Source organism: Cebus imitator, unplaced genomic scaffold (genome assembly GCF_001604975.1).
Source record: "Cebus imitator isolate Cc_AM_T3 unplaced genomic scaffold, Cebus_imitator-1.0 Scaffold43, whole genome shotgun sequence".
Taxonomy (NCBI): Eukaryota; Metazoa; Chordata; class Mammalia; order Primates; family Cebidae; genus Cebus; species Cebus imitator.
Genome location: NW_016107358.1, coordinates 8,706,178 through 8,778,266, shown reverse-complemented (window position 1 = coordinate 8,778,266; position 72,089 = coordinate 8,706,178). Strand labels below are relative to the sequence as shown.

The following is a 72,089-nucleotide window of genomic DNA, read 5'->3' as shown; positions in this document are numbered from 1 at the left end:
CCAAAGGTGGGGAGTTGAGAGTAGGGAGTAGGGGAATTGGATGATGGACAGCCAGGGGGGCAGGGTAAGGAACAAATTTCCACTGCAATGAGTTTGTAAGTATGAGAGAGAAGCATGTGTGCAATCAAATGTTTTTATGTACACTTGCAATCTCCCACACATATACCCACTAGGAACCAAGACTGCTTACTCAGGCAGGGGAAGTAGACAAACTTACTGGAGCAATTTGAAGGGTGTCTCAGAAACCTCCCTGCTGCCAGTTTTCCCAGGGTGTAGATATCTAACTTTAGGGATTTATTCCTTTGTGAACCTGATCTTCAGGCCATTCTTTCCTCATGTTCCCTCTTCAAAAAGCTCGGCTAAAATATTCTCTTATTTCTCTGAATTTCCACATGCTTTATCTAAGGGCAGGAATCTTACGAAGCCAACCTTGTCATATCCACAGCACCAATGCAGTGCCTGGCATACACCGGGTGGTCAGCAAACAGATACTGAGTGAATTAAAATAGAATCATGTCTGGCAATTCTAGGAAGCTAAGTCACTGGCATGTCAAGGGCATTAGGGCTAGTTTCCTCCCTAGAGGAAACACAGGGGCAGCCTGAGAATCCCAGGTTGCTTTGGGCTATTAGAATGTTAACAAAGCATTGAGAAGAACTCACTAAAGTGACTGCATCAAAATGATGACAGAACATCTTGCACTCATTTCTGCTTCATCAAGGCTGGTCATTTAATTTCTCTGATCTCAATTTTTTTTACCTACAAGTTATCAAGCGTAGATTAAACCTTTTCTAAGTTCCTTTTTCTCTTGGTTCTCTTCCCTGATAGAGAGAAGGGAAAATACTTTTGTTAATATTTACTTGTCATCAGGTCTTGTATCTTTCTCCTTACATCACATTGACACTATTACCCCACTCCTGAAAATCTGTAATTATCCCCCAATTACCTATCGGATCAAGTCCAAACTCTTTCTGCAAACATTCAAGACCCCACCCCCAATTTACACTTTGCCTTTTTCAGCCTTATTTCTCACCATTCCCCTATCTTAAGTTTCCCTTGCCATCAAACTTGATCTATTTCTGGTCCACTAAATAGTCTTTAAATTTTGCCCCTTTACTCAAATACTTCTTTCTACATACATGGTAGTTAATTTTAGGTATCACCATGAGTGGGTTAAGGGATGTCCAGATAGCTGGTTAAACATTATTTCTGCGTGTTTCTGGAAGAAATTAGCATTTGAAGCAGTGGACTGAGCAAAAACAATCAGCCCTCACCAACGTGGGTAGGCATCATCCAATCTGCTGAGGACCCACATAGGACAAAGAGGTGGAGGAAGGGCAAACTTCCTCTCTCCCTTCTGCAGCTAGAACACTCATCTCCTCCTGCCTTTGGGCATCAGAACTCCAGGTTCTCCAGCCTTTGGACTACATGACTCTCACCAGCACCTCCACCCACCGTCAGACTGAGCGTCACGCCCTTGGCTCCCCTGGGTTCTCCAGCTTACAGACAGTGTATCATGGGACTCTCAGCTTCCATAATCACGTGAGCCAATTTCTATAATAAATCCCCTCATGTATCTTTATCTATCTATCGATCTATCCATCCATCCATCCATCCATCCATCCATCCTATTGATTCTGTTTCTCTGGAAAACTCTGACTAATACAACGTGCAATTCCCAAATCCTCCCATCTTCCTTTGAAGACCTCTCCATTCTTCAAAACAAATCTCAAATATAACTTCCTTCAGAAAGGCTTCTATAGACAGCAGTGACAGTGTTTTCTTTAAATTCTTATAGGACTTCTTATTTCCTTTTTTTAAATATCTTTTTTTTTTTTTTTTACTTTAAGTCTTGGGATACACATGCAGAATGTGCAGGTTTGTTGCATAGGTATACATGTGCCATGGTGGTTTGCTGCACCTAACAACCCATTATCTAGGTTTTAAGCCCCTTATGCATTAGCTATTTGTCCTAACGCTCTCCCTCCTCTCACTGCACCCCTGAAAGGGTTCAGTGTGTGTCCATGTGTTCTCATTAGAAACTCTTATTTCTATCAACTTTCTAGCTCTTGCATATTGCCTTTTATTTTAAGTATTTGTTTACTTGCATTACTGCTCTCTCCAAGGTTGCATGCTCTTTGAGAATGAGGACCATACTTAGAAATCTTTCTGCCTTGTATAACTCTGCCAGCAGCACCCTGCAGGAACATGGCAAAAGAAACCCAGCATTTATTCGTATCACTATTGTGTAAAAAACTTTATATATGTATTTTATTCTGTATTTATAATCATCCTGTGGGGGTTAATATAATGACTCTCATTTTACGAATGTGAAAAATAAGACTCAGAGAGGTGTAGAAACTTGCTAATTATTCTAGCAAGTGGTAGGGAATCATAACCAGATGTGTCTGATTCTAATGTTTGTGATTTTTTCTACCAAAAAGCATCCAATTTACATAATAGTTGGTCGATCGATATGGATGAGCATATGGTGAATCACTGTGGCAGAGAAAGCAAGTGCTCTCCAAACATTGTGCACCCCTTTGAGTTCCTCAGCCCCGTGGTTGGGGCCACATGGCTGGGCTCTGGCCAGGGGGATATTGCTTCAGTCTCATGGAGGCTATGGGTTTCAGATGAAGGAGCCCTCTCCACCAGAATCAGATAGAGAGGTGATAGGAAATAAACATTTACTGGTTAAGCTACTGAGATTTTAAGATATGTCTTTAGTCAGTTAAAATTTATCTGTTAATTACTCTGAATAATGAAGTAACTGACCAAATGAGCACAATTAATATAATGACATGCTATTCTAAGAAGATTTATTGAATATTATCTAGATGTCAATTTACTTGTTCCTTGTAACATCATCCCTGCTCTTAGAAAAGTCAGTCAAGATTACTGCTGTTCTTAGAGCAGATGTCAGTGAATACTTAATCCTTGAGCACATGTGTTGAGAACTGTAATTTCAATACACGTGTGTATGTGTGTTTATGCTTTCATACACAGGCATACCTCTTTATTGTGCTTTGATTTATTGCAGTTCACAGATGCTGTGCTTTTTACAAATTGAAAATTTGTAGCAGGCCTGCATCAAGCAAGTCTATTGGCACCCTTTTTCCAACACCATGTTTCATGTCTCTGTGTCACATTTTGGTAGTTCTCATAGTATTTCAAAAAATTTCACTATTATTATATCTGTTATGATGATCTGTGATCAGCGATCGTAAAGTTATTATTGTAATTATTTGGGGGCACCATGAACCATGCCCACAAAGATTCCAAACTTAGTCAATAAATGTTGTCTCTGTTCTCACTGCTTCACCCACCTGCCCTGCCATTCTCATCGCTCTCCCTGTTCTCCTTGGGCCTTTCTATTCCCTGAGACACAGTAATATCGAAATTAAGTTGCTTAACCCTATACAAACCTCTAAGTGCTGAAGTGAAAGGAAGGGTCGCACATCTCTCACTTTAAACTGAAAACTAGAAGTAATTACACAGTGAGGAAGGCATGGAGAAAGCTGAGATAGACCAAAAGCTAGGCATCTTAGGCCAAACAGTTATCCAAGCTGTGAATGCAAAGGAAAAGTTCTTGAAGGAAACTGAAAGAGCTACTCCAGTGAACACATAAATGATAAGAAAGCAGAACAGCATTACTGCTGGTGCGGAGAAAGTTCTAGTGGTCCAGATAGCAGATCAAAGCAGTCACAACATTTCCTTAAGCCAAAGCCTAATCTAGAGAAAGGCCCTAACTTTCTTCTACTCTGTGAAGGCTGGAAGAGGTGAGGAAGCTACGCAAGAAAAGTTTGAAGCTAGCAGAGGTTGGTTTATGAGCTTTAAGGAAAGAAGCCGTCTTCGAAACGTAAAAGTGCAAGGTGAAGCAGCAAGTACCCATGGATCCACCGTAGCACGTTATCCAGAAGATCTAGCTAACATTACTGATGAAGGTGGCTACATAAACAACAGTTTTTTAACGTAGATGAAACAACCTGCTGTTGAAAGAAGGTGTCATCTAGGACTTTAAAATCTACTGAGAAGTCAACGCCTGGCTTCAAAGCTTCAAAGGGCAGACCAACTCTCTTGTTAGGGGCTAATGTAGCTGATGACCTTAAGTTGAAGCCAATGCTCATTTGCTGTTCCAAAAATTCTGGAGCTCTTAAAATTATGCTAATTCTACTCTATCTGTGCTCTATAAATGGAACAATAAAGCCTGGATGACAGAATATCTGTTTACAGCATGGCTTACCAAATATTTTAAGACCACTGTTGAAAACCACTGCTCAGAGAAAATAAAAAAGATTCAAGACGTTCATTGACAATAATGCACTTACTCACTCAAGAGCTCTATTTGAGATGTACAAAAAGAATAACGTTGTTTTCATGACTGCTAACACAACATCCATTCTGCAGTTCATGTATCAAGGAATAATTCAACTTTCATGTCTTATTATTCTAGATACACATTTTGTAAGGCTGTAGCTGCCATAATTATTCCACTGATAGATCTGGGCAAAGAAAATTGAAAACCTGAAAAGGATTCACCATTCTAGATGCCATTAAGAACATTCGTGATTCATGAAGGAGGTCAAAATATCAACACTAACAGGGTTTGAAATAAGTGGATTCCAACCCTCAAGGATGACTTTGAAGCATTCAAGCTTTCAGTGGAGGAAGTAACTGAAGATGGGGTGGAAACAGCAACGGAACTAGAATTAGAAGTGGAACCTGAAAATGGGTCTGAATTGCTGCAATCTCGTGATAAAACTTGAATGGATAAGGAATTGCTTCTTATGGATGAGCAAAGAAATGGTTTCTTGAGATGGAATCTACTCCTGGTGATGATGCTGTGACACTGTGGAAATCACAACAATAACAAAAAAATGGAGTATCCCATCTACCAAGTTGATAAAACAGTAACATGGTTTAAGAAGATTAACCCCAATTAGAAAGAAATTGTATTGTGTGTAAAATGCTATGAAACAGCACTGCCTGTTACAGATAAATCTTTAGTGAAAGGAAGATTCAAGTGATGTGAAGGACTTCATTGTCTTATTTTAAGAAATTGCTACAGCCATCCCAATCTTCAGTAACCACCACCTTGATAACTCAGCAGCCATCAAAATTGAGGCAAGATCCTCCACCAGCAAAAAATATTACAACTTGCCAAAAGCTCAGATGATCATGGACAGTTTTTAGCAATAAAGATATTTACATTTTTTAGACATAATGCTATTGCACACATAATAGACTACAGTAAAGTGTAAACATAACTTTTATATGCACTGGGAAACCCAAAACTTAGGCAACTTGTTTTGTTGCAATATTTGCTTTATTGCAATTGTCTAGACCCAAATTGGCAACATCCCTAAGTTATGCCTATATGCGTTTGTACATTTGTATAACTCTCATGTTGGACAAGTATGACTCACGAGCCATCTTTTATCACTTGATGCTTATTTAGTGAAGGTGAGTTGTTTCTCCTTTGATCCTGGATATAAATTTAGGCAGGGCCCACGGTTACTTCCACATAATAGAAATTCCCACAGTCATTTTAAAATGTAGGATATAGTTTCAATTTGGTAATTATGTAATGTTCATCTAATAATCAACACTCCAAATTTGATTTAAATTTGAGATTTCTCCCCTTTTTCCCAATCCAGGTCTACTGCAGGTAGGCAGTCATCCTTGGGGAGGGTTAGTTGCCTGCCTCCTTTTTCCACTCCCCTAGCTCTTGACCCTCCAGGGTTAGAGCCCAGGAAAGGATCAAAGGAAAGAGCTCTTCCTTTTTTGGTACTGATCTGAGCTAATGCCAGTGACCTCTGGTCTTGACACAGTTTATGCTGATTTTTTCCTTGTGGGAACTTTCATGGGTTCTTTAGAGGCCCTCCGCTCCTATTCCTGGAGAAGTTTTTCCCACACTTCCATTAATATTGGCAGATGCATCTCTGTTCCTGCTCAGCACTTGGACTCAGCTCCTTCCTCATCTCAGCCTTGGAATGGCTAGATTCTGTTCACCTCTAGCCTTTTTTTGCTGGGCTGGCACCTTGAACTGGACTGGAGTTGATCCCACATTGGTTTTTCCTTAAATACAGCCTATATCCAGTCCATGGTTAACACTCACCCAAACTTAGCTACTACAAACTCTGGAAGAATAGACCATTCCCAACCAGCAGCAATCTCTCCCTCACTCGGAGCTGCTAAGCAACCAATCTCCCACCTCTTAGGTTTTTCTGGTTGGAAAAAAAATCTAAATTTTATATGAATTAAATGAATTATATGTAATAACACTAATTAAAATCTAACTTATATACTGGCCCAGCAACCCCCCAAACTTCAAGGTTACCTTGAAGCTTTAAGTGATCTTAAAACTCCCCATAGGCATCACTTTGGAGGGGAGACTTGCAATACCTCAACAGTGCTCTTCAAAAATCTCCTCCCCAAACCTCCTTATTTAGCTCCACAAAACTAACCCTTTATATAATGTAAGAGGTACATGAGTTATATAACTGTTATCTGAACATCCCCTTTGGGCAGATTTTCCCTTCCCTTTGGAATCTCTCGTCTCAGCACTGCAAGTAACATTTTAAAGCTCAGCTACACATACAGACCATTGTGGAGGTCAAATCTAAAAAGTGAATTTTTTTTAGGAGAGAGGTGAGTGCTTTTTACTTTCACGCTTCTTGGTTTTTAAACAAGCTTGATAGTTTTGAAATAATCATTTAATTAAAAACTGCTCTTAGAAGAAAAATTAATTGTATGTTCCAGTTTGATATCTCTCTCAGGAATGTTTATTTTCATTAATTTATGGCCCAAATAATTACATTTAAATATTTTAAAGCTGATTACTTAGAAGAGACTTCAAGAAATAAGATGCATAAAAAAGGCAAAGTTATGTTCGTAATGTCAAAAAGACAAGGAAATGTTCATAATGTTCATAATTTCAGATGTTGCTGATTGTCAAAAAAAGACAATCAGAAACAGCTCTCAGATCTCTTAAAGAACTAAAAGTAGAGCTACCATTTGATCCAGCAATCCCACTACTGGGTAACTACCCAGAGGAAAAGAAGTCACTGTATGAAAAAGATACTTGTACATGCATGTTTATAGCAGCCAATTTGCAATTGCAAAATCATGGAACCAACTCAAATGCCCATCAATCAACAAGTGGATAAAGAAGCTGTGGTATACATATATGATGGACTGTTACTCAGCCATAAAAAGGAATGAATTAACGGCATTCTCAGAGACCTGGATGAGATTGGAGACTATTATTTTAAATGAGGTAACTCAGGAATGGAAAACCAAACATTGTATGTTCTGACTGATGTGTGTTCTCATTGATATGTGGGAGCTAAGCTATAGGGATGCAAAGGCATAAGAATAACTCAATGGACTTTGGGGACTTGGGGGAAGAGTGGGAGGGTGGCAAGGGATAAAAGATTGCAAATAGGGTGCAGTGTATACTTCTCAGTTGAAGGATGCACCAAATTCTCACAAATCACCACTAAAGAATGTACTCATGTAACTATGTCCTGAATGGTATTGCCTAGGTTTTCTTCTAGGGTTTTTGTGGTGTTAGCTCTTATGTTTAAATCTTAAATCCATTTGGAGTTAATTTTTGTATAAGGTGTAAGGAAGGGGTCCAGTTTCAGCTTTCTGCACATGGCTAGCCTGTTTTCCCAACACCATTTGTTAAACATGGAATCCTTTCCCCATTGCTTGTTTTTGTCAGGTTTGTCAAAGATCAGATGGTTGTAGATGTGTGGCATTACTTCCGGGGCCTCTGTTCTGTTCCATTGGTCTATATCTCTGTTTTGGTACCAGTACCATGCTGTTTTGATTACTGTAGTCTTGTATTATAGTTTGAAGTCAGGTAGTGTGATGCCTCCAGCTTTGTTCTTTTTGCTTAGGATTTTCTTGGCTATATGGGTTCTTTTTTGGTTCCATATGAAGTTTAAGGTGGTTTTTTCTAGTTTTGTGAAGAAGATCAAAGGTAGCTTGATGGGGATAGCATTGAATTTATAAATTACTTTGGGCAGTGTGGCCATCTTCCTAACCATGAGCATGGAATGCTTTTCCATCTGTTTGTGTCCTCTTATTTCCTTGAGCAGTGGTTTGTAGTCTCCTTGAAGATGTCCTTCACATCCTTTGTTAGTTGTATTCCTAGGTATTTTATTCTCTTTGTAGCAGTTGTGAATGGGAGTTCGCTCTTGATTTGGCTCTCTGTTAGTCTGTTATTGGTGTATAGGAATGCTTGGGATTTCTGTACATTGATTTTGTATCCTGAGACTTTGCTGAAGTTGCTTATCATCTTAAGGAGATTTGGGGGTCAGACGATGGACTTACGTGATCAAACACTACCTGTACCCCAATAACCTATGGACAAATTAATTAAAACCAAAAAGGAAACAGCTCCCCCCAAAATCATGGCTCATGGCAATTTTTCTGCAACTAGGATAAGGAGGCAGCTGATCACTGACATGGGAATCTCCAACATTACCAGGCAGCTTATTTCAAGAATGCAACAACTTAAATAAAAACTCTCAGATTTCTCTATCCAGGAAAGATTTCTCATGTCACTATTATTTGCAATAAAATTTCTTGGTCAAAGATGTCAAAATTAACATATTTTACAAGCAATGTAATTCCTGGAGAGCAAATAAAATCACTAAAAGATATCACCACTGGCACCAACATCACCTGTCCCTACTTTACTGAGCATATAGTAGGTGCTCAACAGATACTGCAGGGTTTTTTAGAGGAAATTGTCATTAGTACATGCTTCCAATTGGCTCCCTGATGGGATGCATCTGTCTCTTCCATAAACCCATTGGCAGAGAGCTATCACCAGCTTGGATTCATACAGAACAACCTTATTAAGGACAAATTGTCATCACCACTCCCATTTTCTAACTTTGAAAAGGAGCATGATTGCCCATTCTCTTTTTATATAAGTGGAAGGAGAAATGAGTAGATCCAGACACATTTTTATAGTATTTTTGGATTAAAAAATGACCCCCTCTAAACTAGATTCCTGAGAACTGATTCACTGAAGATGGTGAGCCACAGGAACTTCATAGCATTCCTGTTATGAAATCACAAGGACTAGAAAACATAACCTCAGCTACCTCCCTCAAAATTATAAAAACTCAGATGCCATTTTAGTACCCACCCACTCCCCCCAACTCCAGTTCTAACACCTGTCTTGGGTTGGGTAATAAATGTGTATTCAAACCACAGGCTGTGAGTGAAGAAGTCTGCCTTTCGCTCCTGTGGGATCCAACCCATTCCAGCAGAGGTGATGCCAGCAGACAGTGGTTAAAGGAATGGGTGCTAAAATTGAGCCAACTCCCAAGCACACCCAGGTCTGAAGAAAAATGCCTGTCAGACTTGCAGGAGGAGCCGAGCTCCAGCAACCACACAGAGCCTGGGAGGGGCAAGGAGACTGTGAGGGCAGAGGTCTCCAAGGATATGGTTTAAGACAGATGCCCACATATTCCAGGACACACATGGCGAAGAAGCCAAGTGCTGGAAGGGAAAAGTATGGGCAGAAGGAGACTGTATTTCGGGAATGTAGCCTGTAATTACGAATGTAGACCTGCACATAGAGTAAATCCTCCACACTGCTGGGTCACTCCTGAGGACCAAGGAAACAACTCAATGGTTGTTGGAATAAACTAGGCTTGTAGGTTAATTGTGTTGTCTTAGATCAAGATCCCAGATCACTGAGATGGGGTTTCATCAGGTTTATTAGCAAGTGGGTTTAGGAAACCAGGAGAGGCATAGGGAAGTGGAGAAAGGAATGGAAGGCAGCTCAGTCCTGCAGAGGACACTACAGAGACACAGCAATCACACCTCAGAGATGAAGGGACAAGAGAGCTGGAATACTAATAACATTGTATCCATCAGCTACCCACCATCAAGGACAACCATGGGGAATTAGATGAGGATGTATGTTCCCAGCACTTCCAGCTTTCAGAATGTGCAGAGGAAGCCTAGTTGAAGGTGTCATTACAGCCCAAGAACAGTGGTGGTCCTCAGACAAGGAGACTCAGCCATGCTGGCTGTTGGGAGTGAAAGCCGTGCAAGAATATGGCAGAAGAACCAAAGGGAAACATGTCGAAGAGCATCAGCATCTGCTACAGAGAAGGCCATTGCCCACAAAATCCACATATGGGCTGCTTAGGAAGGGAGTATGACCTCTGTTCACAAAAGCATGGGCAATCTGTGCTCATCTTTCTAACAGAGAGTTCCTGGGCTACTCATCTGAGACATTTTTCATGTAATTGCCCAGTTCCTGTAGGTTTAGAGAAACTTTCCCAGACTAGTCTTTCTCTCCCATCCTCCTCCGTATTCTTGTATTCCTCAAACCCCTTTTTCCAATTCTTGGCTTTCCTTTCTCCCTTTCCGCCTTCCTTTCTTTGCAATCTTTCTCCTTCTCCTTCTCCCTCTCCTGCTCTCTCAGCCTTTTCTCATCTTGAAATGCCCATGTTTCAACATAAAGATAGTGTAGATACCAAAAACTAGTTGATACAAGAAAGGCAATCAAAATAAATATGGCATGTTGCAGTAAAGAAACCAGCCAAAACCCATCATAACCAAGATGATGACAAAAGTGACCTCTGGTTATCCCCACTGCTCATTATATGTTAATTATAAAGCATTAGCATGCTAAAAGACACTCTCCCACCAGCACCATGACAGTTTGCAAATGTCATGGCAACATCAGGAAGTTACCCTATATGATCTAAAAAGGAAAGAAACCCTCAGTTCTGGGGGAATTGCCCACCCTTTTCCCAGAAAACTCATGAATAATTCATCCCTTGTTTAGCATAAAATCAAGAAATAACAATAAGTATCTTAGTTCCAACAGCCCAGGCTGCTGCTCTGCCTATGGAGTAGCCATTCTTTTATTCCTTTACTTTCTTAATAAACTTGCCTTCACTTTAAAAGAAACATAAGTTTGGAAATTTTTTCTCATTAAATCAAACTTCTGGAGAGGGGATAAAAATCCTTGGATTACTGACAGAGTATTATTTGATTCCAAAATCTAATTTAAACACCTTAAGGTTTAATAGGTTCATTGCATCAGTACATCTATAACATGCATTTTAAAATCCATGCTGGCTAAGTGCTTTGTGGTAAAGCTCTATTTCTGAAGCCGTGTGTTTATTTAGTGGTGGCTTTCTGTTTTATTTAGAGATATTACCATGCGAAAACATTTGGTGAGCCTGTCCTCTCAGCCAAAGTAAAATCTGAGAGAGTTTCAAACATACTTTGAAAGGCTAATGGACACTACCCAAAGATCAGGGATGTTTCCCCCATTTATGCTCACACAAACTTGAGAAGAGATGAATAACTACCTCCTGTTCTCACTAATACATTTCTCTAATTTGAACCTGTTCCTAATTAGAAATGCAGTAGGATGAGTAAGTATATGATATGATTTGGCTGTGTCCCCACCCAAAATCTCATCTTAAATTGTATCCCCATAATCCCCACGTGAAGGGAGAGACCACATGGAGATAATTGAATCATGCGGCTGTTTCCCTCATGCTGGTCTCATGATAGTGAGTGGGTTCTCATGAGATCTGATGGTTTTATAAGTGTTGCTAGTTCCTCCTGCAGTCATTCTCTCTCCTGCCGCCTTATGAAGAAGGTGCCTGCCTCCCCTTCGCCTTCCGCAATGATTGTAAGTTTCCTGAGGCCTTCCCAGCCATACAGAATTGTAAGTGAATTAAACCTCTTTCCTTCATAAATTACCCAGTCTTGGGTATTTCCTTGTAGCCATGTGAGAACGAACTAATATGGTATACTTGGAAGCCCTCATCACAATAGCTACAGAGGAGGCATTAGCAGCCTCCATCAAAATTCAAAAAATTGATTCATGAAATGAGACAAAGAGACAATAAAAAATACGGACTTTGTTGCCTCTCTAGAGATACCAAGATCCACAAAATAATTAATGCCTGTTTTTGACAAAGATAACAAATTACCTTTAGGAATGAATGGGTACAAAGAAACATAATTCTTGGTTTTAGTTACTTTTTCCCAATACTTGGACATTGGGTTTGGAGATTTTCAAACAAGATATTTTTATTCTAACCATAATAATACAGTTTTAAAAATCAGTCATTTAATGTCTACTCTGGAGAGATACAAAATAAATAAGATATAGTTCTTGACCTTGGGATGATGCTTTTATACTAAGGAAATCAAACATACACTTATGAAGTAATTTAAGAGGAATGAAAATATACATGTGAAAAATAATACTGGCAACAATTCAGAGTGGAAAAACAACTCCAATGCAAAAAGTCAGCATAAGAATCAGGGAACCTTTCCTGACAATGGGACTATGGTCACAGGCAAACACAGTATGTCTTAAGTGGTTACCCTGCTTTTATTTAAGCTGGAAAGTAGGACTGGAGTACTTTGACATTCTTTACCTGAATTTACTACTTTCCTATATTTTTCTGAAAACGATTTTCAACCTGTGTTACCAGGGGCTGCTGAACTAAGAATGTTAGGTAATTAGACGGATTCTTATTCCAAGTTCACATAGATGTTTTTTAGCAGCCACTTTGACTCTCATTTGAATTCATTTTCTCTGGTGAGGAGTAGTAGAGTAATGAGCAAAAGCAGATACCCACCAGAATGTGTGATAAAGGTGAAGGAACAGGCTTTGTGAAAGGGGGAATTTGATGCCAAGATTGGCAAGAAGAGACACATAGTATCTGCTCTGTCATCACCCCAGGAAGAGCTGCACTTGAGCAGACACACTGCATGTCTGTGCTCTGGGGAAGGGGTATTGCCTTCCTGTCTTCTTAAATTGAGAGCCCAAAACAGCCTTGGTTGTGAAGAATGATCACATGAAATTTTAGCAGCTGCCATCCAGTTATCTGCTCCAGCTGTAGGCAAAGCCGTCAGAGAACATTCACGTTTGTACCCGGAGACCTCACAAGATGCTGGATTCAGCGCTGCATAGGCAGGGAAGGGGCATAGTCCTCGGGAAGCTGAGTTTGGGCACAAGCTCTGCCACTGGTGAACAGGGGGCCCTTGATCCTGGTGAACCCACTGCCAGGCCATTGACCTTCTAGGCAATCACTGGACAATTTTCCTTGCTTTGTCACTGTAGAAAATAAGGCACATGTAGGATTGGGAAGATGTCGGTCAAAGGATACAAAATTTTAGTTACTCAGAAGGAATAAGTTCAAGAGATCTATTGCATAACATAATGACTATAGTTAATGTATTCTTGGAAAAAAGGAAATAGGGCACGTTTATTTAAAAGAAATAATTAGGAGATATTTCATAATTTCATAACCTCCAAGAGCCACTATGCTATGGTTTGGAGTCATGTGGATGAGAAATGGTGGAGGTGAGGTTTTTAATGGAGACTTTCCTACTTCTGAGTTCTCTTACATTTATCCTGTATGGCATATCCCTCCCAAAGTGCTGGGATATGCCGTATGCATTCTAACCAGGGCTTTCAGAAAACTGCAAGGACACAGCTCCAGGGTCACTTTGGAGCACTTTGCTTCCTCTGCCACATCTAATGAGCTGAGAATGCGATAGAGCTTCATCTGTCTCAGTTGCAGCCTGAAGTGATCCCACACCAGGAAGGCTGTTCTCTGTTAGTCTTTGTTTTGGACAATTTGGCAACTGAATTCAGCTCCATTGGCTGGGGAAAACCTGCTGCTACTGGTATGGGCATCATATATGAAAGTAATATGATGACAGTGTTAGGTATGCACTCACTGTATGTCAGGAACTGTGCTGAACACATTACTTACATTATCCTATTTAATCCTCCCAACAAATTAGGTTTCATTTTTTTAACTTTTTTCTTTTTTAGATGAAGTTTCGCTCTCGCTCTGTTGCCCAGGCTGGAGTGCAGTGGCACAATCTCAGCTCACAGCAACCTCAGCTTCCTGGATTGTCCTGCCTCAGCCTCCCAAGTAGCTGGGACTATAGGCGTGTGCCACCACACATAGCTAATTTTTGTATTTTTAGTAGAAATGGGGTTTCACTGTGTTAGCCAGGATGGACTGAGTCTCCTGACCTCATGATCTGCCCACCTCGGTCTCCCAAAGTGCTGGGATTACAGGCGTGAGCCACCGCACCTGCCCAAGTTAATTGTTTTTATGTCACCATTTACCACACAGAAAATTGAGTGGAAAAGTAGGTATTCCAACCCATCCTTGTAACGACTTTACTATTCAGTCTTGACAATTTAGTAAAGAAGGCACTGGTGATTGATAGAAGTTAGCCACAAGAAGTTAAGCCATAAGTCTTGGTGACCCTTACCTCCCCAAAACCAAAGCTTCATGCAGGAAGAAATTTTGTGTCTTACTCCTCAATCTATCCTCAGTGATAAGAACAGGGATTGGTACAAAGTAGATGCTCAATAAAATCGTACAATGGATGAACGCTACTCTTCCAAGCAACAGAGTTATGACCCCAGCCCACTGTGCAAAGCTTGGAGGGAGACAAAAATAGCTAAAGAGGCTAAGTCTGCCTTTGGCTCTTGCTGCCTCTACTCCTCGGGAAATTTGTTCTCCAATATCTGCTGATTTAGCATCCTTATCTTGCCTCTTTTAAATTTCTTCTTGGCTAGGGTGTAGAATAAATGTAAGAGAACTTAGAATTAGGAAAGTCTCCATTAACAACCTCATCTCCACCACTTCTCATCTATATGACTCCAAGCCAATAACTTAAGCTTTCTTAGATTGTTTGGAGATAACAATATCTAATTCAAATGAATATTACATATATGTATATATATATGCTTCAAAGTCATACATACATGTTTTATATTATCACTGACTAATTATTATTATTTATTTGAGACAGGGTCGCACTCTGTCACCCAGGCTCTGGAGTACAATGGTGCAATCACAGCTCACTGCAGCCTCGACCTCCCTGCCTCAAACCATCCTCCCCACTTAGTCCTCCCGAGCAGCTGGGACTACAGGCATGTACCATCATGACTGGCTGTATATTTATTTTTATTTTTTGTAGAGACAGGGTCTCACCATGTTGCCCAGACTGATCTCGAACTCCTAGGCTCAAACAATCTTCTGGCCTCAGTCCCCCAAAGTGCTGGGATTACAGGCATGAGCCACTATGCCCAGTCTATCACTGGAAAATTATTGTAAAGGAACTGAAGAAGTAGTCTAAATGGAATAGTTCATCAGTGAGAAATATTTCAGGTACAGAATGTAGACTTTCCTCTGTATTTCTCAGATCAACCCAAAAAGGCAACCATCTGGTCTTGACTATATTTTATGGTCACTTATAATGGTATTCCACCTGTCATCTACTAATAAACATGAAATCCCCTGTGGACCTACCAGATAGACCAGTCAGCAAATGGCTCAATTGCCTCCATAGCTGTTTCTACATAAGTACCAGAGAGTCATGAGAAACCGCAGTGCCCTGGGAAAGTTATCCCAGTTCTGTTGCATCAGAATTGACTTCTGCCTTGCTCCCACCTCCACCTCCTCCTACACACACACTTTGAAAAAGGTGATGTCAAATAAACAGAATTTTTTTTTACTTATTTAAACCCTGCAAGTCACCTCAACTTACTGAAAGATTCCCAGGGAACTTAAGAGAAAGAAAATGTGTCGCCTTATTTTTTTTTTAACTTATCTTCTAATCAAACAGAAAAGCCTTGGCTTTGCGTGGGGGCACTGGAACACATTTCCCTTTTCTGGGTGATGAATATTTAACACACGGGTCAGCTGTAAACAGCTGTAGCTCCCTGATGAATCACTCACTTCAGACACCCAAGCAACATCATCATCTAGGCCCTGTCTACAGGCACCTGGGTTTTCTCTGCCTCACCTTAGAACACCAAACAGCTTGCTCCGAGTCTCCTTAATATTAGGACTCCTTTGCCCACACGGCTTAGAGGGTAGTAGTTGACATTTGATTGCCATTGCCTCTATTGCGCTGACTCGTCCCTAGCCTCGCGCTGCCTTGCACTTGGCTGTAGTCACTTGACACCTATGTGCTCATTGTTCACTGTGGGAGCATCAACCTTTCCCGGTTTTCTCACTGGCCTGCATGTTTCTCCCCCTTTCTCTATCAAGCATGGCCCCTGTTTGTTTTATAAGTGAGGATGGAACCATCTTTCCTGCTCATGTCAGATTTTGCTTCCATTGCTTGTAACGCAAAGCATCTCGGTCAGACCTACTTCTGGTCAACGGCCCCAAATAACACTGCACCTGACACGGTCAGCTAAGGCCACATGGTAATTGCTGCATATGTGAGTAGCAAAATCACACAGAGCTGGCTTTAGGGACAATGTCACGTTACGGTGAGGAGCTCCAGAAAAACCCATGTACAAGTTTCTCAGGTTCACGCTCAGGTGTCCATCCTCTCCCCGACCCCACAAAAGAATAAAGATCTTACAAAGCTCCAGTGACTACCAGGATGGAAATAACTTGTTTCCTGGCATTCAAAATAGAGGAAACCCTTACTATTGAAACTAGAAATGATTAGCAAAGACATGAAACACAACAGTTTAAAAACCTCAGGGGCCCACAAACACATGTGGATATTCCATTTTAAGGTCTTGAAAATAGTGCAAGCAGGTAGTAAGTCCTACCCTCAGTCTCCCACCTCAAAGCAGTTATCTCATTTTAAAGACCCCCATGAAGGAAGTTTCACAGTGATTTATGCAGTAGCTCTGCAGGTAACCTTCTTACCCGGCAACATCAGTGTCTACAGGCTGCATTTATTCTAGTACTCAACCTGTTTCCTGCTCCTGAAGAGCTAATTCAGTAACACCCAAGAACAGTGACACTTCTTCCTTTAAATCTAACCTTAGTATTCTGTGCTGTGGCTCCATCTTCCTCACCTCCCCTTATTTTCCTCAATGGAGATGGGGCCCATTTTATCACCACGAATGCCTTTTTTATACCAAAAATCGTGTTCGTCTCTCTTCAGTGCTTTCTTTTTTCAGTCTAGTTGTTCAAAGCCTTGGCTCTTTCCTCGTGACCCTTTTTTCCTCTGACTTCATCCCCACCTTCATTTCCTGGGCCCCATATAATTCCTACGACACTGCTATGTGATATCCAGAGGACAACAGAACATGCTGGTGAGTTTTGGCTAATTTGGAAATAATGAGAACCTCTCTTGGGCTGGTAAATTCTTCATTCCTGTTAGTTCTCCCATGGACATGCCTTGGTTTTTCTGAAAGTTGCACAACATTGCCGATTCACGTTCAGCCATTCAGTGTGCAGATGCCAAACAGCATATGATGTTTCAGTTGGCTCCACATAGGAAACGTGGGCTTCCTGGCAGAACAGGGATAGAGGTGAGGCTTTAACCTCCAGGCTCTGCTGCAATGGCCAATCACCCTCTTATTCTATACTCGCAAACTCTCTCACGGAAAGACTCAAAACTTGTTCTCAGATCCACAATACTGAGATGTTGCCCTGCTTCGAATGAGTCTTTTTGACTGAATTGATGCGTCCCAACAATGCGAGCATTTGGAGGGCAAAAGGAGACAGGACAGATGTGTTCTCCCAAGTCAACAATAACTTTGATGAAATCATCTTTTGTTGGCATCTTTTGAAACTGTGGGTCACAGGATAAAAAGTCTAAAATGCAGGATTCCTAATTTCTATTACAAATAATAATGAGTTGAGTTCATTTGGGTTTGGCTTGAGTATTATATAGAACTTACATGTAAGTCAAATGCACAAGATGGCTTTAAGACTACAGATCTTTCTGTCGGGAATCCTGCCTAACTCCACAGGTTCATGAAAATCTTTCACTGCATTTAACTTAAATGGCTCAAAATCATGTCACCGATGGTATTTGGCTTTCCATAGATTTTCCGCCTTGGCCACAATCTGATACACACCTGATGACGACTGCAGAGGGTGAACTTTTGAGAGAAGAGATGCATGTGTCAGGTGGGTGGGGGTGGGCCTGACATTTCAGATCCTCTCAGATGGATATGTAACCGGCAAGATGCCAGAAGGAGGCCATTCTGGTGTTGGAGGTTCAGGGCCTGTTGGTGGAAGCACCACCCACTCGCCCTTCTCCACAAAGCTCTCTGACTCCTATGATTAGGCCTTCGCCTTGGAAGGAGACCACAGACGCCACAGGCCTTGCTGGGAAACAAGCGTTGATAATCCCAAACTGTCTCTGTAGGAGGTGCTTAAATCCTGACATGCATGATTTTGCCACACTAAACATTTGAATAATCTTGGCACTCAGGAAGCACTGACCGGAGGGCAATGCTGAAGGAAGTGGTGAGCAAACTGCCGACCTAAGGCAATGAGGGAGCCACAGGAGGAAGCCCAGGTCCCAGACCCTCTAGCAGCTGCTACCCTTTGTTTCCCCACACTCAGGGGTGAGCCCCTTCCCTTCCAATCTCGACTCGTTTGCAGCACTGCACAGATGACGTGATACTTTCACATCCTTTTGTCAACAATCCCCATAACATCAAGACATGGAAAAGTTATTTTTATGGTTCCCATTTTATTATGAAAATAGTAGATTAACCAATATTACATAAATAATAGTAACACTGCTTACCATGTATTGGCCACTTTCTATTTCATATTCATTTCCTTTTAGCCTAATTTAAAAACATTGCTGAGTAGCCTACATTAGCACCCTTTTATGGAGCAGAAAACCAAGACAGGTCAAGATCTAGTGGCTTGCCCAAGGTCACATAGCTCGGGAGGGTCAGAGCTTGGATTTGCACCCATGTCCAGCTGCTTCAAGGCCCATGTTTGATTGGTTTTAGCTTACTTCCTCCATGTTTCCTCTTCCCAACCTCCTTGTTTGCTTTTGGGAACCTGAGGATGCAGGGAAAGATGCAGGTTAGAGCTTCATTTTCTTGGTCTCATACACAACCATCCTCTCCTCTTTCTCCTCCAAGGAGAGCTTACAGCCATATCAAACTTGTCTGCAGTTGGCTGTTGCATTAGGTAAATCCTAACTTTCTGATGGCAGTTTGACTTCCCTCCATAGGAAGAGATTGGCATCATCAAAATGCCAAATCAGAGACTGTCCTTTGGGCTATTATAACCTGGCCTTTGTTTTCATTATTATATTAGTAACTGCGAACAGCTTTTACCTGGGTATCCCACTGAATTGACATACATGCTGGCAGACAGAAGAATCTTACTCTATCCTCCCCACACCAATAATCGCCTGTTTGGGAAATAAAAGTCCCTGGCCTTTTTCTAGATAATTCCAATGTTTGGCTTCTCTCTCACTGATGGCAAAAGTTCAAAACAAAACCAATAAATATTTGCTGAGTGTCTGCTGCATGTTAGTCATTGTGTAAGCATTTTAATACTTATTTCCTTTCATTAGGTTGGTGCAAAAGTAATTGCGGTTTTTGCCATTAGTTTCAATGGCAGTAACTGCAAGTACTTCTCAATTACTTTTGCAGCAACCTAATATTTTCATAATAATCTGATCAGGTAGTTATTATTTGTTTACACATCAGGTGAAGGGAAAAAAAGAATTTGGTTGTGGTCGTACAGCTAGTAAGAGTAAACTTGAGATTCAAGTCCAGTTTTTCTGACTTCAGTTCCAACGTTCCATTTTTACTCTGATAAGAAACCGTGTAACTTAGCAATATGTATTATTTAAGACTCTTTAAAAATTCACACTCTTTGACATCAACTTCTACATGTAAGTATTTATTATAAAGAAATAATCAGAGACAATCATAAATACGTATGCCTAAATAACACAACAATGTTATTTATAATTGCAAAATTACAAAACCACTTAAATGATAATAGAAAAAATGTTTAAATAACTTAATCTGTATAATATATTATACAAACGTTTTTGAAGATACAACATGGCATTTAATGATGTGAGAAAATAAATTGAAATAAATGGAAAAACAGAATGTAATACTGCATATATAATATAACCTCAATTTTATCCAAAATACAAATTAACAATGTGCACATATACATAAAATAATTGTAGTGAATAAAAAATGCTAACTTGAAGCTATTGCTTTATGGTTATTTTTTCTTAAATTTTTCTATATTTTCCAAATTCTCATCCATGAGCTTCTTTACAAAATAGAAAACAAATATGCTACTTTAAAAATATATAATTCCTAAAGAAAAAAATACAAATAAGCAGAGGTCAATGTGGCTCAAGTCCAAAGGGCTGTTTAGAACACACGGTTCTTTGCTACTTTACTCTCTGGCTCAGGGAGCAAGGGAGGCAGTGTTAGAGCGTAAAGACCTAGATAACTCACTGTGTGACCTAGGACAAGTCACGTTACCTCTCTGGGCCTCAGGGGGCTTTTCTGCAAAATGAACAGACTGGATCAGTAGAGTAGGCTCTGCCCTAGCAGAGCACAGCCTCCTGCAGTGGCTCCTGGGTAGAACTGCCTTTCACTGTGCAATTAAATCTGGCCTTGCCTCATGACTAGAGAGAAAAATATTTATGAATTACTCTCTAGTTTAGAAATGGATCTCTGTCTGGGAACAAAGGAGCACAAACCCCACTGGCAAATTAGAGTCCATTATCAGATACTATAGCAGCAAACTCAGCCTGGTGGTAATTGTATCTGCAATAATAAGGCTGCGAGGCAACTCTAGACCATTTGCTACCTGCATCAATCATCATTACAGTCTAGCATAGAGGGGACGCGGAAATGAGCCCAGGTTATCAATGGCCAGTTAGAACAAAGATCCATCCAGAAGCTCTTGGGAACCTGGTTGGAGCAGAAGGGGTGGGGGAGGAGTGAAGAATGACAGGTGCCCTGGGTCTGTCCGCTTGCTGATGTCACCCAGGAAGATCACCCTGCCATGCTGGCCTACAGCTCTGTTTAGAATCCCTAGTGACCTCAAATGATGTCAATTCTGCTTGGCCATGTGAAACCAAAATAACTGAAACAGGTGTCAGTCAACTTAGAAAGTTTATTTTGACAAGATTAAGGGCACGCCTGTGGCACAGCCTCAGAAAGTCCTGACAACGCGTGCCCAAGGTGGTCAGTGAAAAGCTTGATTTGATACATTTTAGGGAGGCATGAGACATTAATCAACATATGTAAGATGTACATTGGTTTGATCTGGAAAGTCAGGACAACTCAAAGTAGGAAGGGGCTTCAGGTCACAGGTAAATAAGTGACAAACAGTTGCATTATTTCTTTGATTATATTCATTTGTCTCATGTGAGCAGGTGAATGACTTTGAGTTCTGTCCTTTATCCACAAGGAACTTCCTTGTGAGCAAATTGTGAGGGAGATGTGTAGCATTTTTTATTTTTGTAGCGATGTTACATAGAATGGGAGGCATTTGGCAGTTCCCAGCTTGACTTTTCCCTTTGGCTTAGTGATTTGGGGGCTCTGATTATTTTCCTTTCACAGCTATGACATGCCAATTTCATGTAAATAACTGTGTACACTCCCTAATGATGGAAACTTTGGATTTACCCTGTGTATCCCTGTCCTAGGACTGCCATAACAAATTACACAAATGTGATGGCTTTAAACAACAGATATCTGTTCTCCTACAGGTCTGGAGGCTGGAGGTCAGAAATCAAGGTGCAGTGGGGCCGTACTCCTGCTGGTGGTTCTGAGAATCCTTCCTTGCCTCTCCAGCTGCTGGTAGCTGCAGGCATTCCTCAGACTGTGGAAGCATAACTGCAGTCTCTGCCTCTATCTTCACAATCTTCACAGGGCCTTCTCTATCTCTGTGTGTTCCCTCCTCTTCTTGTGGGGACACAAGCCACTGGAATCGGGTCCACCCTGACTCCGTATGACCACCTCTTAACTTGACATGTGTAAAGTCTCTGTTTTCACTAAAGTCACATTCTGAAATTCCCAGTGGACATGAAATTTGGGGGACACTATTCAAGTCACCATACCCTGGTGTAGGACACTTTGTTTTCATTGGTCATCTTTCACCTCAGTCTTATCCACAGTAGTAGATGGGGTAATAACAACTAATATTAAAACAGTACTTACCATGTGCCAGGCAAATTCTAATCTCTTCACATATATTAATTCATTTCATTCTCACTGTGAGGAGGTACTATTTTTATCTTCATTCTTCAAAGGGAGAACAGAGACACAGAGAGATTAAGTGAAGTGTCTGAGATCATGAAGTAAATGGCAGAGCAAGCACTTCAGTTGAGCAATCTAGTTCTGAACCAGGGTGATTAACCATGCATCCTACCTCCTTCAGGATGGACACAGCTAAACTAGACATCCTGAAACATGAGAAGAAATGCAGATAGCAAAAACCCTTTGGAAAGTAATTTGACAATCCAAGTCAATAGTTTTGAGAACATCCATTCATGTTTTATCCAGTAATTACACTCTGGGGAATTCTTCTTAAAAAAAAAAAAAATCTGAACTGTATAAAGCTTCCATCCACAAAAACACTATGGCAGCATTGCTTATAAGCGAAAAGCTTACAAAAGCAAGGGAAAAGATACTCTCAAACAAAAGGAGATTACCAAAGTGAATAAGGTTATACCTGTAGAATGAAGAATGTATCTCCATTAAAATAATGTAGATAGTTTAGCGTAAAAAAAGGAAATCGTTATGTTATAACATTAAGTGAAAACTGGAAAATAAGGTGGTCTATGTAAAATATTCTTGACTAGATTTTTAAACAACAGAAAAGAGAGAAATTACATAAAAATGTTCACAGCAACTCTTTTAGAATAATTTTTTTCTCCCTTTTTTAAACCTTTTTGTATTTTTCAATTTACATCATAAACAGATTACTTTCATAATTGGAAAAGGAATTATGAATATGGAAAATGTAAAGTAGAAGCAGTATTCTTATGGAAGGACTGAGAGGACAAAGTGGGGGTGGGGGGGTGGTCAATTCTAACCTTGGCCTTTATATCAGAGATCTAAAACCAAGGCAGGATATGCTAGATGCTCTCTCCTGGAAGCGCTGACATTTGTTATTAAATTCTGAGACCACTGATTTGTCTTGTTTTTCAATCTGCTAAATTCTAGGTATGACATTGATGTATGCTATGCAAATGTCTGTTGAATAAATGAATAGGCAGCTGAGCTAAATAAGTGCACAGCATAAACAAATGAATGGAGAAGTGGAGGCCACAGAGAGATTAAATAAGGGGTTTGAAAATGTGGCACATATACACCATGGAATATTATGCAGCCATCAAAAACTATGAGTTTGTGTCCTTTGTAGGGACATGGATGAAGCTGGAAACCATCATTCTCAGCAAACTGGCAGCAGAGCAGAAGATCAAACACCGCATGTTCTCACTCATAGGCGGGTGTTGAACAATGAGAACACATGGACACAGGGAGGGGAGCACTACACACTGGGGTCAGTTGGGGGGAAATAGGGGAGGGACGATGGAGGGTGGGGAGCTGGGGAGAGATAGCAAGGGGAGAGATGCCAGATATGGGTGATGGGGAGGAAGGCAGCAAATCACACTGCCACGTGTGTACCTATGCAACAATCTTGCATGTTCTTCACGTGTACACCAAAACCTAAAATGCAATAAAATAAATAAATGGAAAAAAATAAAATAGAAAAGAAAAAAAAAAAAGGAAATGTCTTTCTAAGGGAAAAGTTTGAAGCCCCTTCCTTCTTGGTTTCTGAGACAATCCCACTAGGAATCTTGGGACTTAGTATCATTGACCTCACTTTGCAAGGCTTTAGATTAAGCTTATCTCTTCAGTTATAAATGATGGAATCCCAAAAGAAGGAAAATAAATCTAAGCTATGGGTCAAACAAATAGAAATTAAATTGACCTAAATTGATACCCAAAGAAGTAGCTTTCCCTCTGAACAAAGGCTGAAATGAGAATCTACTTGCTTTAAAGGACAAACTGCCCTCCAGTTTGGGGAATCAGAAAAGTTTTTGTCTACACCCCAAACCCTTGTAACACAACCCCGTACTTCCCATTTCCTTACATAAAAAGGCTTCTGTCTGTGTTTATAACCACACAGTGTCTGTTAGTGAGCGGGACAGTTTTGTGGCTCTGAGTTAGGACACAGAGCACAAAATCTGGGCTAGTCAGATTGCCTCACCACAGCCAGTCTGAAATTTATTACCAAGTGTAAAACAAATATTCCCACCTGAGGACTAAGCTCTGATTTTTTTTATCTTGCCCAAATTCCTATCTAAGGACTCTGGGGAGTCATGCTCTACAAACCATAAATTCTCATCAGATGGGCTTTATTTAACCTGTATATCATGGCTTATTTTCCAACCTGACTCTGGTATAACATTCCAAGACAAGGAAGAAAATAAAAATATTTTCCCCCAAACATGTTTCTTTGCCATATCTTGAAATGGCTCTGCAAGCCATCCTTTGTCAGGGAAAATTTGCCTCTGTAAAGAGTCTCTCTTAACTTAGCTAGATATTCTTCTTCCAGGCCCTCCCAATCCTAAAGAGATGGCCTAAGAGTCTAGCACTTTTTAAAGATCTGGATAGGAAGCATTTGGCATCTATTATCTCTAAGGGCAGCCACTATAAGACTTCAAAGGAAGCTTGGTCTCCACGGTCTTTCCTTTCTATCAATCCCAGGTCTTTAGACAAACTCAACCAATTGTCAACCAGAAAATGTTTAAATTTACTTGTAGCCTGGAAGCCCCCACTGCATCAAGTTGTCCTGCATTTCTGGAACAAACCAATATATTCCTTAAATGTATTTGATTGATGTCTCATGCCTCCCTAAAGCCTATAAAATCAAGCCGTACTCTAACCACCTTGGTTGCATGTTCTCAGGACCTCCTGAGGGTTGTGTCACAGTCCATGGTCACTCGTATTTGGCTCAGAATAAATCTCTTAAAATATTTTACAGAGTTTGACTCTTCATCTACATATCTTTTGATTTCCAGGGCTGGCCAGCTGAAAATAGAATGCATACTCCCACTTTCCTAATGACCCAGAGAACAGAGACCTACTTGGTCCCTATTGCCGCAGAGGGGAAGATGCTTCTCTGTCCTTGAGCTGATGGTCCAAAGTTAGCCACAAAAGACCAGGAGCTGACTAGACTGTCCCTAGGACTTTGGGCTGTAGCTGCTTCCAAGAACAAACTCTCTGTGCTTCTGCTCAAGGGCATCAGTGTTTCAGGGCTCAGAGGAGAATATACTTAAGCCAGCCTTCATGGACAAGCAGCATGGCATCCCACTGCCAGGCAAGGGCTAATTTCATGAGGCAAAAGGCTGCTGAGACCCACACTTCATGGCATGGCCATCTGTCAAGCTCGCAATAATTCATTCAGCAAAATTATGCGTGAAGCCCTGAATCAGGAGCTCAAGACACTAAGAACACATTCTACCAAGAGAGGTAGATATCAACCAACAGTTACAATACACACATTAGTTAATGATGTTGGGGAGCTGTACTGAACCCAAGTTGCAAGAAAAAAGATCTCAGAGGAGAAAATGGCTAAACGGTGCTCTGAAATTCAGTGCATTCCTAAAGCAGAGAGACCTGGGAACCTTACAGAGTTAGAGAAGAAATAAAGTACGCTGCCTGCATGTGCATAGAGTCCGAATCGACCCATTTTTCCAGGACAGCTAAAGCTATAGCCACTCCATGTAGAAGTACTCTCTGAGTCCCTTTGGGTGTCTAGAACCACAGTGCAGATGACTGCCAATAGCAAAGCCTAGCTGCAGCCTAGCTTGGTGAAGCCAAGTTAGATTGCGGCCATCTACATATCCACAAAGAGGTACAGCAAATTCCTACAATGCCAGGCCCCTTGGCAGCATTTTCAGGAACTGAGTCAGCTTGGTGACTCAGGGTGAATGTTCTATTGCTCACCCGGAGAAGAGGGCCACCAGTATTCTGTCCCAGGGTGTGCTTTCCACTTACTGGATAACAGGAGTTTGGATTCTTAACTGGCTAAAGAGGATCGTTTTGCTTGGCTGATTATTTGTGTTTTGAATGGAAGTGAGAAGATCTTCAGATTTTAGAGCGTGTGTTCGAGTGTGCGTTCAATTCTAAGAAAAGCACTTCATTTGTCTGGTTAAATTAGCTGCGCCAGCTACATATGTCTTAAAATTGAACTAAATAAAACAGACCAACATTGGCAAGATCTTGGAGTTCATTGAAGAGAAAACTAAACTAAATATTTTCAGATTATAACGGTGGGCAAAACTAAATATCTGAGTTGGGCTAGAGGGGTTTATAAACTTACCATTCTATGGGAAGGGGTAAAGAAATTAATTCTTCAGCCAAAGTTCTTTCAAGTGTGCTGTCTTCTCAAGCCAATGATGACAGTGTGTCTTGCAGTATTATAAAGAAACTACATTCTGAAAGGAAATGTTCCATATGATACTACAGGAGCCAATCGCCTTTGACCTCTGATGGCCTAGAAAGTGACCAGGATACTCAGAAAGCTCCGAAAAGAACCAAGAGGCTATCTCAACATTTTCTTTTCTTTTCTTTCTTTATTTATTTTTCCCTCCCAAACCGGCTTGGGAGTACCACATGGCAAATTTTAGAACCTACTCAAAATTTATAAACTCAGAGCCCCAAACCAAACTGAAATTCTATTTGCAATTAGTTAAAATATTTTCTTAATTTTTTTGAAATCTTCTCAAGCAATGATTCTCTTACAAAGTATAATACTTGCAGAGCAACATCTTCATGATTTCGGTTCCAGTGAAGCAGAAACCCAAAGATTATATTTTCCTTAACAAATGAACAGTAGATAATAAATTCACTGGGAAAGTCAAGTCTATGTGTTATTAAACAGAGAATATTCAAAATGTGATTCTTAGACTCTGAAAGGCTGTATTATTTGCTCCTCCCCAACATGAATTCTGCAAAGGAGACAGATGGAAAAGTCTCCTGGGTTTTAGAAACATCTATTTTAAGGAGATTTTGAAAAGACTCAATGTCCAAATCTGCTGACAGGCTTCACATCAGCTCATAAGGGAGATTCAGAGCCAGCAGTAGCCAACACAGTGACCAAAAGCCTTCAGCTCTTGCTGTTTGGTGGCATGTGACGTTTGATTGGGATATTTCCCAGACTTAATCATTACTATCAACTTCTGTGATGAAGAAGCATGTTGTGGGTGGAATCCCGTCTTCCCACAGTGGAAAAGGAAACAAAAAATCTTTACCTTCTTTTCAAAGGAAGAAAACATCAATTATCCAGGGAAATGAACTGGAAGGTGCGGTTTCACAGCTTCCAGCGTCCAGACAATCCACAAAAGACAAGTCCATTTTTTTTCCTTCAGCAAAGCAATTACTGTCCTTTCTTCCATGTTGGATGCTCTTGTCACATCTGACACACCAGTTTGATTGCTGAGAGAATGAGCAAAACAGTGAGCACTTAGCACAGGGCTCTCTGAGACTACCAGTACCAGGATGCATTGGGGAACACTCCACTTGCTTGGCATTAGAAAATTAGCCTTTCAGAAGACAATGCGTTGTCACAATTCCACTCATACAAATAAAAGAGAAGAGAAGAAAAGAGCTTGGGAGTTTATTTCCTCATGAATGTGCAAAAGAAAGATATTCAGTAAGAAGAGCTATGTCTCAGCTCTTTGTTTACCAGTGCCCTCTAAGATGAGTGGCCAAGAAGTGTTTCATTCATATGGAAATAATGGATACTGGTAACTGGTTTTGATGGGTTCTTTTGTGACTCATCTTTTCTGCCTGGGCTGAATTGCAGCCTACAGCAATGTTGGAGAAAGCATAATGACAGAAACGAGAAAGCCATCAGACATGTCAATAGGGATGAGTAGGAGACTCTCAGAGCGATATTACTTTAGGAAAGTATTCAAAGGCCATGACAACCATTTTTCTAGGAGGAAATATTTTCCTTAGAATGTCCCAAGTAACTCAAATATCTTACAGTCTGGTCTTGGGTAAACACATTCCAAGTTTCTTGGCAAGGGAGACTCCAACCATCAACCTATTAGGAACCCTCCAAAAGAGTACTGGTCACTGAAAGTCTGAAGCATGCCTAGCTGGCTGTTATGCGAAGGGAAAATGTCTTCCAACTGCCACAATAGCGCTGGGAGCACTTGAGGGGGTCTCTGCCAAAAGAAGCAGTGGTGGTCACCGCAAAGTTAAAAAACCAGCGAGGGAAGAGTACGTGCTGGTGGGACCTAGTAGGCAGCCAGTGAGGAGGAGAGAGATGACATTTGGCGTTTGTGGGGCTGCAGACAGCTCAGTCCCGTGCTGAAAAGGGAGGGCATGGCTCCATGTGGTTACATTTGTCACCCAGGTCTTGAGTACAGGCTAAGGAAACGGACATCCGAAACAAAGGATTGTACATTATTCAACTTTATAAGCAATTTGCATTTATGGGATCCAAAACAAGGATTTATTCATTTTCCCTCTTAATAGAGGGAAATACTCATGTAAAGAAGGCTAAGGGATTCCCTGACACCATGATGGGTTTTTTTTTTAAGTCAAGGAAGCTGGGATTGTGTGACAGAAGAGTTAGGACTGCATGCCAATAAGTCAGGCTGTGTTCATTCCCTAAACTCAATCCATTTGACAAAGCTATAGTAATCACAACTGCATGATATTGGTACAAAAACAGGCACACCAGTGGAACAGAATAAAGAGTCCAGAAATAAACCCAGGCATATATGATCAACTAATCTTTGACCAGGGCACCAAGAATCAATAATGAGGAAAAGATGGTTTTTTTTCAATAAATGAGGTTGAGGAAACTGGATACCTAAACAAAGTAGAATAAAATTGGACCCCTGGGTTTTACAATATACAAAAATTAGCTCAAAATAGATTTAAGACCTAAATATAAGATCTAAAACTATAAAACTTCTAGAAGAAAATGTAAAGAAAAAGTTTCCTGACATTGGCCTTGGCAATGATTTTTGAAGATGATGCCAAAAGCATAGGCGACAAAATCAAAAATAAACAAGTGGGACTACATCAAAATAAAAAGCTGCTGCACAGCAAAGAAAACAATCAAGAAAAAGGAAAGGCAACCAACAGGATGAGAGAAAGTAGACAGGATGAGAGAAAGTATTTGCAAGCCATAGAGCTGATAAAGGGTTAATATCCAAAATACACTTTAAAAAGTCACATGAAAAGGAAAGGAAGGAAGGAAGGAAAAAGAAAGAAAGAGAGAGAGAGAGAGCGAAAGAGAAAGAAAAGAAGAGAGAGGGAGGAAGGAAGGAAGGAAGGAAGGAAGGAAGGAAGGAAGGAAGGAAGGAAGGAAGGAAGGAAGGAAAAGAAAGAAAGAAGGAAAGAAAAAACCTAACTACAAAATGGGCAAAGGAGCTGAACAGACATTTTTCTAAAGAAGACATACAAATAGTAAACAGGTATGTGAAAAGGTGGTTAAGATCACTACTCCTCAGAAAACTGCAAATAAAAACTACAATGATATAGTTCTTCACAACTATTAAGATGGTTACTATCAAAAAGATAAGAGATGATAAGTGTTGGCCAGGGTGTAGAGAAAAGGAAACCCTGTACACTACTGGGTGGCATTAAAATTGGTAAAGCCATTATGGAAAACATAATGGAGATTCCATTAAAAAAATAAAAAATAGAACCGCTGTATAATCCATCCATCCCACTTCTGAACATATATCCAAAGAAAATGAAATTAGTATGTCAAAGAGATGTCTGCACTCCCATGTTTATTGCAGTATTATTCACAGCAGACAAGATAGAAACAACATACGTGCCATCAATGAACATATGGATAAAAGAAAATGTGATACACACACACTCTCCCACCACCCCCAACACACACAGAGATATGATTCTGCCATAAAGAGAAAGAAAGATTCTGCCATCTGCGACAACATGGATGAGCATGGAGAACATCAAGCTAGGTGAAATAAGACAGACACAGGATTGATCTCCCTTATACATGGAATTTTAAAAAGTCCAACTCAGAGAAACAAAGAGAACTCCTGGTTACAAAGGGCTGGGGCTTGGAGAAATGGGAGATATTAGTTAAAGGGTACAAAGTTTCAGCTATAAGATCAATACATTCTGGGTACCTAAAGCATATCAGATTGACTATACCTAGAAATATTGTATTATTTACTTGAATTTGATAAAAGAGCATATTTTAAGTGTCCTCACCCCACCATACACACACACACACACACACACACACACACACACACACATACACACACACGACCAAGATTAGAAAGACTGAGAACACAAAATGGTGAAGACACAGAACAACCAAGACCCTTCTATGCTGCTGCTGAGAGTGGAAAATGCAATGCCACTCTGGATAACTGTTGGCAAATTTGTCTGAACATAAACATATGCACACCGTAGATTTGAGTGTTTATGCACACCAAAGGCATGTCCACAGTTAGCTTTATTCATAACGGCCCCAAACTGGAAACAACCCAAATGACCATCAGTGGTAGAATAAATAAATTGTACTTTATTTACACAGTGGAAGACTACAGAACAAAGAAGGAAGACTACAAACAGGAAAATGAATAAAATCTTACAGCATAATGTTGAATGAACTAATCCAGATGAAAGGAATACATACTCGATGACTTAATTTACATGAAGTTTTAAAACAGTCCAAACTAATCCCTGATAACGGAGGTCGGAAGAGTAGCTACATTTGGGGGGCATTACTGGTGGTGGAGGGGCATGAAAGAGCCTTCTAATGTGCTGAAAATGATCTGTATCTTGATCTATGTAGTGGTTATAATGGGTGAATACCTATGTAAAAATGCACTTAGCCATGAACTTAAAGACATAAGCATTTCACTGTATGTTAGGTGTATCCTGATTAAGAAGTTGGAAATATGTCCTTCATTTTCTTCTCCACGACCTCTATGCAGGACTCCAGCTTTGCATCCACTGTGTTATACAAGAGTTAATTGCCTTCTATATGATGTGTAAGCTTCTTGCAGGCAAGGACCATGTCTCATTCATCTGTACTTCTCCATTGCCTAGCCCAGTGCTTGCTATAGGAAAGTTACTTACTATCACTTTCCATTTAATATGTAGCAAAAAAGAAAACAACAGTTACTTAATAGATGTGTGTTAAACTCTCCTACATGCCACGTAGACTCTCAATCATGCCTGTTGTCAATCTCCTGCCTTCTACTTTCCATGTGAGCTTAAAGAATGACGGCAAGCTTGTATGATCCTTTCCATTTGTCAGGATTTCAGATGAAGAAAATATGCTAAATTCTCTCATGGCCGGTGGTTTAGTTTAAAGTAAAGGTTCTCAAGATTGAAGAGCATAAAGTTCAAGTGCTGATCTTGTTAAATATGCAGACTCCTAGCCCTACACCTGAAGATTCTTAGATCAGGGAACAAACCCAGGTGTACGCTTTTACCATACTAACCACCCTATAACCTCCACCAAAACAGAAGGTTCTAAGGTGTCTAACCCAAATATTGGTATTCAAATACCAATTTGGGTATTCCTAAAACTACCCAAATTAAGTGATCTGTTAGATTCCACCTTTCTTTGGAAACAGGAGGCATATGACATCTTTAATTCACCTAGGAAAACAGCCATTATGGCTGAAAATCCACTTCTGAGGGAATGTTCTGCTGAGCACTGGGGAAATAAGGAGGCAATATGAGGTTCTATGAGAGATTTTTCTTTAGAAAAATAGTATTCTGGGAATTTTTTTTGTCAATTTCTCTCTAGATAGAGGTCTTAAGGCCATAACACAGACTGACAAGAAGCTGAAAACTCCAAATCAAGACTGGCACCTTGTCCTCAATTTACATCAGTAAGTTGAGAACAAGGTGTCAGACTCAACTTTTTCTTTATGTTAAATTAGTTTACCAGGAATTGGTGTTCTTTGAGAGAAAATGTTCAAAAACAAAGGAAATCCATTAGTTTAAAAGTTGTGTCTCTCCTCCAAGCATTGAAATATACATATACGGCATAACCAAATCCTGCAGACCGTGGGTTCTGACTTTACCGTGAGTACAACTCCCTGAAGAACAACTCAGTCTAGGTACTCTGGTAATGTATCTTGGTTGCAAAGCAAAACCAAGGAACCATAAACAAACAAACAATTTGCAAGCACAATGAATGTATGTCACGTACAAGTATGTGGCTACCCAGGAATATTTAGTTTAGCCCCTCTGACCGGAATATAACAAATAGCTTTTTAGTTTTGCTTTGTCATCTATTTCTTCCTAAGGGAGACAAGGAAAATATTCTTGAAAAGCAGCTATTAATGGATAATGACAAGTGGTTTCCTGTGGTCAAAGAACAAGCCGTCAATTAGTGCTTTTTATGTTCCTTTAAATTCCAGAGGCAAAGGAAGTTCAATAGTGGCGTATTGGCTTCATGGTTATTGAACTAAGAGGAGAATCTTGAGATGAAACATGGGCTTTTTATTCCCCTTTTGAATGAAGTTAAATATATATTTTCTTACAAACACTATGACATTTCTGGGAATCTCTGGGCTTCAGTTCAGCTCACTTTATCTTTTTGTATAATATAGAATGGTAGAAATGATAGCATTGGGGTCCAATATGAATGCTCCCAAGAAAAGGTTAGTAACGCTCATTACGTAGGAGGCAGTGTGCAAGGCACTCTAGCTCTCTCAGCCTTGCCTGACCTTCATCCCTCCACTGAAAGCCTTCTGTCTCCTGGGTCTGACTTCACATAGAAGAGGCAGAACCCAGAAGCTACAATGAGCTCTTTAAGGAGAAGTATTTGCAATCCTCCTCAGTAAAATTTAGAGATGAGAGTCTGTCTTCTCCGGCCTTGGCCTTCCCAAGTCTTCTTTCCTCTCGCTTCCTCCCCTCGTGGCCCCATCCGCCATTATTCCCCACAACCACAGGCGGAACCACCAACCTCTCTCCACACTGCCTCTAGACTAGCGGATAGCTCAACGATGTAAATGACGGGTAGCAGCTTCAAACATTGCCTCTTACAGAGACTATTCATTCTGGCAGAGCAAAGCAAAGGAATGCTGTCTTTGGAATTTAAGGAGAGAAGGGCACAGAGAGAAGAGACAAGCTTTGGAGGCCGAAGGGAAGCCACAAAAGATGAGAGTGCATGAATGAGCTCCCACACGTAGTCACAGCTAGCCCATATTCTGGGACGAGGTAGGCTCCCTCATTCGGGGCTCTGCTTGCAGGCATCTCCTCAGAGAGACTGCTCTGACCAAAGGGAAACATGTCCACATAGTTGCAGCCTTCAGTCTGTACCTGGAGAACCCCACTTTCTTCTTCATAGCATGTATGGCTGTTTCAAATTGTTTCACATAGCTATATATTTTCTTGTTGATTATCTGTCTTCCTCACTCTCTGCTAAGTAGGACTGCAGAATGCCCAACAGCTAGGCTGGTATCTGGCCTATAGTAACTGCTCAATAAATACTTGTTGATCTAATGAACGAATGACGGAGTGGATGGGTGGGTACAGTCATCTTCCACAAGCCCACCATGCCTCTATCCAGGTACCCAGGGAGGAACCCCAGCCCTTGCCCCCGTGGCTCAGAAGCCTAGAGCTAGTGTAAACAACTATTCTGATTTACCTGAGACTAAGGAGTTTCTTGGGACATGGGGCTTTTTGGTATTAAAGCTGAGAAAGTCCTGAATGAACCAGGACGAGTTGGCTACCCTCCCTAGAGGTACCTTCTGAAACTCTTTGATAGTTTATGTGAAAAGAGCAAGGTCAGAGTATCCACTATCCTTCTGAGGTCACCTCAGGCTGGCTTGCTTGCTAACAGAAGGTCACTGCTCTCACCAGGTGGTGTCCTCTACCCAATCCTTCCCTTCCAGGTTCCAGTAATCATTTCCACTCTTTGTCGCTGGGGCCCAGCATTGGCAGCAGCTCTGATGCTATTCATCCTAACTACCTGCATCATTTCTGTGGCTCCTCTCCACTCTCCTGCACCTCAGCAAATAGCACTTTTGAAAATAACCCCTGCTTGAGTTACCTAAAGGTGAATGGGCCATGGTTTCCCATGGGGACCCTGACTGACATAGGGGAAAGGAAAAAATACAGAAATAAATGTTATCAGAAACCATTAAGATGCAAAGGCACTTAACCTCCAGAAGCCTCAGTTCCCCATCCATTAGCCTGTGACCAGCTCGTAGGGCTGTTATACGAAGTGATTAGGAAGACCTACTTAAAGCTGCTTCATAGCATATCAAAAGCACTCAGCAAATTTTAGCCACCATTGTAGCTATTATGCTTTACTTCCCTTCTTAACAGAAACAACCAGAAGGCATCACCAGGCTTGCCATTGGTCTGAGAAGGACCCCCAAATCTCACCTCTCCAGATGACCCGAGGTAAGGGACAGAAGTACTGTAAATTTAAAACTTCACATAGGCATAAATTGCTGTTCTTTTAGTATTTTCACACAAGCTTTGAGTGGAGCCGTTAATGTTCTATGCTTTGAGATTGGATCTAGTGGTAAGTCCAATGTCTGTTTTGGAGGAGGCCAGGAATGTGGGAAACGGTGGTTACTCTGCACATTGGCAGGAAATCCCTCCATCTGAGGGACACAACCCCACCTCCTGCCCTGGCCAGCCTGATGAAATATACAAGAAATCAATGGGCCACAAAATGGAAACAATTTGCAACTCAAGAAAAAGGTTCTCCTTTTCTAATTTAATGATGCAGTGACGTGTCTGCAGACACTGGATGAAATGAGGTCCGAGGAGATCCTGGGGAGTGCAGGAGCATGAAGGCTGAACATTAGAAGCAAGAAAGATTTCTCTTTTATTAAAACAAAATAGCACATTTGGATTTATAGTACCCAGTAAAGTATAAGCAAGAAAATGAAAATTCCCCATGAAATAAGACACTTTAGGAAAGACAGAGGGGGTGGAGACAGCACTCAGCTTATTCCGAAGTGAATAATCACACACACACACACACACACACACACACACACACACAGAGGCATGCTTTGCACATAACTTTCTGGGAAAAGTGGGAATAAGGAAAGAATATTTCAGGAAATAATGCATGCTAATGTTCCCAAAAGCAGGGCCAGATTTAAATCATGTTATAATATGCTAAAATAGTATCTCCTAAATACATGGTCACTCAACACTCAGAATGTGACCTTACTTGGAAATAGGCTCTTCAAAGATGTAATTAGTTAAGGGTCTCACGATAAAACTTCCTGGATTTACGGTGGGCCCTAAAACCAAAAACTTGTCTCCTTACACAAGAAAGGAGAGGGAGACTTGAACACAAAGGAGACCATGTAAAAACAGAGGCAAAGATTGGAGCTATGTGTCTTTCTAACAAAACTAAAAAAAGAACCCGTGCTTTGAACGAAAAGACCCCCTAAACAGGTTTTGTGTGAGCAACGTGGCTGTTTATTCACCTGAGTACAGGTGGGCTAAGGTCGAAAAGGGCGTTAGCAAAGGGCAGTGGGATAGGAGTTGGTTTTATAGGTTTGGGGTGGGCAGTGGAAGGTTACAGAGTAAGATCAGTTACAGTAGTTGGGGTGGGGACAAGAAGTATACATTACCGTAAGTTCAGTTACAGTGAAGGGAAGCTTGTGTCCAGGGGGAGCTCCGCTGGGCTATCAGGGATAATGGCGAATGCTGGGTTGGTGGGGAGGGAGGGAGTGGGGAAGGGGGTGGTGATCAGCAGAGGCAGACAGGACTTCAGATCTTCTGGGTCCAGGCTTTCACATGGAGGCCTGACAAAAATGATTCATATTCCTTTGGTCATATATCCAGTAATGAGATTGCTGAGTGAAATGGTATTTCTGTTTTTAGGTCTTTGAGGAACTGCCACACTGTCTTCCACAATGGTTGAACTAATTTACACTCCCACTCAGTGTGTAAGTGTTCCCTTTTCTCTACATTACGTTTATCACATTCACAAGAGCAAAGACATGGAATCAACCTAAATGCCCCTCAGTGGAAGACTGGATAATGAAAATCTGGTGCATATACACCATGGAATACTATGCAGCCATAAAAAAGAATGACGTCCCATCCTTTGAGGAATATGGATGGAGCTGGAGGCCATTATCCTTAACAAACTAACACAAGAACAGAAAACCGAATACTGCATGTTATCACTTATAAGTGGGAGCTCAATGATGAGAATACATGGGCATTTAGAGGGAGGGGAACAACACACACTGGGGCCTATTGGAGGGTGGAAGGTGGGAGGAGGGAGAGGATCAGGAAAAATTACTAATGAATACTAGGCTTAATACCTGGGTGATGAAACAATCTGTATAACCAACCCCACCTGCCCATGTGCCCCTGAACTTAAAATAAAAGCTAAGTTTAAAAAAAAGATTGGTGTTATGCTGCCACAAGACAAAAAGCTGTAGAGGCTACAAGGAGCTAGAAGGGACAAGGGAGGATCCTTCCCTGGAGTCATGGGAGGGAGCGTGGCCCCGCTGCCACCTTGATCTTAGACTTCCGGCTTCAGAATTGTGGAAGATTAAATTTCTGCTGTTTGAAGCCACCAGTGTGTGGTCATTTGTTACAGCTGCCCTAGGAAACAAATGCATATATCAAAATTCTCCACGTAGTTTATGCAGCAGGAGTTCAGTAAACACAGTTGGCTAAAAAATTACCTAGATGAATCTACTGCCCTATAAAACCATGGAGGCACAACTATACTTACTTGTGTTCTCATCCCAGAATGAAAACCCAGCACTTCATACTTCCTGTTTTAAATTTTGCAACGAGTGCACTTCATGTGGAATGAGCATGGAGTTCGGAATGTGAAACAATCCGACTGAGATTGGTATACCTGCTAATAAAACCTGGCACTCTGGTACCCATCACTGCGGGGATGTTCGCATTACTCACATCTTGTCTCAAGCAGGGCTTTATCAGGACGCCATGCCTAATCTTTGCAATGGTGTTTGCATAATCTCAGGCCTCAGGTCATCCAACCATCTAGGGTAGAATCCAAGTTCTTAAGACCCCTTAGCTATTTCTGGCCACAGCGAGGGAGGACTGCCTGCGCAGGGAAGGTGGCAGTTGTCAGGGTGTGGGATGGGGGCTTACTAAGAATGAGGCCACTCTACTTCCGGAGGGGTTGGAGGAGGGCAGGAAGGAAGCAGAAGTAGATAAAGCATATCTCCTACAAGGCCCAGGGCAAAACACAACCCAGGAGTTCTCAGTACCTTGCTCTGCTACACAGCACTCTGCCCAGGAATATTTTGAATCCTGTCTTCGTAGTTCCAGTGTACTTAGTGTGGCCCTGGTGATGTTTCCCTGCTCTATCTCACTACGTGCCTCTTCTTCCCTGCTGGTGAGGCTGTGGACCTCAAGTCCACTTTGCTCGGACTTCTTTTTGTTCCTAAATTATACTATTGCTTTCATCCCTCTGCAATTCTAACTTGATTCCAAGGCTACTAATTCTAGTTATTGTCCTCCGTTCACCCCTCCTGATTGCTCTCTGCCCTTATCCTGGGCCCCAGGCATCCACTTTGACAAACAGCATCAGCCAGGCTCCCTAGCCCTCGTTCCTGGAGAGAAAGGGAGGTACTGGCAGGAGACTGGAGAAGGAAGAGGTCAGATCAGGGTGGGACCAGCATGCCCCCCTCCCACTCAATCCCTGCCAGGCCTCCATGGTGGCCCTGTCTCAGTTTCTCCACAGCCAGAGCTCTGCCACTTCCTTCAGGCCTAGGACTGGAAACTGCTTCCTGCTATTTCAAGTTCCTGAGCGTTAGACTTTCCCTTATCACTTCCTCAACTCTGTCCCCAGCTCTGTAAACTGTGCTTCCATTCCACTCCCTTTTATTCAATCCCTGAGGCAGTTACCAATACTAATCAGGATGCACACATTTAATACTTTATCCAGGGACAAGCACTATGTACACACACATGTGCACACCCTCTCTCTGTTGTATGAAGAGTGTGGCTTCGAAATCAGACACACTTAAATAAACAGGCATGCCATAACTGCCCTGTTCATTGGGATTCTTCAGTCTCTGTGAATCTTAGTTAATTCTTCTGGAAAATGAAACCAGAATCTCTACCTCCCAGAGTGATGATGAAGCTGAACTGAACTTACATTCCTGGTGTGCCTTTCCCTCATCTACTCATTCAGCATCATACAAACATCCCAGCGCCATTGGGCTATCCCCCTTTGAGCTTGCTTACGTCTAGTTGTCTGACCTGCTTCCAGGTACAGTATCTTTTTCAGGCTAGGACTTGTGTGGTCCTGCTCACATGTCTACGCATTTTGCCATAGGATTGACTCCAGCCTCACCACTTCTTATTAGGAGGGATGGATATGCAATTTCCAAAGGAGATTGAGGAGGTAAAGAGATGGGTGAAATGATTTCTTCATGTTTGCCCCAGTCCCAGTAGAACTGCCATGAGGAGCGGGGCGTCTATGCCCCTGCCCACTGCCATTCTCTTGAAGGAAATCTCACTCAACACGTAGTTTCTGAATTGCTTTTCTGGGTGTGTGATGTGCCTGAGATGACGACGGCAATGACTAGGGTGGGGGAAGTTGGAAAAAAAACAGTAGAGGAAGTCCCTATGGGCACAGAAGCAACCCCCGTGCCTTGCATGCAACAACTTAGACGGAAATAGACTCAATTCTCAAATTGATGAATTGGCAGCTGGACTTCCAGCTGCTGGGCGTTCCCATCCTGGTTGAAAATCCTGTGTGACATTGGCCATAAGTGATAAACCATGGAAACCAGTGCTAATAAGATCTTGTTCATCCATCGGTTCTCAAAAACATTGCCTCAGTGAGCACAGCTATGCATGATTAATGATGGTTGAGAACGAATGCAGAGTTATCATTTCAGAAGCAAGGCAAAAGTTGTATGCATTCCCCAAATTTCTGGAAAAAAGGAAATGAATTCAGAAAATGCAAGCAAAGGCAGAAGGGGAAAATACTTATTCAAGATTTGCTACTAGAGATTTCACTTTTAAGATGCTTTTCAGCAAAACAAACAAACAAAACAGAAACATTTAGATTGCTTTCATGAACTATATAAAAGTAAATAGACGCATAAAAGGAGGTTAAAGGAAAGAATTTAAACCACTTTCTTGCCAAAGAACCTTTAAAAATGAAGTATGTTGTTTTTAACAATTTTGAAATAGTCAATAAAATGTTTAGAAACAGTTGATAAAACTACTTTGTTTAGAGCTCAATTTTCAAATTAAATCTATTTCTTTAATTTAAAAAACGAAGTTTACTAAAAAAAAGATAAAATGGTGAGTAATCAAGGCTGAGATTGGCCGCATATTCAGCAAATGAACCTCCTCAAATCATAACTCCTGCATCCATTTCATTACGCCTAGCGATGGCCAGAGGTATTTGTGTTTGTATCGTCATCCAGACTGATGATTAAGGCAGGCAAAATGAACAGATCATCCATGGCCATTCATTGGAGAAGCGTGCAGCTCTGCCTCATAAATAAGACCTATTGTCCTTTTTCTTCCTAATTGTACAAGCAGTACATGGCCACTTCCCAAAACTGAAAAACAAGGAAAATCACAAAACAAAGAACAATCAAGCAGTTGATAATTTCATCTATAATCCAAACTACTTAGAGGCTGAGGCAGGAGGATTGCTTGAGCCCAGGAGTTCAAGGCTGCCTTGAGCTATGATAATGCCACTGTACTCCAGCCTGGGCAACCAGCAAGACCTTTTCTCTAAAATGACAATAATAACACTAATAACTGATTCACATTTCAAAGGTACTCATTGTTAACATTGTGGAGTATGTAGTTCCATGTTTTTCCAGTTCTTATTTCATAAAATAAGTAAAGAAATAAGATATAAATATTATAAATATAAATAATAATGTATGGCTATAAATAAATAATATAAAATGTAAATAAAGTAAATATAAAGCCCTATAATATGATTCCATTTTCTTTCATTACATGGCTCTACCATAATTGACTTTATCCATCTCCAATTACTGGTCATGTATATCTTTTCAATTTTTTTCTGTTTGTTTTTTTTTTTTCTTTTTTTGAGACAGGGTCTCACTCTGTCACCCAGACTGGAGTGCAGTGGCACAATCTCAGCTCACTGCATCCTCTGCCTTCCAGCGATTCTCCTGCCTCAGCCTCCCAAGTAGCTGGGGTTACGGGCGTGTGCCACTGCCTCCTGGCTAATTTTTGTATTTTTAGTAGAGACAGGTGGTTTCACCATGTTGGTCAGGCTGGTCTCAAACCCCTGACTTCAAATGATCGGCCCACCTCGGTCTCCCAACATGCTGGGATTACAGGTGTGAGACACTGTGCCCGGCCCCATTTTTCTCTGTTTCAAAACCAATGAAGTTCCTTTTCTAATGTTTAAAAGAATTCAGTCTGCTGACCCTAACTGAAGATAAAAACTGAAAAACTCAAAAACCAAACCCCATGCCAACCTTCCACAGATTTTCCTTGTTATTTGAGGCCCCAGGATCTTTGCATGTGCCCTTCCCTCCATCTGAAACGCTCCCTCCTGCTCATCTGCCTACAAACCCCTAGCTTTTGCTGGAGGGCACTGTACTTAGTTCCATGTTTTCCTTAAAGAGAAAGAACTTAAATGCCATTCGCAGGAGGGAATAACACTTTCTCCCCACACTCGGTGTTCCTGAAGTACAAGGCAAGAATACGCAGCATTAGGGCGCCCCCTTGCTCCGGTGGACGGCCATGCTAGAGCTTTCACGGGACCTCTCTCCTGGCCTCTTGCTGTTTTGGACTTGACCTTGGAGATTGGCTGTAGTAACACTTCTGGCTGGCCAAACATTCATTCTGCAGACTCAGTTACCCTCTTGCAGTAAACCACAGGTCTTCACATGGACAGGAGGACTGCAAAGGCCAGAAGTTCCACGTTTCATTCTTCAAACTTGCTTAAGTCATTTTAAGTCTTAAGTGGATATTTCAATACCTAGCTGAATTCTACACGTAATTCTCAGGGTTCAGAACTGGGACAGGATCCAAAAGTCTTCTTGGACCACATCTTTCATAACAAAATTAATCTTTTATACATACATTTTCTAGCACTGAATCATAATTATTTGTTCACATGTGCATATCCCATTTGAGTCTAAGGCCTCCTTGAGGCAGATATTAGGACCTACTTTTCTCTTTATTTCCAGTACCTAGCATAATATCTGGCATATAGGAACACTTAGCAAAAAATCTGTTAAACAAGAAGATTTCAAATTGTTGGCAGTGTCACCTATTATTAAACAATCAGATAAATTTCCAGATTATCCAAAAAAGTTTCCCTAGAAATAACAGATTATTTCCCTAGAAATAACAGAACATCAGACGAATTTTTATCCCAAAGGTTTCCTTAGAAATAACAGATTATTACAATCATAAGACATCCTTAGTATGGTGATTCTCACATGTTCGCATGTTTCAGAATCATCTGGAGCAGAGAACACCTGCTGGGCCACCCCTGAGTTTCTGGTTAGTAGTTTTGGGCCCCAGAACTTACATTTATTTCTAGCAGGCTCTCAGGTGATGTTGATGTGCTTGCTCTGGGGACCACATTTTGAAAACTACTATCCTAGAACAATCATTCTCAAAAGATTATCAGAATCACTTCTGTTACAGCTTGCCAGGAATACATTTTTAAAAATTTAAAAAAAGAAATTAAAAAGAATTACCTCTGTGTTTGCTAAATTTCCACATATTGCTACAATACTCCAACCTGGAAGGCGGATGAAGAAATCAAGTATTTCATACATGAATTTGTGGTAGCAAATGCATCCACAGACAGATAATTGAAAATCACTGGACTTGGGCCACACTTACAAGCTAACTTTGGAATGACATGCAAAAAAGAATTTCCTGGCCATATCTTCTGTGACTCATTCTGTAACTGTGAATTATTGAGTAACTAACAATTTTCTGGGGAAATCTACTCCAAGACACCTTATGGTATCTTGGTTTAGCCTAAACTTCACTATTTAGTTCCTGATTTTATCGTGCCCTATAGGACTGTTCTTCTGAACTTTCTGATCAGAATACAGCAAGTCTCAGGACAGCAATCTCTTCGCCAACAAATATTAATTAGACACTCACTAAGGGAAAACCACTATGGAAGCCCCAAAGTGGAGAGAAAGAGGCAAAATATTTAGTTGTCTGGAAATATCTTATTAGCTGGTTGGGAAGATAGAAAATAGATACATCTTTGAAAAGGCATTCCTGATAACAAATGATAGTTATTCAAAGATTGATGCAGATGAGAAAAGCTAAGTTAACTCTGAGGGAGAGGAGGATGGATTTCTCAAAGCTGGAGAAGTAAAGAGAAGCCATTTGATGTAATCCCAGCACTTTGGGAGGCCGAGGCGGGTGGATCACGAGGTCAAGAGATCGAGACCATCCTGGTCAAAATGGTGAAACCCCGTCTCTACTAAAAATACAAAACATTAGCTGGGCATGGTGGCGCGTGCCTGTAATCCCAGCTACTCAGGAGGCTGAAGCAGGAGAATTGCCTGAACCCAGGAGGCGGAGGTTGCGATGAGCAGAGATCGCGCCATTGCACTCCAGCCTGGGTAACAAGAGCGAAACTCCAACTCAAAAAAAAAAAGAAAAAAGAGAAGCCATTTGAAGAAGAAGGCACTGCAGCGTTATATCTGAAGATAGAATTGAAGAGGCAAAATCATACCTAGAATAAAGTTCCAAAGAGAGCTTGAGACCCAAGCCAATTATAGAAGGACAGGTCTGGTGATAGACATAGGACATCTTGACTTCCATAAAAACAACAAGGGCATCTCTGTCAATTAGCTATTGGCTCTCTTCTGCAGATGACATTGCTCTGGAATAGTATGAGTCTGATTCCTCAGTACCATCTGGCATTTTTCTGGCTAAGAGTAGCTCTTGTTCTGAAATGTAAAAATGGTAGTAGTTAAAATAGCACAGAGAAAATGGTGGCCTGTGTTTATCGACATGGCTTAGCATATAGGAGTCAATAACTACTGGATGTTGTAGAAAACGCATTCATTTTGATGAGCCCTGAGGCCCTGGAATGCCTTTCTCCAGTAGGTGATAAAATTGCTGATTGTTGTCTTTGGGAGAAGTTAACGTGGAAATTAAATGTGTCCATGAAGAATAATAGCCCTTTTGATTTATTTTTGGACAAGGCATGTGTGTTACTGCCTATTCCTTCACTTGATGTAGCAAATACTAATGATGATATCGTGGGGTTCCTTAGTTATTGAAAACCATGTGAAACATCCTAAAATCATTCTGTAAGTTAATCTTCTGTTTATTTCTATATCATGTAAATCTGGCACCGCACCTGAAATCAGAAATAGAAAATATTGAAAATGTTGAAACCAAACGCAGCATGCACTGAGATGAGACATGACTGTTACAGTGTCTACACTAGTGACATCAAAGTCTAACTGTGGATGAATAGGAGATTGAAATGGTTAATTATTAATTATTGTCTTGGAGCCTTCATGCTTTTATAAAATCCTCTGTCCACATCTGCAGCTTTGGCTGAGGGACATAATCAGACCACTGTGCCTTTATCAATAAACTTACCTCTTCCAGGAAGCAGCTCCGTGGGCGTAACGGACACAACTAAATCTTGGGAAATCAGATTCTCTCTCAGAGGAAATGGGGTTTGGCTCACTGAGAGATTGTGTCCATTACTAGTGGGAGTCAAAACAAAATCATGCAGACTTGAGACCAGTGGTCATATTGAGCCCTGAGCAGAGGAGCCAGTCTTTGGGGGAAGAAGGCTGAAGATATGCCCGACAGAAAAGCTGCCATGTGACTTTCCAGTTCTCGTGGGACCCAGCAGACACCCAACACTTTGTTTCTCATGGGTGCAGAACAGAAAGCTGACGGTGGCTACAGCAGGGCCCGCCATAGGCAGCAGTGCTTATCCGTGGTGGCATCAGCTGTGCAGCCCAGTGGGTCCATGGGTTTGGTTTGAGTATCTGCTTGCGTCAATGTTCATAATCCCCTTCCATGCTTTTTTTCTGGCAAAATTATTTTTTTGTTGTTGTTATATCTCTACATTTATTTAAACTTTTCTCTTTTTTTTTTTAATTGTACTTTAGGTTCTGGGGTACATGTGCAGATCATGCAGGATTGTTGCATAGGTACATACATGGCCCTTCATCTCTTCATCACCTATATCTGGTATTTCTCCCCTCTTTATCCCTCCCCACCCTCCCCATCCCCAGCAGTCCCTCCTCTAGCCCCCCACAACTGCTTAAGTGTGTGATGCTCCCCTCCCTATGTCCACGTGTTCTAATTGTTCAACACCTGCCTTTTTTTTTTTTTTTTTTTTTTTTTTGAGATGGAGTTTCGCTCTTTTTACCCAGGCTGGAGTGCGATGGCGCGATCTCGGCTCACCGCAACCTCCGCCTCCCAGGTTCAACCTCAGCCTCCCAAGTAGCTGGGATTACAAGCATGTGCCACCACTCCTTGCTAATTTTGTATTTTTAGTAGAGATAGAGTTTATCCATGTTGGTCAGGCTGGTCTGGAACTCCCGACCTCAAGTGATCGCCCGCCTTGGCCTCCCAAAGTGCTAGGATTACAGGCATGAGCCACAGCACATGGCCCAAAATGAATCTTTATGGCTTTTAAGTGAATAGATGTCATCGCTGGATCCAAATGGAACCACACTGTCTCCTCCTGAAACTGGAGATCCTCAGAATATGTGTGGGATCAGCTAGCAGCACCCTGAGGCTGCTCTGTGGCAATGGTGTGAATGCCACAGGTACTGATTTCTGTAGCCATGAACTTCTCAGGGGATATTTGTCCTCCTCCCTATAAAGATTAGTAAAATCTCCAGGCAAGATGACCATTCTTTACATTCACATGGCCTCCAGGAGCGTCAGTCTGGACTCAGGAGTCCTCAGGAATGCAGCGCCTCATAGCTTTGGCCAAAGGCTTTTGACAAAATGCTGGGGCAGGGGTCGTGGCTATGGGGTGGGGGTGTGGCTGTGGGAGGGGCATGGCTGAGGAGTGGGCCTGGCTAATAACCATTCACCACAGCTGGAGACTATTTTCATCTCCTTCTCAAATTCTGTCATAAATTCTGTGGTAACTCTCCAGAAAAATCTTCCTACCTCTCCCCTGTTCCCACTCGCCCTTAACCCGCTACAACTCATCCTGGCCTAGACGCCGTTTCATTTCATCCACATAGCCCATGAGGCAGCCCTTTGTGGTTAAATGTACCTACTATGGCATAGTAGTATTTTTGAAACATTAACTGATTTTTTTTTCTTCTGATATTTGTCCTCTTCCTTCCGTTTATCCTCCACGCCCACTCATTGCCCATACTCCTATCAGGCAGAGGGTCTGTTCTGGATTCATTATCTCAAGGACGGGCAGAAGGTAGAAGTGATCTATTGATTTAGATTTGATGTTTACCAAAGCCTCCAACAATTAAGGAGATTACACCAAAATGCCTCAATAGAATACTTTAAAGAGGGGTAAAAAGTCCACAGACCTCTCGAGAAGGGGAGATCATACCACTCCAACACAGGGTCTCAACAAAGTAAAAAGACTTCAAAGAGAAACAGCACCAAAGCCCTGAATTTCCTCTTTGGACAAATAGGCACAGTAAAAATCTGTTGGACTTCAGGTACAATGAAGATGCCAGCATTTCCAATGTGGGTAAACTGGCTTCTCTCTGCATGTTGGGCTCCACGATTCAATTGAAACTCTAAGAAGGAAAAGATTACAACAGCAACTGAGATTAAATTTTCTGCTATCCTCATGGCAATAGAGTTTAAGGGTCTGAATGAGTTTCATGGGAAGGAAATAAGTAAAGTAGCAAGTATGTTCTTTAAATTGGAGTCTTAAACACTTGCAGTATCTGTGATGTATCATCCTTTAATCAATAGACTCTCAACAGCTGGAGGGGAAATGATGTGTCTGAGTTCTCCCACAGACACTCTGGAGCAGGTATCCCCTCTGTGCTGCGAACCCTGCTGGCAAAAACACACTAACCTATTCAGAAACAACTCTGTGTCTCTTGAAAGCTGTTCATTTAATATCTGTGGCACATGGATAGGCACCAAGGTCTTTCAAAGGGATTAACAATGTCGACTGTTTTTAACTGCTTATCATACATGCTTAAGACAGAGTGGCACTTCTTGTTATTATCTCAATTTATTTCATTTGTTTGCTTCCATTTAAATGTTCGTTTGCTTGCTTGCTTGCTTCTTTCTTTCTTTCTTTCCTTTTTTATTTCTTTCTTTGCTTCAATAGGAGCCTATTCTAATCTCCAGAAATATCATGTAAAGCAGTAGGTATATAGATAAGAAAAGAATACACATTCAACAACAACAAAAAATCCCGTTTTTAAAAACAGCACAGTGGAGGTGGGCAAGTGCCTGGTGTGAGATGGTAAAATAAGCACAGGAGTGTACCACTGCCCTTAGCAGATGTTCTGCTCAAATGACTGTATGGAAGTTCAAAAAGAAATTAATCTTTAGCAATGAAGAAACTGAGATCAATGAAGGTCTTTCGTAGATGGGAGACTTCAATGCATTTCTTGAATATGGAAGCAGATGAGAACATGGAACAGAGGAAACCAAGGCCCAATTACGTGTATGGGGGGACTTCAGGGGAAGTGGCTGCCAGTCAGCCTTATAAGATGTCAGCCAGCATTTAGGCTAGGGTTACTGGTTACACTCCCACATAGGGCAGAGAGCACCAGGTTTTTATCTCCTATAAAGGGGGAAAGAATAGCAAGAGACTCTTCACTAAAACAAATGGATAAACCAGCTGGGGAGGAATTAGTATTTTCGTGGGGATGTTGATCTAAGAGGAAAGCTCCCCTTGTTCTGGCATTTGGTGGGTGGAGATGAAGCAGAATGTCTCATCTCAGTCTGATTCCCACACATGTACATCCTAAAGCAAAATCTGTCAGTTAGTCCTGCGCATTTGCACAGATTTCCTTGTCGGCCTTCTCATTCAGGGGCGGTACCTCTTAAGAAACATATCACCAACCCAAATTAAAAAGAAACTTGCACTAGATAGCTATTATTATAAAACAAATCCATCACTCATCAACATGAATGTACACAAAAGATCGTCAGACATTTGAGGACAACCACCAGCAGGAAATTAAGAAAAAAAGACCAAATAGTCTCAAAGGAAAAGAAATAATTCAAAAAGAAGAAATTTTAAAACTTGTTAATAGCTATCTTGAAAGAAATTTGAGAAGATATTGCATTTATAAAACAAGAACAGTATGACTGAGAAGAGAACTAACAGAGAACACAGAAGAGTTCTTATAAATTAATATATAACCTCCAAAATATGAAATTCAAAAGAATAGCTGAAATATAAAGTCAAAATGCTTTCCTAGAGCTTAAAGCAAATGACAAAGAGATGGCAAATTTGAAGGATAAAGGCAAGAGTCATAGAGAATTAATACAGGAGTTACAGAAACCCATCAGGTAGCTAAGAGGAATTATGGAGAGAACAGAACATGGATGGGATGATTTTTTAAAGAAATAATAGGATACACTTCACATTTGATGAATCCATTGAGTACTCAGCAGGTTGAATGAAAATAACTGCTCAGCCAGTACATCCTCTTGAAGTTTCAGAACACCAAACATTAAAAAATATCGTAAAGTTTCCAAAGACAAATTCAGGGTACCATCTAACTTGTCATTAGTCATATTGGCCAGAAGATAATGAAACAATGTGTTCCAAGTTGTAAGGGGAAAAAAAATCTTTGGAGCCTAAAATTCTATGTCCAAACTATCTTTGCAGTATGAGAGTAAAATAAAAATATTTTCAAATAAAGACCTGGATGATATATCACACTTCCTGTCCGAGGAAGTCTTCGAGTATATATGTTAGTAAAACAAGGAGAAAAACAGAAAGATGACATGGAATCCAGGGCTAGACTTTCATCCTGGAGGTCACTAATAGGAAGCTCAAGGATGGTGGCTGTGCAGCTGATCTGGACAACAACAGGTCCAGGATAGGAGAGCCTGGGAGAGGCCCTATCCTGGGGTACCATGAGAGGATAAAGGGATTCTGTATCCAGAGTATTGAAGGTCTGGATACATTTGAGATTAGGATAGAGAGTTGAGAGTCTTTTCCAAAAAAGAAAAAAATGATAACTCAATTAGAAGCCTACCTGGTATTTTTTAAAGCCAGGGCCCAAAAATCAGGGGAATGAAAATAACACTTGATTTTAAGTGACTGATAAAATGTAAGAACAGAAAATCGATGTGACCTTAAAGCTAGGAACACTCCACTTCAAGTAGCTCTGGTGTCACAACCTGAGACCTATCGGGCAGGAAATGTCATATTAGCTCCTTGCTGGGCACTGCAGTCAACATTTATATAGTCTTAATAATGTCAATGCCACTTATTAGTTTTCCAGTTTTAGAACCCACCAAGACATGAAGCACAGGAGATTTAATTATGATCACAGAATAGAAGAGAAATGTTATCAACTTTGACAAAGTAAAAGCTCAGCAGCAGCTGACAGAAGATGGGAAGTGAAACTGACGAGAGGCAGGGAAGAGCGGAAGTGAAGGTCTTATCATTGTTAGTTAAGAGAGAAAGTTTAGGGAATAAGAAGTGGGGCTTTATTAATAATATTACTTAATCATAGACGAATTAAAAACAAAAAATGTATAAAAGGGGGAGAAAAGGAGGTAGGGTATGTATAAGTAAGATAAACATCTTCATCTCTCATAGCAGTGGTCAATAGATCTTGATCAAAAGAATCACTTGAAGTTCTTTACTGCAAACAGCAGAACTCAAGATGAGTAAGCAAAAAAGAATCTTTCTAGTAGGGTATTGGTGACTCACAGAATCCTCTAGAAGCTCATGGTCAAGCAATTTCACATAATGCCAAGCCCAACTCCACTGCCAAAGCAGGCACAGCAGTGGCAGCATTAGACTCATAGAAATGGAAAAGCAAATGTCAGCTCCTCAGATGGCTCTGGAGGAAGCTGGTACATATGAGCTGCTCTAGGGAAATTCCCCTATCACCAGTCCAGCAGCTGGTGCAGCCCCTGCGGCCCCTCCAACAACACTCAAGCCTGGATGGCAGAAATTCTGCTGCCATACCCTCCCAACAAACAGTGCTCCAAGTAGAAGCACTACTACCACGCTCACCAAAGAAAGTGGACTTCTAACACAGGACTCCCTACTCTGCCCCCTCCTACGTTACAGCCCAGTGCAGTGTGGTGAGTTAGCAGAACCTAAGTCACAGTGAGCTTCCTTCCAGCAAGGGAGGGCAGAGAATGAGTTTTGGCTTCTACATTAGAGATGTATGAGACCCATAGCATAACATAGAAAACTCTTCAAATAGTGAAAGATATTCAAAAGACCTTGTACATCAGAAACCTGGCAAAAGCCCACCACACACAAAAAATTAAGCAATCAAGTTATTGGTTTTCAAAAGAGTATTGAGTTTTTTTTGTTTGTTTGTTTGTTTGTTTTTTGGTGGACATGGCATTTGATCATCAGAAAAACTAAAAGGAGAAACAGCAGTTGTCTTTATGTAATGAGATTGAGGGTGAGGAGGGCCACGCCAAGATGGAAGGCGTTCAGTATAAATCCTACACACCATTTTATATGATGTGTATATGGGTTACTTGGATGACTTTTTAATTTATAATTTTTAAACTTACCCCTAAAACACTTTAACCAATGCTGTAGACTCAAATACCAAAAACTCCACTGGCCTCACTCACTATATATAAATTCCTACTAAAAAAAAAAAAAAAATAGTCTTCTCATATTGCCATTTATATACCAGCCAAAGGCATGTTGGTATTGAACTTACTAGAAAGCTTTCCTTTTCCCATAAGCAGGGATTGTGTTCTATTTCAAGGGAGAATCTTTTTAAATATAGTCTGTTGTCTTGAAGGAAATATAGGTTTGAATGTACAACCTCCTGGGAAATGGTGCTAAAGCTGAGAAGGTTTTTGTGACGCAGCAGTTTTTCAAGGTAGAGAGAGAACCTGAACTGCCAAGAACAAGTCCCTGAGCTCAGCAAGTCCAGCTTCGTGGAAACTGCCTCCTCCTTCAAAAGCAGATGCAGAAACTACTATCTGCTTCCCCATGCTTTCCTGATACGTTTCCTATATTCTTTCTAGAAAATGAGCTGATGCTATCTGGTTTTCTTCCCCTTTTTTCTGCTTTGTTGCTTATAAGAGGTTTTGTTGTTGTTGTTTAAATAAAAGCTAGTCTTTACTATGTGCCTATCATTTTCCAGACAGCTTTTCATTCTTTCTGTCTTTTATTCATTTATTTAGCTACCTTACTGAGTACCTGTTCTGTACCAGGCATTGTGCTAAGTGCTGGGGATGCAGCAATGGACAACATAGATCATGTTTGAACACGCTACAGTTGTGTAGCACAGCATTGTGGTTAAGCCCATGAGGCTGGACACAGGCTCAGGGGTTCAGCCTCTCATTACCATGAACTAGTTATTGATTTGAATCACTTACCTTGCATCTCTGTTTGTTGTTCTAAAATGATAGATAAATTTCAAAAACGGGAACATTATTCATCTCAAGGGATTGTTGTGAGGATGAAATGACATATCTTTGTAAACTCTTGGCACAGTATTTCAGTGATGGGCAATTAGCAGAAACGGGAAATTGTGACAGAATTATACAGAAATAAGCACTAGAATCGGTTGTAAGGGGAGCAAAAGGCCATGTATTCTTGCCTGGGTGGGTCACAGAAGGCTTCCTAGAGGAAGTAAGATCTAAGCTAAGGACAAACAAGTGAGCGAAATTATTAGTTGAGAAAAGAGGAGCAGGACATTTTAGCTGGAGGAATAAGGTTGAGGTTAGGCTTTTAAGCATGCAACTCCCAGTTATGTTCCGTGTGGCTGACTATGGAGCATCAGTCCAACGAGGAAGCGGAACCAAATCAGGGGCTTACAGATAACATTTTTAAAAACTGAGAACTATGAAAGTGATTTCAACTAGGCAATATTTTGATCAGGCCTACTTGTCAGATCTACTTGTAGAAATATCCATTTGGCTACAGTGTGAAGTGTGGATAGAAAAGAAAATACAAAGGACAAGAAAACCCGTTCAAAGGCTCAGATTGACCCAGGAAGAAAATAGTGATGGCCAGTACAGAGTATAGTGGTGGGGACATCGGGAGGCAAAAGCCACAGATCTGGGCAAAAGGTTTAGTGTGTGGGAAAAGGAAGACAAAAGGGTCAAAGATGCTTCCATTGCTGGATGATTCCATCCTTCTGTTGATGAAAACTTTTTTTGAGGTAGAGCACTGAGTTTGTGTGTGTTGAGTTAGATGCAGATGGGACCTCCAAGTGAAGATATCTAGTAAGCAGTGAAAATTATATCTGAAGGCCATGGCAGATCTGGGCTGGAGACAAGGTAAGATAATTTACCAGGGTTTCCTACCCAAGATGTTTCTATTTATTTTTAAGAAAATTACCAATGACTTCACAGTCTGGGACACAAAGAAAATTATCCTAGATTTTCCTTACTCAGTGAAGAGTATCTTGGTTGGTTCCTAACTTAGATAAATGTGAGACTTACTGTCTTACTAGAGGGAGATAATGACCCCTTTGTGTAAAAAAAAAAAAAAAATGTCTTTTAAAATCTGCCTATGCCATCCAAGAGAGTATGTGCTTTGATGGGAAAGATTATCAGTCAAGATAAGCTAGTTTCTGCTGTGGTAACAAATAGTCTGAAGAATGCCTATGGCTTATGGCAGTAAAGGTTCTATTTCTCATGCCTGTTACATGTCCATTATGGGTTAGCAGTACCCATAATGACAAAGCAATCATATTTCTAACCTTGTCACTGCGTACCAGAAAGAACCAGCAATGGCACGCTCTTGCCTGGAAGCGACTCACATCACATCTGCTCAAAAGTCATTGATCAGAACAGTCACATGGCCCCATGAAATAAGAAGAGGGCCACAGAGTGCATTAAGATCATATGCCTGGGAAGTAGAGAGCCAGAATTTCCTGGGAAATGGCATAAATGACTACCACAGAAGAGGCTGTGGGCCTGGAACCTATCCCAGCCCAGCTCTCATGCAACCAGCCTAGATAGTGGCCAAGTACGTGAACGAGTCTGTAACATCTTTAACACTTAAGGATCAAGAGAGAAGGATCACACACTCTATCTCTGGAGCTTTAACACATGGGGCTGCTTCTCTCCAAGATCTTCTGAGAAATAGCTCCCATCAGCACCCTTGGATGCAGCGACTGGCACCACACTCCGAACCAACTGAGCTTCTCTAGCACAAGCAGTACGTCCCCTGTGTGGCCCTGTCTTCCACTGAAGCTTCCCCTAAAGTTCTGAATAACCTCATTTCTTGAGTCATCTCAAGGGAAGACTCAAATGTTTCTGTGTATCTATGTAGCCTTGTGCCATCAAAGATACTTCAGCGTCCAGTTGCTCTGGTCCACCGTGACCTTATGACATTATGTCATAAGGTGGGGACATCAGGAGGCAAAAGCAACAAATCTGGGCAAAAGATTCAGTGTGAGGAAAAAGGACTAACACCAGTTCTTTTCCTACTGCTTCGACCCTGGGCCCTGAAGAAGTGCCTGAGGGAGCAAGAAGAATGAGTTTCAATCCTGCAGGCTTTGTGTAACTTGAATGAAGGCCCCTTGCCTTAAGCGGAACCTTGAGAAGTTGAAAGCCCACAATCACAGAGTAACTACTCTCAAAGATAGCCTTCTACCCAATAACTAGTGGTCACTATGGACATGAGGATATGGCCCAGCCTTTTCTCAGCAGACAGCAGAAACCAAGCTAGCAGAAACCAAGATAGGGCCAGGCAGGATTGGACTTCTCCTCCTCAGGAGACCAGTTGGGCCTCTGAGATGCCAGGACCCATGAAGAGGTGGGGAGCAAAGGCCGGGCTAGAGAAGTGAGGGATGGATGGGTCAGGCCTCTGAATTTCTTGCACCAACTTGTGGTGCCCAAACAGTGCCCTCTGGACCCTCTGGACACTGATTAGGGTATGTTTGTTTGAACCTAAATTGTGTGGTGGACACTTAAATATATAAATGATCATTGATGTCTTGGATGTAAAGGGGATTGTGTAGCAAAGGTGTATAAAAGAAGAGGATCCAGAACAGAAACTCAGTACCAACAACTTTAGGATGGGGACGAGGGAGCCGAGAAGACACCGGAGACTGAGAAGTGTCCACGGAGCTAGAAGAATTAATCAAAGTGTGGTTCTTGCAAGCCAAGGGAAGAAAATGTTTCAAGAGAGTAGGATCAGTCAACGTTTTTGAGAAGCCACAGAAGACAGTCATTTAGTAACTAAGATGGCCGTGGTAAGCTGACCAGAGCAATTTCAGTGGAAGCATCAGTGTAGGAGCCACAGAACTGGACATGGAAGATAACAAGGAGATGAGAAAGGAAAGGTAGAAAGTAAGCAATGTCATATACATTCCTTTCAACCTTCACATCAATCAAGTAAGCCAGGTATTGTTTTCTCCCCTTTAAAAAGTAGGAAAAAGAGAGTTGCCCAAGATAGTCCAGCTGGGAGATGACGCAGCTAAGATTAAAACACAAGTCTGAGTGGCAGAAAGACAAAGTCCTTTCCACACACCACTGCCTCCCGAAGCACTTAGCCACCTGTGTATCTCTGCTGACAATGTTGGACGTTTCTGATATAACACTGCACTCAACAGTGGGACAGAGAACTATGCAGTATGCTTGTCTGCTAAGAGAGAAATAAAGTTAGATGGAAAATTGGGAAAAAACCACCAGCACCTCTGCTCTTCTCTTTGCAGCAACGTGTGTGTTTGTTTTCGTGGGCCCTGTTTGTGGACTCCTACTGAACATCTCAGAATTCTTTGGACTCAGATACCTCTTTGCTGTAGTGCAAAGATGCTGACCTGCCAAAAGTGTACTACAGACTGTGCCTCTTTCAAAAACCAGCTTGAACTGATTGTTCTTCAGCTCCTCACATAAATTGCAGAACATGAGGCCCACAGCTTTGCCCAAAGTTGTCAACAGGTTTTTATTGTCTCTGCTTTTCTGTACACACAGATGGCTTCGTTAAGCTGCTCTGAGCAGACCTCTGCTGTCTCCACTAAGAAAAATTAGACACAACACATGGAAATCCATTTAAAAAGAAAAATTATAATAAGGTAAAGTCCTAAGTAACTGTGGCTATTTTTTTTTTTTTTTGAGACGGAGTTTCACTCATGTTACCCAGGCTGGAGTGCAATGGCGCGATCTCGGCTCACTGCAACCTCCGCCTCCTGGGTTCAGGCAATTCTCCTGCCTCAGCCTCCTGAGTAGCTGAGATTACAGGCACGCACCACCATGCCCAGCTAATTTTTTGTAGTTTTAGTAGAGACGGGGTTTCACCATGTTGACCAGGATGGTCTTGATCTCTTGACCTCGTGATCCACCCGCCTCGGCCTCCCAAAGTGCTGGGATTACAGGCTTGAGCCACCGCGCCCGGCCCACTGTGGCTATTTTTTATGAAGGTAACTGCTGTGACTAGTAGCCATGACAGTGCAGAGATAGAGGCAAATTAAGAAAAACTGTAATGAAAATGTGAACTTCTGAAGGCAGATGCAGAAACTAGCCAGAAAAGTAGGCAGAAGTGTTTGGAAAGGAGGGGAGATTCTTTTTTACTAATGGCATCTATAATAGGCCTTTAATTTTAAGTTTCTTTTTCCAGGTTCACTCAGCGAAGCTAGAAATGGTTCAACAATTTTTCTTGTAGGACTCTGTCTTTCAGAAATACCACAAGTGTGTAGAGTTATTTTAAAAGATTATATTACAACACTGTTTATAGTAGCAAAAAGTTGGGAGCAAACTATTAGGTTGGTGCAAAACTAATTGCTGTTTTTTGCTATTGAAAGCAATAATTAGTTAAATGTAGTTTATATAACAAAACATTGTATACTTAAAGTTAATAATGATATGAGCTAAAGCTCATAGAATATCAAAGGTGCTTTAACAAGCATCTTGCATGTTAATAGGCATTGCTAAATCGCACCATGTAAAGATGGTACCAAATCACATTTCCACCAATAATGTAGGAAAGAACCTATGTCTCTACATTCTAACCAATGCAGCATGTATTACTCATGTTATGCGTTAAAAATAGATAAGTAAATGATGTATCATTATCATTTTAATTACTATTTCCCTTATTATAAATAAAATTGAACACCATTTTGTTTCATTTGAGAACAATCATTTATATCTTCTTTATTATAAATTACCTTTTCGGGATCAGGCACAGTGGCTCACATCGGTAATTCCAGCATTTTGAGTGGCTGAGGCAGGGGGCTGCTTTAGCCCAGGAGTTCAAGATCCACCTGGACAATATAGTGAAACCTTGTCTCTACAAAAAAAAAAAAAAAAAAAAAAAAAAAAAAAAAAAAAAAAACACAGAAAGAAAGAAAGAAAATAAATAAATAAATTATTCTCATATCTTTTTTTCTTTTCCCGTTGGGCTTTGGTCTTCATATATATATATATATGCTTACTTATATGTACATATATATATGAAATTGACCCTTTCTCCTTTTGTGCTCTTTGTTTAAAATTTTTTTGCAATGCAATTGTTTTGTCAAAAAGTTACCAGCTTTTAATGGTTTTATTCATTATTAGAAAATATTTCTCTATTTAAATTTTCTGAATCTTATATACTTTTATAATACTTTTACTTTCCATTTTGAACACCTGAATTGTAACCAATCTGTAGATTTTGGTGTATATAATATGTAGATGGGAATTCAGTCTTTTCCCAGATAATTATAAAGATGACCCAAAACCATTAACTCAGTAGTCCCTATTTTCTTTCACTGTATTAAAATTTCACCTATATCATCTACTAAATTACTAATATGTAGTGTTTCTGAACTTTCTGTTTTATTTATTGGTTTTCCTATATAAGTGCCACTACCATGTTGTTTTAATTTTGGTAGCTTTAAAATATGTTTTGATATAGAACAGATATAATCCTCTTTGACTGTTTTTTTTTTTTTAATTATTCCTGGCCATTCTTACTTATACATTTTTTTCACATGATGTTTACAATCTATTTAACTGGTTAAAAGGTTGTTGGAATCACATTACATTTATGGATTAACTTGAGGAGAACTTTACAAAGTTGGGTTATTCTACCCATGAAGAAGCCACAGTTTTTTCCAGTAGAATTATTTATTGAATGAAGAGGGACAAATCCATCTCTGTGCCAGGGGTGTCAGAATCCTAACGCAAAGCTTCATCTACAGGCCCATTCATTTGATTGACACAAAACCTAGCCTTGGCTTAGTTACTTGTTTCTAATTTTGTAGAGAAAGATATAGCAAATAAGCCTTCTCTGAATGTTCCATTTTCACATGAAGGGCAGAACCAAGATTAAATGAGTCATTCCCAAGTGGAATGCCTTTATTTAGCAATTCATTGATCTCTGACATTTATGTAACCCAAAACACAGTTTAGTTCTGTTTCCTCATCCCAAACACTGCATAATGGCTCACTCAATGAGAAAACATCTAAAATTATCTCATTTGAAGCTGCTTAAGAAAATAAGCATTCTTGATAAGCATTTGCTAATTAACTTTGAAAGATGTCAAATTTCTTTGCCCATTGATGGTCTTGGAAATTTCCTTATTAAATATTTTCATTATGTAATGGTCACATTAGTTGACAATTTCATTGTGTAATTTTAGCGGATTGTCATCAACTTCCTATGTAAAGAAGATCACCCACTAATGATTGACTGATTTTTCTAAGATGAGTTGAGAATAAAAAAAGAAAACTACCATATCCTCACAGGAGTGAAGAAGCTCACTCAGTGCTAATCAAATAAAATGTTGCTGCTGAAACACAGACCATAAGCTCTGGACTCATTCAGGGTCATTCTTCTTTTGTCTTGAATAGTGTGTGTTTCCAACCAAATATCTTTATGGTCCAGTCCTGTAGTATCTAACAAGTCCAATAGCCTTTCTTTATTTCATTCTAGCTCTGTTGCTTTTATTTTAAATTGTGAGTGTTTCTTCTGGGGTGTCTGGGTCCCTGCATCACACCCATAATAATCTCCTTCCCAAATTGTTGTTCAGACATCAGAACAAGCTTTCTATTCAGAACAAGCTTTTTAGATTTTGCAATATAAATAGGCTGAGAATTTTCCAAACTTTTAAGTTCTGCTTCCTTTTGTTTAACAATTCCTTCATAAATTCACTCCTCTCTTATTGCATTTTACTGTAAGCAATCAGGAGGAACCAAGCCATTTCAACACTTAACTTAATCTCTTCAGCTAAATATCCAATTTCATCACTCACAAGTTTTACCCTCCACAAAACACTAGAAGACAGTTCAGTCTGTTCTTTGTCACATTATGACAGAGATCACCTTTCCTACAGTTTCCAACATGTTCCTTATTTCCTTGTGAGGCCGTAATTACCAGAATGGCCTTTAAGCTTCATATTTCCACCAGCATTCAGTTAATGATTATTTATGCATACTCTAAGAAGTTTACTATCTCTTTGTCTTGGTAGATTTTTCATATGCACTTTTAAAAGTTTCTTATTGTTAGATAAAATGTCTTATAAATGGCAATTAGTCCAAATCAGTTGATAGTGTTAATCAAGTCTTCCCAATCTTTGCTGATTTCCTACCTATTTTTTCTATGTATTATTGAGATTGAAATATCTGACTATAACTATAAACTTATCTATTTTTCCCTTCAGTTCTATAATGTATTTGGAAATTTTATTTTGGGGCACATAAATGTTCAGCATTGTTATGTCCTCTTGATTAATTGACCCCTTTTTATTTATGAAATGTCCTTTTTTGTCTCTAATAATATTCTTTTGTTCTGAAATCCACTTTGTCTGATATTAATATAGCCATTATGTTTCTTTTTATTAACATATCTCTTTCTGTCCTTTTGCTTTTAACCTATTTGTGTTTTTATATTTAAAATGTGTTTATTGAAGGCAGCATATAGTTAGTTCTTGTGTTTTTATTCATCTGACCATCTCTGCCTTTTAATTACGGTGTTTAGATCAGTTACATTTAGTGTGATTACTGGTAGGGTTAAATTTAAGTTTGTCATCTTGCTATTTATTTTCTATTTGTCACATCTGTACTTTTATTCCTTTTTCCTTTTCATTTTTTAGAATTCCATTATATATCCTTTGTTGGCTTATGAGCTATAACTGTTATTTTAGGTGTAATGTGTATTTGTATGTTTTTAACTTGTTATGTACCATAATTATACAGCATATATAATTAAATAAAATTATCTAGTACATATAATTATATATTTTAGATAGTGTAAAACATAAAATTATATTCTATATATATATCGTATATAGTATAAAATACATAATTATATGGTATGTCATATATAAGTAATATTATATTGCCAAGAACCATGAGAATCTGATATTTTACCATACTTGCAAGCTAATGAGTTAGGCTGCTACAGTTTTAGAGATGCTGGTAAAAGATATAAGACTTCTGGGTCAGAAATGAAAAACAGTTTATTAATTATAGCAATAGCAGTAGCCAAAATACGAGCTTTTTTGTCAGTTCTCTGAAATCTAATTCACACATGCACATTCATCCCATCCAAACAGCACCAGATGCCACCTGCACATGCAGAGGGTTGAAGCTGCAAAATATGAGTGCTTTATTATGAGCAATGTGTATGTTCTTTATTCCAGACAACAGCACTATTCCTATATTCCAAGGATGTTTGCTATATAAACAAATGTAGGTAGAGATATGTTTGCTATACAAACATCCATGAAAAGATAATTTAGAACAAAGGGCCTTCCTTGCAACTGCCTTGCCTGTCAGGCATGCAGAAACACAAGAGAACCATGGAGAATTGTTTACCAGTGATACCCACCCTATATTTTTACACTGTCCTGGCTTCTGGTGAATTACCCTATGATACTCCACTTTGTCAATAATTACGATTAATCTGACCCCCAACGGGGACTCAAATCCTTTCCATTTGTTTCATACAACATTTAATTGAGACTACTAGTAATAAGACTCCAAGCAACAGGACAAGGCAAACCTGCAGTATTGATTTCAATCATGCTCCCAGTGTCCCAGACCCAACCAGCTGAACAATTCCCATAAACCATAAGGGTCTAAGAAAACCAGCCAATTTTATCATTGTTTCTATATGAACCTTCCTCCTTCATCCAAGGCATTACTCCAGGCACAGCAGCATACATTAGTGATTGCACAGACTGCCTTGGCTTGCAAAGAAGAAGCCTGAATTCGATTATCCATAACAACCCTGGCCACTGAGTTGAGATTCGTCTGAATGTCTTCCAGATTCTAGGTGGTGCTAACGATCACTTGTTAAGATCAGGAACAAATTTTATACAACCTTTTCTAATTAGATGGGTTCATCTTAGGGATGATTGCATAATGCACATAAATAATAAGTAAGTTATCCCTCTGGGAAACTCCTCCCAAGCAAACCAGGATATGCCCCATTAGGTGATATCTATACAGTCATTTGAGGCTAAGTGATCTATTAGTAGAAATCTCTTAAACCCTTGAGGTTCTCTTTAATGATCATCTTTAAAGTGAAGGAGACTCTGTTCTCAGGAGGAAGGCAAATTAATGCCTGGCTTCCACATGAGTTCCAGGAAGTATGTGGCTACTAGAAAGAATATATTGCTTACAATCATTGAGATTCCAAAGCGAGATTCATATCTGTCAAGGATACAAGGCTCTAATAGAGCCTTGTGGCTAGCTGTTTGGCCTTAGGTTTCCTGCTCAGTTCAAATAATTGAGTCTAGTCCTTGTTTTTTGAGGGAACTGCCTGAAGGGACATGTATAACCTGGCCCATTTGTTTATGCTGCCAACTAGGTGACATCCATTCACTCCATGGAATGGCTGAGTCTCATAAATGGGGCTTTATAGGTATTGCATGTGTAAAAGGGGAAACATGGTGAGGTTAAGGGAAATGGCAATCTCATAGAGGCAGGAGCTCTCCAGTGGAGAATAGCAGATCCAGTGATCAGTTAAATTTAAGAAGCATGACCAGCTAGAAGAGCCACACCAGTGGGAAATGATCTAGGGGTGATTCTGAAAGACAATGATCAATAATGTTCTTCCTTCTTTGTACATCCTGAAATCTAGTGTTTCCAACTCAACTTTCAAAGTTGTTCTCCCTTCACCATTACAAACTTGAAGTTTCCTGTTCCAGTAGGCATGACTTCATCTTTTGTACAATCATTTCCTACCTGCACCCAGATGTTTTACTCACAAGGATCAGGTGAAAGACACAGAAGGGTCTTTTCATAAAGCTTATGGAGATGCATTATAACCCATATTTGGCCACTGTAGAGGGACAGGAGGAATGTACTCAGCCATTTATCCTCATGATCTGGGATCATGGCAATCCCACAAGAGAATCCAGGTGGCTGAATCAGTAATAAATTTAAATCTCCTGGTCCCTTTTTGTTGGGTTGCCATCCTGAGGGTGCACACAGGAGTCCCGCTTGGAGCTGCTATTAGGGAAAAAAAGGAAGCATCATGCCCTGGACTGGTGGGAGTGAAATTCCAAATATTCACAGGAGCCTAAATAACCCCCATTCCTTTCATCCTGACCATTACCCACAAAACAGCTGGAAGATGATCCCTTTCTGGGGACAGCTGCTTTATTAAGGTGTGTTGATCAAGAGGACATTCATGTTTAGACAACCTGAACAGCAGCTGTGATTGGTTTCCATAGCTCATAGCCTCAAAAGGGGGTGTCTTTAATCAGCTATTCTACCATTCCCCAAGCAGCTGACCAGATGCCTAGGACATTAACAACCACCCACGAGTCAGTAAAATATAACAAAGTTCATCAAGAAGCTCATCCACCAGAGTTATGGGAATGATGTGTGCAATCCAGAAGTGCAAGATAACTTGCCTCCAAAGGGCTCCCCTTGGTCAAGGACATAAGAACATGTAGGTAGTTTATCCCCTGTCTTATCCGGGACTGCTGTCCTGCAACACAGTTATATATTGTCTTCTCAGAGGACAATTACATGACATGGAGCAACTAGCCACAAACAGCTATGGCCAGCCTATTAATGCAACTTCTGCTGACCCTCCGTTCTCTCCTGCCCACAGCCTTTTTTCCTTACTCATGCTCCCTGGGAGTTTACTCCTCAATAAAGTAGTAGCATAAAGGGAAAACCCAGGCTAAGACAATGAGAGAATTTCAACTAGGAGCTGCATTACTCTAGAAAAATCACCACTTACAGCATGATGACTAATATTATTAGAGAAGGTTATTATGTTGGCAGTTTTTGTGATAAGCTACTTTAAAAGGAAACTGCAAGTCAAAAGCAAAATCTAATTGAAAACACTCCTGTTTTCTCTTTGTTAACATTTATATTGCTGAGCTGTAAGGCACTATCATCCACTTGTTGCCCACACATCCTAATTGCAGGCAAGGTAAGTAGAAGGAAATAAACAACCTCCTGAGAGCTAGCCTTGCAAAGCCAAACCTATAAAGGAATGACGAATGTCACATCTTGTAACCGAGCAGGACAATAATTGAATTTAAAACAAACAAAACAAAAGAGAACCGAAGAGAAGCATTTTGGTTTCATTTTTTTAAAACATTGGATCAAACCTATAATTCATTAACATATTATTCCCCACTTCCCATCTGGAAACCAGAAATACTGGTGATACACATCACTTAGCAGAATCCAACAAAATCATTTAAGAACCATAAATTTGAATCCATTTAGAAAATGTACATTTTATTTGTGTTTTTGAATGGGAAGGGTGTTTTTACCTTTTGGAGGAATTATGATTTAGATTCATTTTTCCAGCACTGGCTCTGAGCTCAGCACATTCTAGAGCATTTCAGAATTTATGTTTCACTTCACACTTTTCAGCCCCACTATTTCTTTGTAAGGTATCCCAGTGGGAAGTAACCAAAAAAAAAAAAATTCTTTTTTTTCTTCCCCAAGAATCTTAAAAGTCGCATAAGAAAGATGAAATGACCAACAATGGCTCTCAAGAGGAATCTGAGAAGCAGAGAAGATTCATGAGGGCTTCTTAATGTACAAGTCTCTCTCTGCATTCACAACCCACATGAACGTCAGAACCCACAGGTTGGAGGGTACAGGAGTCTGAGTCCTGCTTATACTTTTATGGATTCAACTGGTAGGGACAGATGCCCTCCTTTCTCCCAAAGGCACTGTCCACAACTCAATGAAACACACCACCCAATTCCTCCTAGATCAATCCCCTCCACTTCTCACTGGAAGGACTTGAACTCGGTGAAGGTGGTCAAGTTGTATAAAAGGTTTTCCTCACGCCAGATCCACACTGGGTCCATGCCAAGGATACATGGAAAATATTCCACATTGCTTCCTTAAGTGACTTTCTAAACGAGAATTGCACCCTTGCAGGAAATGTGATCATCTTATTCATGTCATGCAGTTGAATGCACACTTTGGACATCATATTCAAGAAATATTTATTCTGCCTTCATACAGTGTGTAGTATATAAGGAAGAAGAAAGAGAAACACTTGGATGTCAGAGCATTGATTATTTAGAGCAGTAAAATGTAGAGGAAATCATACTTCTTACACTCTGGTAACACTATAAACTCCTTACTAAAGACCATAAAAGCAGAGAAGAGAAAGAATGGGCAAGAAAGAAATGCTGTAACCGAGAAGACAATTATACAAGCAAGTAACACGGCAAAAATTCATCACAAGAGTCTATGGCCCAGTGGCTGAGAAGCACAGGACTAAAAAATTGACATTTAAGAAAAAAAGATACTTTCCATATAGATTAACCTTTTGTTTAAGCACAACATATAAATTTTAAAAGTCCACCTGAGATGTCACCGATTAAACAGATGGAAAAAGTGAAAACGATGTTCATCTATCTGTCCCAGTGTTTTGAGCTTAGAGTGAGACATCATGGACACTGGCATAACCTTTTGCATTTAACAAGAATTACCTGTTCTGCTGGGCATGGTAGCTCATGCTTGCAATCCCAGCACTTTGTGAGGTTGAGGCAGAAGGACCACTTGAGGTCAGGAGTTCAAAACCAGCCTGGCCAACATGGTGAAACTCCGTGTCTACTAAAATAACAAAAATTAGCTGGATGTGGTAGCGCACACCCGTAATCCCAGCTACTAGGAAGGCTGAGATGGGAGAATTGCTTGAACCCAGAAGGCGGAGGTTGCAGTGAGCTGATATTGTGCCATCGCACTTCAGCCTGGGCAAAAGAGTGAGACTCCATGTTAAAAAAAAAAAAAAAAATCTAGAAAAGAATTACCTGTTCTTTTTCTCTCATTAGGTCTTGATCTCAAACTTCTATGGGTCTTTCTGGAAGGGGAAAAATCAGCCACAAAAGCCACTGGACAGAGGGTTGGCTATTTTCAGTGCTTTTGTTATGAAGACTCTGGCTTTCGAAAGGATTATTAAGAATAAAGCCCACGTCTTTGAAATCTACGTCAAGTTGTTAAGGCAACAAGATCAAGACTAAATCTAGAAACGTTTGCTCCACCACCCCCTCCGTCCACCCTGTTATCTACCTCCCATGTTTCTGTGGGTTGTTTCAACTAATTGAAATCATTGCCGCATCTTTGCCACCTCATCCCAAGGTTTTCAAGCAGCGAGAAAAGGAAAGCATTGATTTCTAGGACAGTATGGTAGTACGTATATATGTGTAGGTTACGTGTGTATGTCTGTGGGTTTCTGAGAAATTCTGGAAATAGCTCATCAAATTTTCCCCTAAACACTGTCATATTTAACCAAAGAGGTAGGAGAATTGACAGTGGTCCCAGTAGCTAATGATTCAATGTGGGGGTGGTGAAGGGGAAGCTGGAGTGCAAAGGAGCCAAGGAAGGAAGCATGGTGGAAATAGGAAATTCAAGGGGAAGGGCTGCTTGAGCTGTTTGCAACTTCTTTCCCCCAGAACCACAAAAAAATCTCATGAGCTCAGATCATCAACAAGAGATGGCAGAGCTCGAACTCCCCCCGAGTCTAGCCTTTTGCTTTTTAGATGTAGGTTTGTGACTGCACCTTCAAACCTCTCAGCTGCATGACAGCTCTCCTGTTTGGGGAATCCAGTACAGTGTCAGCCTTTGAGTGTCAGGGGCAAGAGAGCTGGGATTCTAGGCAGGGCACCTTTCCAGAGGGCCCCTGGTTATGGCTGTCCAAGCCTGCACTATGCATTTCCCGGGTTCAAGTGTCCCTGATCCTGCCTGCTCACCTGGGAAACAACATGTCCGAATCTGAGAAGTACTCAGCAGGCAAGAAGAAATTCAGCCACAAGGCTGTTGAAAGAGGTTGGGACTAGAGGTTCCATTATATCCTATTCAAGTGAGGCCATGAGCCTCCCAACCACAAGCTGGCAAGAGGAAAGAGAAAAGGGCCAAGGAGGAGACTTTGGCCATAAGAGCCTACTTCTAACCAGCGTTGGCCTGGCAATGGCAGGATGTAACCCCAGTGAGCAGGTGAGAAGGCAGACAGCTTGCCCAAGACAGCGTGTGGTCTCGTGAAAAATTAATGAGTTCTGCTGACTCCCAGTAGTCAATGGGTGGATTTTAGATATGGCCCACTCCCTGGACGTCTGAGCTCAGAGATGCCCTGGGGAAAAGCCTCGTGTTTCACACACTTTGTGACCCAGTTTCCATCTGGCTGACAGAAGCTTTTCCTGCCTCAGATGACAGGTCTGAAGGCAGCTTAGTAGGATGGGTGATGAGTTATATGAACACATTTCCACATTAATTGAATGCCCCTCAGTTGGACTTCCGCAAAATGAACTTTTATTTTTTTAAGGGCTACATTTTATTTCACTAACAGGGACTTAACTGGGTGAAGGAAGACTGCTGACTCCAGGAGAGATGTTCTGTAGCCTTTCCCTAGAGAAGCAGGCTTGGTTGGAGGAGGCGGTGGGAAGAAGGCATCCAAGAGACCCCGTGTGTGAAGAAAATGCCCCTGCCAGACCTCTGCCTGCCCCAGGTCACTGGCTCCTAAATGTGGGTGAATCCCCTCGGAGAGCTCTTATTACACAGCTTCCTTAGTCCAGCCAGACCAACTCGGTCAGACCTCAGGAAGCAGAGCCCAGGAATGTGATTTTTAACAATCTCACCAAATATTTCTGGGGAATAGCCTTTCTCAAAATCCCTTTACCAGAAATCCTACCATAAGGCATTCCATCCATCCTCTGTAAGAAATATTCAGTGATTTTCAACAGTTGTAAAAGAATGGCATTTTCTTGGCAAAGCCTATGAGAATGAAGGGTGAGGCTTGCTGATTGGAAAAAAAAAGCGTTTTCTAAAATTGGCACTTGTTTTCGCCATGATAACCATTTCTCTTATTAAATCACATAAAAGCTTCTCATAAGACTAGTAGCTTTAGCAGAAGAATTTTGGATCAAAAATGGCAGAGAAAGGCAGCGCACGGTGGCTCACGCCTGTAATCCCAGCACTTTGGGAGGCCAAGGCGGGCAGATTATGAGAACAAGAGATCAAGACCATCCTGGCCAACATGGTGAAACCCAATCGGTATAAAAATACAAAAATTAGTTGGGCTTGGTGGCACCCACGTGTAGTCTCCAGTTACTCTGGAGGCTGAGGCAAGAGAATTTATTGAGCCTGGGAGGCAGAGGTTGCAGTGAGCTGAGATAGCACCACTGCACTCCAGCCTGGTGACAGAGCAAGATTCCGTCCCCCCCAAAAAAAAAAAAAAGCCGAGAAATTTCACGAATTGAGACAACGTGCACTTTCATTATGCAAGATTGATCTTGGCGGTTTTTCCAGAGTGTCCACCTCTGTTAACCTAGGTAGGTCTCTTCCTGTTTGAGTTCTGGACGGTGCCTAGGCCATTGACAATGGCTTTTCACTTGACCTTTCATGACTTATTTTCCGAGAAGCTCTAACTCTTGTCTTCCAAAAGTGTCCTCTATGGGGGGGTGTACAGTTCTTGGCCTCGTGCCAAGTTTCCAGGGTCTGCCCACACCACCCTGTACCTACCCAATGCCTGGTCCCCAAATGGCACCTTACTACTGCTCTTCCCTCAGTTCAGCATGAATGGCTCACCTCTCTGTGGAATTCTCACCACAAGTAGAAGATCCCCTCTTTCCTTTGTTCGCTGCTTCTTCCTCTGCATGACCCTCAAATTTCCTTTATTAAATTTAACAAATACTTATGGAACAGGATCTATGCCAGAGATTGGGGATTATTTTTCCCACCATGCCACACCCTTGCAAGCCTGGCACTGGGTACCTTCATCCAGCAAGCCTGTATTGAAGGCAGATGTGTGTCAAGCACCAAGCACCTAATAGGAACATCTTGGTTGCAGCTCCCGCCCTACCTCCTATCCAGGAAAGGAGGCAGCAAGCATAGAAACACCAGTCCATAAAATGATTGCAAATTTTAAAAGTGCTGTGAAGAAAGCAATCACAAGAGCTGAGGTAGAAAGTTATCATGTAGGAGGAATACTAAAACTAGATACGGTGGTCAGGGAGGATTTCTGTGAAAAGATGACACAAAGCTGAGACCTAAATGATGAGGAGGCGTCAGCCAGAGAGAGTGCGGTAAACGGCTTCCAGCAGAGGGCACAGCATAGGCCAAGGACCTGGGGTAGGAAAGACCTTGCCACAGAAGAAACTAAAAGAAGATCAATCTGGTTGGACATTAACAAGAGGAAGTGGGCTGGCACAGTGGCTCATGCCTGTAATCCCAACACTTTGGGAGGCCATGGCAAGTGGATCACAATGTTAGGAGTTTGAGACCAACCTGGCCACCATAGTGAAACTCCATCTCTACCAAAAATACTAAAAAATTAGCTGGGCATGTGGGCACCTATAATCCCAGCTACTTGGGAGGCTGAGGCAGGAGAATCACTTGAACCTGGGAGGCGGAGGCTGCAGTGAGCCGAGATCGCACCACTGCATTCCAACCAGGGCGATAGTTCAACACTCCATCTCAAAAAATAAAAAAACGAGGAAGTGAGTGGCCCAAGAAGACATTAAAGAGATTGGGAGGAGATATATTATGCAAAATCTGTAATAAAGATTTCAAATTTATTTCACTAATGAAATTTACATTTAGTCCCAAGAGATCCAGGATCCTTCTTGAAAATGAGTCTTTGGAACAAGATCATGTCCTTTGCAGGGACACGGATGAAGTTGGAAGCCATTATCCCCAGCAAACTAACGCAAGAACAGAAAGCCAAACACCACATGTTCTCACTTATAAGTGGGAGCTGAATGATGAGAACACATGGAACACATGGTGGGGAACAACACACACTGGGGCCTGTGGGAGGAGAAAAGTGGGGGAGGAGAGCATCAGGAAGAACAGCTAGTGGACGCTGGGCTTACTATCTAGGTGATGGGATGATCTGTGCAGCAAACCACCACGGTACACGTTTACTTCTGTCACAAACCTGCCCGCCCTGCCCATGTACCTCTGAATTCAAAATAAAAGTTGAAAATAAAAAAAAAAGAAAGCAGCCCTTCGGCAGTCTCTCCTGGCATGCCAGAGTCCCTGATGCCATGCCTTCTTCCTGCATTCGCCACATGTTTTAGAGAGCAACTTTGTGCCGGACACACAGCCATCACATTAGGTCCCTATAACAACCTCTTCCTATACACACCAGTCCACATCTGCATGAATCAACACTTGTATGTGATTTTTATCTCTTTGCAATTCTGAAATAGCATCAGACCACACAACAGTTCACAACTAGAGTGTTTTCAGTTGGCAATGTATGATGGACGTCCCTACATGTTGCTACATGTTGGTAGACACATTCTTAGGGCAATGTTCTTCTTCCTCCTTGCTCAGCCTCGCCTATATGCACAGCCCACCCAAACACTGCCTTCCTCCTCAGCCTCTCCCTCCTCCAAATATACACTGCAGAAAACCTTGACACGACATGACAAGTGTACCTTGGAAAAGGCGTACTGGAGATCAGTTCTCTGAACTTTCTTTTCTCAAATGGTACAAGGCCACATCTCAGGAGACGAGTAGTCTCTGGTGAGGTCACTCCGGGCTTACATTTTGTACTTTCAACCAAGTCATTTCCCTCATGCTGTAAAATATGATGGAGTGGTGGGAGCAGGGGAGATTCTGGGACACGGGAAGCATTTCCAGCTGCACATGCATTCAGTGAATCCTCTGGGGAGACAGCTGAACGTGGCAGGAGGAGCTCAGGTTTCGGAGCAAGTCGTAGCTGGGTTAAAATTCTGGTTTCCCTGCTAATCAGTCTGAGGGAGGTAACTGGATCTCACTATGCTTCCTCATCTACAAAAAGGAAATATTAACACACAATGGAATATTATTCAGCCTTAAAAATAAAGGAAATTCTAATACGTACTATGACATGGTTAAACCTTGAGGACATTATGCTAAGTGTGATAAGTCAGCCACAAAAATACAAATATTCTATGAATCCTATAGTAGTCAAATTCATACAGAGTAGAAAGATGATTGCCAAGGACTGGCAGAGGGGAAATGAGAAGCTGCTGTTCAATGCATATAGATTTCTGTTTTGCAAGATGAAAACGCTCAGGGGATCTGTTGCAAAACAATGACAGTAAATTTTTTGTTGCATGTTTTCATCGCAATTTTTTTAAATGCAAAAAAGGTGAGAAATAGTAATACCCGTCTCATAGGGTTGGTAGAAGAAGAAAATCACATAAATTATATAAAATATTTAGCACAGTGCAGTTCCTCCTTCTCCCCACTGTACACACACACACACACACACACTCACATACACTCACACACACATATACACCACAAACTCGCACACACAAATATGCATACTGTCTCTCACACACACACTATACACACACACACACGCATCACAAATTCACACATGCAAACATTCATACTCTCACACACACATACGTTCACACACCCATGCATCACAAACTCACACATGCAAACACACTTCTTTCACATACACACACACACACACATATGCATCACAAACTCACACACGCAAACACACATACTCACACACACACACTCACATGCACACACTTCTTTCTCTCAGCTGTTTGCTCAGCCTCCCTGGCCGAGTCTCCTTTGAGCACAGGCATCAACGGGGAGAACACGTCATGTTCAAGGACTTCTGTCTTCAGGAGTCCCCTCAGTCTGCGTTCTGGAAGATTCTTCCACATCCTATGTTTCCTTACACGAATTCTTATTCTAAAGCATTTCAAGACTCTTAAAATAATAGTTCTTAACTTTCAGAATCCTAAAATCTAGATACAGTGAAGCAGCTGAATCTGAGCTGTGTATAATGTAATAAAACATGCCTTATATGACTATAATAAGTGTTTCACACTTTATAAGTTGTTTTCAATATCTTAAAACATCTAATTCTTAAAATAAAAGAAGGAGATGTTATTGTCCCCCTTTTTAAAGAGGAAAAGCAGCTTCAAAGAGTTTAAGTGAGGTGTGTTCAAAGTCACCAAACTAGCAGGGTTCAGAGGGGAGTCTCTGAAACAGCAGTCTATTGGCTTCAGGATTTTTCTGCTCTTTTTACCTTGTCACTGAGTAAGAGAGGGTAGGTCAGATAAGAGCTATCTAAGGACTCAGGAAACCGTGGGCATGCTGCCTGGATCGGGCGCAGAATCAGAGCTGATCTAGAAAAGAGAACACATGTTTCCCTGAAGGCACATAGAACAGGAGGAATTCAGAAAATAGGACGCGAACTTTTTCAGAGCCTCACATTGGCAGCAGACTTCTTCTCGGAGCCAGTAGACAGAAAATGTGTCACTACTAAGGTCTTGCTTCTGAGGGAAGGCTAGAGGAGCTCACAGAGGGGCCCCATCTCCAAGTCCAGAAACAGAGGAAGCATCCCGAAGTCCACAGCACAAATACCGAAGGCAGGGAACACCTCGTTTCAAGAGATTAGGGTGTTACAGTCTAAGGCACGTTCTAAGTAAAAAGATATTAAAAAGCAGGGCCCCTATACCATACTAGTAAACTGTATAAAGGTTACAGAGAGAATGAGACACATTATCTTGTTCTAACTCCAAAAACAATGAAATTGAACTCTGATCCCTCAGCACCCAGGGAAGTGTCCCTAGGAGAACCCTGCTATCTGGGGCAGTTGTCACTGCGGCTGCCAAAGGGGTCCCTTGTGGAACACAGTATTTGGTCTTATGCCATTTTTACCTCGCTACTGGGATCTCTGGTGAACTGGGTACAGAGTAGATGCCTCCACTGAAACCTGTGCGCACCCTGGCTGCAGCCATTGAGAAAGTGCTGCCAGCACCGCTGCATCCCAGTGTGTGGTGGGAGAGGGAAATGGACTCTCTGTTCCTCTGTCAGTCTGTCTGTCTCTCTCTCTCCTGTCTCTCTCTCTCTGCCTGTGTGTGTCTCTCTCTGTCTCGCTCTTCTGTCTCTCTCTGTATGTGTATCTCTCTCTGTCTCTGTTTCTCTCTCTGTCTCTGTCTGTCTCTCTCTTCTGTCTCTTGTCTCTCTTTTTCTCTCTCTTCTGTCTCTGTCTCTGTCTCTCTCCTGTCTCTGTCTCTCTCTCTGTCTCTCTGTCTGTGTGTCTCTCTCAGTCTCTGTCTCTGTGTGTCTCTCTCTCTGCCTCTCTCTGTTTCTCTCTCTGTCTCTGTCTCTCTCTTCTGTCTCTTGTCTCTCTCTCTCTCTTCTGTCTCTGTCTCTGTCTCTCTCTGTCTCTCTCCTGTCTCTGTCTCTTTGTGTCTCTGTCTCTGTGTGCCTCTCTGTCTCTGTCTCTCTGTCTCTGTCTCTGTGTCTCTCTCTCTGTCTCTCTGTGTGTCTCTCTCGGTCTCTCTCTCTGTGTGTGTCTCTCTCTGCCTCTCTCTGTTTCTCTCTCTGTCTCTGTCTCTCTCTCCACTGCATGCCATGCTGACTTGAACTCACTAGGTTAGAGTTCTTTACCCACATGGTTCTTTTAATACACAGATATAAACATACACACTTTCCCCCAAAACCTGCCTGCCTGTCACCCAACCTCCACATCCCAGATTTCCGAGAGCTGAGCTTGCCTCTCTTGATTTCTAGTCCTAACCACTTCTTGCTCCAGGACAAATCTCATTTCTCCTAGGGATAAATTCTATGCCGCAATAGGTTTCATTCCACTTTAAAAAGCAGGGCGGGGCATGGTGGCTCACACCTGTGATCCCAGCACTTTGGGAGGCTCAGGAAAGAGGATTGCTTCAGTCCAGGAATTGGAAAACAGCCTGGGCAACATGGCAAAACCCCATACCAAAAATACAATAATTAGCCAGGTGTGCTGGTGCACACCTGTAGTCCCAACCGACTCAGGAGGCTGAGGCAGGAGGATGGCTTGAACCCAGGAGATCAAGGCTGCCGTGAGCCACGATCGAACCCCTGCACTGCAGCCTGGGCAACAGGGTGAGGCCGCGCCTGTCTCTAAATAAATAAATAACATGCAGATGGACTCTTCACCTCAGAAAGAACTAGCACATAAACTGGAAGGATGGGGTCTGGTTTGGGGATAGAGAAGTATTAAGAACAAGTTGACTGGATCAAAGAAAGAGGACGCCTTAAGGATAAAAATATCCAGCTTTCCTTCCTTGAACAATGCCACTGAGAACCATATGGTACACGACTATTTCCTGGAATGAGTAAGTGGAAAGTTAAACAAAACCTTCAAGTATCCCCAGGTGAGACGCACCATCAGGGAAAAAAGGCATGCAAAGGTTTAGATTTAGTTTTCTTTCTTTTTTTTAATTTCCAAGACTCACACCTTCTGCAAGTTTGAATGTATTAACCTAAATCTCACAAGAGCAATGCTCCAAGAACATCCTGTCCCGTGAAGCCGGAGGAAAGAGGAGCATCTCGGGTTGGGCTCCCCAGAAGCAGATCCTGAGAGGAGGATTCCTGTACAAATGACTTTTTGAATGTGCACTTAGGGGAAGCCAGTGAGGGAGCAGGGAGCAGAATTGGAAAGTGACGAGGCCAGGCAAGAAGGTGAACTCAGGCAAAGCCTTGCAGAGGGTTAGGCCACAGGGAACTCAGGAGTGTAAGTCCTGTTCTGCCATGCAAGGGAGCTGAGGCTTCCAGACTCCTGTAATCATCAGCCACTGGGTAAGGTCACCCCAAGGGGATGCAAATTCCCCTGGCACTTCCAGCTCTCAGGTTGTACATGCCAGGGAGGCTCGAGCACCCTGAGAATGTGGAAGAAGAAAGTCCCCCCAGGCCAACAGACACACAAGAATGGCATAAAGGAAAGAAGCAGATGATTGCGCAACATACAGATATCATCTGCTATGAAGAGTCAAGAGTGAAATTTGAGAGACTCGG

General features: G+C 41.2%; 1 long non-coding RNA gene across 1 annotated transcript; it reads right to left on the bottom strand.

Annotated features, from left to right (window-relative positions):
- Positions 1-38,468: 38,468 nt before the first annotated feature.
- LOC119470901 lies at positions 38,469-55,072 on the bottom strand. The gene is made up of 3 exons (XR_005199880.1): positions 55,034-55,072; positions 42,496-42,712; positions 38,469-38,712 (listed from the first exon to the last, which is right to left on the bottom strand). It is a non-coding gene; the product is annotated as an uncharacterized LOC119470901 (long non-coding RNA).
- Between the last annotated feature and the right edge of the window lie 17,017 nt (positions 55,073-72,089).